The following is a 72,089-nucleotide window of genomic DNA, read 5'->3' on the forward strand; positions in this document are numbered from 1 at the left end:
TCATTGACAATATCACAATATTATCTGTATAGTGAGAACATGAAATCTTTTGACGAGTACGATACTTACCATTCGTACAAGATGTCAGAAAAATACAGCGTTTTAAACAGGAAGCAAGAAAAGTGTTTGAGTAAAGATATCTGGCAGACGAAAACTTACCAGCCGTCTGGACCAAATATAAGAACTTATCTCACTACAAACATACAAGTATAGACGATCAAATCGAGGTATAATCTACGTTACGTATAGACCCCAGGTCTATTTTTTAAGTATCCCAGATACTGACGTCTTTGGAGAATTGCGCTTGGACCCCTGGTCCTTTCTCAGACGTATCTTTAAGTCCCCGACATTAAAGATTCTATGGTATCCCTGATACCTGTTTTATGCTTTTACATAAAACTTCGTAATATTAAGTCCCGGACTTAAATATTACCTTGTCACGTGTTCCCGGAACACTGACACGGATTCAGCTTCAGTGTATGACCGCAATCCTGTATGGCAAAGACAGACAATAAATTCTCTATCTTACCATTCAGGGACGATCACTGAATCGCGGACATAGCCCCCAGCTGAAAGGATTTGCCCTTATATTCTTTAACCCTCGATGTGATGGCCTCTCAGACGTCTGGGAGTGTAAACCTTTATGCTATCAGTTACATGCACAACACAAGCAGTAAAAATTCACACTGTTTATTGTTCGTTAAACATAAGTATATAAAAGAAAGGATTTAGGGCGTGTATATCCAAAGTCAATAACTAATTGGACAGAACACAAAAGGGGCTAACATAACATGATTGGCTAGGAACTGCCGCAGTGGAAGGATATGCATATATGGGTTTTCTACAAGTTTCTCAAAACATTTAACAAAGTATGTAACACAGGATATTTGATAACACAGAAATAGTAATACAGGTTTGATCTGGTATGGAACTGTCCTTGAGAAGCAGACACATACAAGCCTGGTATTGTATGAGCAGATAAAGGTATCCAGCACAGGGTAGCACGCATCTATGCAAACACATAACAGTTCATATAGCATGTTTTAACCCTTCATTAGGGAAGTAGAAATATTCACTTTTACACTGTAACTATTATAAGGAAATTGATCATATAAAAAGTAATATTTACAAAGACAGAAGAGCTAACCCTTCATTGGGAAACACCCCTTAGGGTGGATAAGGCGCTCACACGCTTATCAAAACAAGTGGCGGTACCGTCTCCAGATAGGGCCGCCCTCAAGGAACCAGCTGATAGGAGGCTGGAAAATATCCAAAAAAGTATATACACACATACTGGTGTTATACTGCGACCAGTGATCGCCTCAGCCTGGATGTGCAGAGCTGGGGTGGCTTGGTCGGATTCCCTGACTGAAAATATTGATACCCTTGACAGGGACAGTATTTTATTTACTATAGAGCATTTAAAGGATGCATTTCTATATATGCGAGATGCACAGAGGGATATTTGCACTCTGGCATCAAGAGTAAGTGCGATGTCCATATCTGCCAAAGATTCCAAACGGCACAAAGGTGTATTACCGTATAAAGGGGAGGAGTTATTTGGGGTCGGTCCATCGGACCTGGTGGCCACGGCAACTGCTGGGAAATCCACCGTTTTTTACCCTAAGTCACATCTATGCAGAAAAAGACACCGTCTTTTCAGCCTCAGTCCTTTCGTCCCCATAAGCATATCTGCCCAGGGATAGAGGAAAGGGAAGAAGACTGCAGCAGGCAGCCCATTCCCAGGAACAGAAGCCTTCCACCGCTTCTGCCAAGTTCTCAGCATGACGCTGGGGCCGTACAGGACCCCTGGATCCTACAAGTAGTATCCCAGGGGTACAGATTGGAAAGTCGAGACGTTTCCCCCTCGCAGGTTCCTGAAGTCTGCTTTACCAACGTCTCCCTCCGACAGGGAGGCAGTATTGGAAACAATTCACAAGCTGTATTCCCAGCAGGTGATAATCAAAGTACCCCTCCTACAACAAGGAAAGGGGTATTATTCCACACTATATTGTGGTACTGAAACCAGAAGGCTCGGTGAGACCTATTCTAAATCTGAAATATTTGAACACTTACAAAGGTTCAAATCAAGATGGAGTCACTCAGAGCAGTGATAGCGAACCAGGAAGAAGGGGACTATATGGTGTCCCGGGACATCAGGGATGCTTACCTCCATGTCCCAATTTGCCCTTCTCACCAAGGGTACCTCAGGTTCGTGGTACAGAACTGTCACTATCAGTTTCAGACGCTGCCGTTTGGATTGTCCACGGCACCCCGGGTCTTTACCAAAGTAATGGCCGAAATGATGATTCTTCTTCAAAGAAAATGGACAACCTCCTGATAAGAGCAAGGTCCAGAGAACAGTTGGAGGTCGGAGTAGCACTATCTCAAGTAGTTCTACGACAGCACGGGTGGATTCTAAATATTCCAAAACCGCAGTTGTTTCCGACGACACGTCTGCTGTTCCTAGTGATGATTCTGGACACAGTCCAGAAAAAGGTGTTTCTCCCGGAGAAGAAAGCCAGGGAGTTATCCGAGCTAGTCAGGAACCTCCTAAAACCAGGAAAAGTGTCAGTGCATCATTGCACAAGAGTCCTGGGAAAAATGGTGGCTTATTACGAAGCGATTCCATTCGGCAGATTCCACGCAAGAACTTTTCAGTGGGATCTGCTGGACAAATGGTCCGGATCGCATCTTCAGATGCATCAGCAGATAACCCTGTCACCAAGGACAAGGGTGTCTCTCCTGTGTTGGTTACAGAGTGCTCATCTTCTAAAGGGCCACAGATTCGGCATTCAGGATTGGGTCCTGGTGACCACGGAGGCCAGCCTGAGAGGCTGGGGAGCAGTCACACAGGGAAAAAATTTCCAGGGAGTGTGATCAAGTCTGGAGACTTTTCTCCACATAAATATACTGGAGCTAAGGGCAATTTATAATGCTCTAAGCTTAGCAAGACCTCTGCTTCAAGGTCAGCCGGTATTGATCCAGTGGGACAACATCACGGCAGTCGCCCACGTAAACAGACAGGGCGGCACAAGAAGCAGGAGGGCAATGGCAAAAACTGCAAGGATTTTTCGCTGGGCGGAAAATCATGTGATAGCACTGTCAGCAGTGTTCATTCCGGGAGTGGACAACTGGGAAGCAGACTTCCTCAGCAGGCACGACCTCCACCCGGGAGAGTGGGGACTTCATCGGGAAGTTTTCCACATGATTGTGAACCGTTGGGAAAGACCAAAGGTGGACATGATGGCGTCCCGCCTGAACAAAAAACTGGACAGGTATTGCGCCAGGTCAAGAGACCTTCAGGCAATAGCTGTGGACGTTCTGGTAACACCGTGGGCGTACCAGTCGGTGTATGTGTTCCCTCCTCTGCTTCTCATACCCAAGGTATTGAGAATTATAAGACGTAGAGGAGTAAGAACTATACTCGTGGCTCCGGATTGGCCAAGAAGGACTTGGTACCCGGAACTTCAAGAGATACTCACAGAGGACTCATGGCCTCTGCCGCTAAGAAGGGACTTGCTTCAGCAAGTACCATGTCTGTTCCAAGACTTACCGCGGCTGCGTTTGACAGCATGGCGGTTGAACGCCGGATCCTAAGGGAAAAAGGCATTCCGGAAGAGGTCATTCCTACCCTGGTCAAAGCCAGGAAGGAGGTGACCGCACAACATTATCACCACATGTGGCAAAAATATGTTGCGTGGTGTGAGGCCAGGAAGGCTCCACGAAGAAATTTCAACTCGGTCGATTCCTGCATTTCCTGCAAACAGGAGTGTCTATGGGCCTCAGATTGGGGTCCATTAAGGTTCAAATTTCGGCCCTGTCGATTTTCTTCCAGAAAGAATTGGCTTCAGTTCCTGAAGTTCAGAAGTTTGTCAAGGGAGTACTGCATATACAACCCCCTTTTGTGCCTCCAGTGGCACCTTGGGATCTCAACGTAGTTCTGGGATTCCTCAATTCACATTGGTTTAAACCGCTCAAATCTGTGGATTTGAAATATCTCACATGGAAAGTGACCATGATGTTGGCCCTGGCCTCGGCCAGGCGAGTGTCAGAATTGGCGGCTTTGTCTCACAATAGCCCATATCTGATTGTCCATTCGGACAGGGCAGAGCTGCGGACTCGTCCCCAGTTTCTCCCTAAGGTGGTGTCAGCGTTTCACCTGAACCAGCTTATTGTGGTACCTGCGGCTACTAGGGACTTGGAGGACTCCAAGTTGCTAGATGTTGTCAGGGTCCTGAAAATATATCGGTTTCCAGGACGGCTGGAGTCAGGAAAACTGACTTGCTGTTATCCTGTATGCACCCAACAAACTGGGTGCTCTTGCTTCTAAGCAGACGATTGCTCGTTGGATTTGTAGCACAATTCAACTTGCACATTCTGTGGCAGGCCTGCCACAGCCAAAATATGTAAATGCCCATTCCACAAGGAAGGTGGGCTCATCCTGGGCGGCTGCCTGAGGGGTCTCGGCATTACAACTCTGCCGAGCAGCTACGTGGTCGGGGGAGAACACGTTTGTAAAATTCTACAAATTTGATACCCTGGCTAAAGAGGACCTGGAGTTCTCTCATTCGGTGCTGCAGAGTCATCCGCACTCTCCCGCCCGTTTGGGAGCTTTGGTATAATCCCCATGGTCCTGACGGAGTCCCCAGCATCCACTAGGACGTTAGAGAAAATAAGAATTTACTTACCGATAATTCTATTTCTCATAGTCCGTAGTGGATGCTGGGCGCCCATCCCAAGTGCGGATTGTCTGCAATACTTGTACATAGTTATTGTTACAAAAATCGGGTTATTATTGTTGTGAGCCATCTTTTCAGAGGCTCCGCTGTTATCATGCTGTTAACTGGGTTCAGATCACAGGTTGTACAGTGTGATTGGTGTGGCTGGTATGAGTCTTACCCGGGATTCAAAATCCTTCCTTATTGTGTACGCTCGTCCGGGCACAGTATCCTAACTGAGGCTTGGAGGAGGGTCATAGGGGGAGGAGCCAGTGCACACCACCTGATCCTAAAGCTTTTACTTTTGTGCCCTGTCTCCTGCGGAGCCGCTATTCCCCATGGTCCTGACGGAGTCCCCAGCATCCACTACGGACTACGAGAAATAGATTTATCGGTAAGTAAAATCTTATTTTTGTGCCAATATGTTTTACAGTTTGTATAAATGTAACTTCTATGCTTCTTCTTCCAGGAGCGTGCGCACAACTCTCACTCTGCGACTCTGCAAGGTTCTGTGACCGCGCTGCGGAGCAGCCAATCAGAGGCCATTGTACAGCGCACAGGCTGTCTGCAGCGTCATCATCTGGCAGCGTCCGGCAGCCAACCGCCAGTCATACTCACTGTGATTATTAACCTTTTATTTCCCTGCCAGCATCATGTCAGGCACAGCCAGATAAGGCTACCATGACTGGAACACCCCAGCAGCCGAGAGTCACTATTGCTGTCCCTCACTACGACATCCTAAGGCGCTCATAACTTTATTGTGATTACATAAACCTTTTACTTAAGCTTGCTTATCACTAAATGAAACCACACAACACACTGAAATAAAGACACGGACACAGTAGCTGGAGTTAAAGGTCAGACGATGTTTATTAATCGCTGACCAACTCTTTAAACTAATAATTGAGGCCGAATTAGAATTGAATTGAATATATATTAACTTTAGTTTGGAGGATGGCAAACAGAAAACCGCTGCCAAACACCAGCACCCGTCACCTAGATGACAAACCACCAAACCAAGGAGGGGAGTACACATACCCCGCCTCCTTCCCGCATAACCCGCATTGTGCTGGCCTTACCCCTCTTTCTCTGGCAAACGTTCGGTTCCCGCAGGGGAACGTCTAAATGTCCAACCGCAAGAAAAGGACACACCTGCCGTCCATTTAAAGAGGGAGCCCCACAATGACCACTTATGCCTGTGTGACAGCTGGTTGGTAGCGACTTCCCGCCACAAAGGTTTACAACCGCCACCGCCATCCGCAACCAGCAACCAAAACCAACTCAAAACAACTAAATAGCCCTACCGAAAAGGACCAAAAATATCCTACAGGAAAAATTCTGCACTCCTTCCGGAGAAAGATTAACCCCATCCTCCTTGTAGAACTGCCTATTACGCAGCACAAGTAAAGGATGCCTGATCGCTATGCCATGTATGGCCCTAACGAAGAGAGACGCTGCCGAATTCACCTTCTTGCGGGCCTTCTCCAGCGCCGAGAAACGCACCGCACCACGCCAATGAAAAACGCTGCACTATCTCCGACCAAACAATGCGCACTCATGGCCAATGACAACGAATCGCCACCAAATCTGCCTTAGCGAACGATTCAAACTTAAGCCCTTAACTCGACCTAGATCATTATCACCTAAATGAAGGACAATCAACTAGGGCGACCCAGCGGCGCACCCGAGAAAAAAGGAACCGCAACAAATCACCCCACAACATACCTCTGACACCTAACCATCAAAATTCCCTAGACCCAAAAACTTCGGCTGCCATAAGTGCCCTGTGATGCCTTGCCGCCCAAAAATATAGGCATGGCCAACCAGCCATATCTGTTCCAAAATTGATGATAGCTGAAAAGAAAACATCCTAACATCAGAATTGTGAACACAATACATAGAATGCAATAACATAACAAAAAACCCAAGTGAAGGAGAAAAATCAAAAAACCTCCCGTGGACCTTGGTAGAACAGCCAATTGAAATTAGGCCCCCTCGGAGGAAAAATTTAAAAAATTCACTTCACACCCTCGATTCCTGAACGGTAGTCGTTCAAAAACCGGCGAGTAAACACGTTTTTGGGTTAGCGCAACAGGCGCACCTACAACTTATCCAACTGACATAAGACCTATAGGAGGCGGACTTCCACCGGCCCAGCTCCCTAATAGCCGTAGGGGATTAACCCATAGCTGCTGCATGGGTAGCCGTCCCAATCCGCAAAGAATGGGTACCGAAGTCCGCCCCCCGCAAACCGCCAAACATTTTTCAACACAGCAGCAAATTGAAACTTTGTCAGCGGGCCAACCTGCGCGTGCACCAGCAACTGGTCGCCCCCCGGAGGCCTCCACCGTCTATACTCCTGCGTCAACCGCAGCGGGCAAGCGCCCATTTCCTCCTGGGCCTCCAAGGCCACTCCGCGACCCCGACCTGTTTGATCTGTCTTGGACCGCACAATCCTACAGAGTAAACAGGCCCTCCTGCATGCGCCCCTATTCGTAGAGCAGACCCGAATCCACCTCGCATTCCGAGGTCGCAATTAGCGGCAGCACACACAGCAACTCAGTCAGACGTTGCACGTCACAGGTCTATGGGAGTCCGGGGACGCCGGACGCAAACCTAGCCCGACTTTTCAGCGCTCTGGAAAGGACCAAAGACCCCGTGGGGTCCGTCGTCCCGTGGAGCCGCGAATGAAAAGCAATGCCCGCAAGGGCAGATGCCATAGCCGCTTTTGGCCTACCGGTTTGGCAATGTTCCCAAACAAAGACCATCAAGGCGCAGCCGAGGACTCACCCGCTACCCCGTGCCTACTTTGAAAGACCGACCCATCGCGCCAGGTTGCATCATAAGCCCTGATAGTGGAGGGAGCCAGCGCACACGTGGCTAGAGCGGCTAACCCGATTCGACAATCCGTCAGACAGAAGGCGGGCACAGTAAACCCTCAGCCGCCTCTCCCGGAACCAACGCCCGGAACTTGTCAAAATGGAATCGAGACCACGCATCCGCCATTCCGTTGTTGATTCCAGGAACGTGACGGGCCCTGACATTAAAAACTGCGCCGCAAGCAAACTAATACCAGATGCCGTAGCAGCCGCAGAGCCTACAGGAGAGGAGGAACGCTGATTATTAATCGCATGTACCACCCCCAAATCGTCGCAGCGAAACGAGATGTCCCTATCCGCGCACTGGCAGGCCCCTAAATCCAGGGCCACTATGATCGGGAACAATACCAGCAAAAGGAGGTTCTTGGTAAAACCTAGCGTTACCCCAGGGGCCGGCCAAGCAGCAGCGTACCATGCCCCAGAAAACCGTATACGTGCACCATTGTCGCAGCTTGCTGTAACAACAAGGTGCAGGCCACAAAAACCTCCCTGGTGACGGACACCAGGAAAGAGACCAACTCCGCAAATCATACCTGATTTCGCGCGGAAGGTACATGGTGCGATGTCGCCGGACCGTCCTGGCCGTGGCCCGTTCAAGTCTGCGGCAGAAAATCATCCTCATGGGGATAATCCGGCCCGCAAAGTTGAAAGAACCCACCAAGGAGTGTACCTGCATAAGCCGAACCCCGCGTTTTCCCAAACTGTCAGTAATTAAACCCAAAAGCTTACGCACTTTATCTTCGAGTGGGACAGCAACCCCCCACCGTGCGTATTTCCGTTCCTAATAGCTAATACAAGTGCAGGGGCCCTTATACTTGTCCGACGCGACTGGCACCCTTGAACTGCGAACAAGGATCTGGCAAACCGACAGCATATCCCCACAGATCGAAATACCCCCCGGACCCACAAAGAGAAAGCCTTCCAGGCATTGAGCCACCCCGCTTTGGCCGGGGACGGACTGGACGCACCAATGCCAAATTGGGCTGACACTCTCAAAGCAGGCGCAGGAGACCAAACAACCCATGGGGAGACACCGATCCATGTAAAACTCGCCCCCTAGTTTGAAAACCAGAAACCACCAGGAATCCGGATGCAGTGGAAGTAGCCAGAAATCCGGCTCCACGTCCCATTTTTTTTTGCCAACAGACCCCCCGGACCGCAATTACGCACAAAGCGCAGAGCGTCATCAAAAGATTGATAATGTAACCTGCACTAAACCTGCGGTCAGGGTACGTGTGTATCCGGCGGAAATTGCCCGTGGCCTGTTTGGGCACCACCCCCACGGGAGAAATGCACAAGGAGGGCAACGAGAGAAAGGCGTAGGGCCCAGACATGCGCCCTAAGCCGATCTCCCCGTCCGCTTGCCGCCGGACCCACTGCCGTATCTAGCGCGCCGATCTCAAATTCCGGTGGGCCACACGTGCACCTAATCCGAAGTGGGCAAACGGACACCGTATAGAAAACCAACCAAGCGGAAGGAAGCTGCCGTCTTGTCGGGGTATACGCTTAGCCAGCGCCGCAACTCGGGAACTTGCATCGTGAAGGAGGTTTTACTTGCCCATTCCCCCCGGCCTCGGCAGGAGCGGAGGCTTACCGCTCGCCGCTGAGGTGCAATCTTTGTCTGGGTGACTGGCCCCGCAAACTTACACGAGTGGCGAAAATTGACAATTCACCCCGCTGCGCACTTGCCCTCGCTATAGGCAAACACTTCCCTATCCCTATCAACCGGGGACCCGGAGCACCGGCCGCCCCGGGCTTCTTGACCGTGACGTCCGGGGTGTGCTTAACCTGCTGCGTGACCTACAACCACACCCTGACATCATTGAAAACCCGCGGGCAGGATGGGGTTGCCATCCTGATTAAGACGGAACTTCCATCGTAATCCCGACAAGCGAAACCCTTGGATTCCAAGTACCTGTCATGTGCTAAAACAGATATTTAACTACACTGGCCTAATCCCCGGGTCACGATTCCGTGTAGCAAGCCATAAAAAAGAATCTAGGGCGAAAAAGTCTCTGTCTTTGTTGTGGATTAGAAAAGTTATATACCCGGTTTTCCTCATAATCACGGGTCACTGCAGTGAATTTTTTCGTTTTAAACACTATCAAATCATTGCGGTACTTGTCCACTTGTATTTGTAGTTTTTTTAACCACTCGTTGTCTCCATCTGCTCTGAGGGATTCCAAACAGGTGGACTCCAGTATGTTGATTTTTTCACGAACCAAAGTTAACTCCCTCGTTGCCTCCTCAATTACAAGTAGTATAAGATCAAACGATGCCTTGTTAAGGACGGCCGCCCATCTGCGGCAAAACTCAGTGTTATTACGTCCAATTGTAGGTGAATTTCGGATGCGAAAACCCCTGGGGATTATTCTGTCTCGAAAATAATCAGATAATGATACGCCATGAAAATAAAAATCGATCTCTCTTTTCATTAATTTCAATAAATGAGCAAAATTCAATTCATTAGAATCAGTTCTAGAAGATGTGGACATTCTGTCCTTGATCAATATACGTTCAGCATCAATGTCGGACAACGACAACAGTTCCCCTTGGGGATACACTGAGGCTCGAAAGCCAGTACCTTCATCCTTGCCAGCTTCCATAGTGCAACAGTGAACCACGTCCAAAAGTGCAAAAAGTGATAAAACAACCACACACGGTTAAAAACACCCCGACTCTAGGGCAAAAGGCAATGCCCAAAGGTAGGAACGGGTGCCGTGGCCAATTGTAGCATCCTCTGATGCGTCAATATTATATTCGTTTCTACGCCCGGCACTCCTGATGCACAACAATAAATATTGCCCGGTGCCTTCTCTGGCAATGATACTTGCTTGAATATCTATGTAATGAGCGGCACTCACGGGACTTTCTCATAAACAACAGGACATCACCCCATTGGTATCTGCAACGTTTTGGTTTATTTTCAAAACCGTCTTCAGGCTTACATAAACAATACAAATTAAGTGTCCCTGTGGATTACTTTATGTAGGTAAAACGTCTTGCACATTTAGAGAACGGATGGCACAGCATAGAAGTGCAATCAAGTTGGCTATTGAAGGGAGGACAAGTGAACAACCTGTGGCCAAACATTTTAAGGCAAAGGGGCACAATCTATCAAGTTTGCGGTATAAAATGATAGATCATATACCCGAAAGTCGCAGACAGGGCGATCGCAATAAATTGCTGTTGCGCTGTGAGACAAAGTGGATTTATTCCCTCAACACAATAGCACCTTATGGCCTTAATGAAAATTTATCTTTCTCTAGTTTTCTTTATTAAATGTAATAGGTCGTTTTTTTGATAATGACCACTGAATACTGCACATTATGACAATATACGTAATTGATGAAGATTGGTATTCATAATACTATAGATGTACATCAGTGGTAGTGACAACGTTTTAATGTATTAACTCAAGATAACAGATATATTCATTGTGCTGCAGATATGTGAATTATTGGTGAAGGGTTAATGTGAAGTCACATGGTTTTTTGTCCGGGTGACGTCAGCGGAAGTGGGAGTAGCTGAACGCACCTGGACGGATCAGCACATGGTGTTATACATGTATATAGGTAAGAACGGTTTTTGTATTGTTTATGTAAGCCTGAAGACGGTTTTGAAAATAAACCGAAACGTTGCAGATACCAATGGGGTGATATCCTGTTGTTTATGAGAAAGTCAATCATGTTCTGCGGTGTATGTGATGGAGTAATCATGTTCTGCAGTGTATGTGATGGAGTAATCATGTTCTGCGGTGTATGTGATGGAGTAATTATGTTCTGCGGTGTATGTGATGGAGTAATCATGTTCTGCGGTGTATGTGATGGAGTAATCATGTTCTGCGGTGTATGTGATGGAGTAATCATGTTCTGCGGTGTATGTGATGGAGTAATCATGTTCTGCGGTGTATGTGATGGATTAATCATGTTCTGCAGTGTATGTGATGGAGTAATCATGTTCTGCGGTGTATGTGATGGAGTAATCATGTTCTGCAGTGTATGTGATGGAGTAATCATGTTCTGCGGTGTATGTGATGGAGTAATTATGTTCTGCGGTGTATGTGATGGAGTAATCATGTTCTGCGGTGTATGTGATGGAGTAATCATGTTCTGCGGTGTATGTGATGGAGTAATCATGTTCTGCAGTGTATGTGATGGAGTAATCATGTTCTGCAGTGTATGTGATGGAGTAATCATGTTCTGCAGTGTATGTGATGGAGTAATCATGTTCTGCAGTGTATGTGATAGAGTAATCATGTTCTGCAGTGTATGTGATGCAGTAATCATGTTCTGCAGTGTATGTGATGGAGTAATCATGTTCTGCAGTGTATGTGATGCAGTAATCATGTTCTGCGGTGTATGTGATGGATTAATCATGTTCTGCAGTGTATGTGATGGAGTAATCATGTTCTGCGGTGTATGTGATAGAGTAATCATGTTCTGCAGTGTATGTGATGGAGTAATCATGTTCTGCAGTGTATGTGATGCAGTAATCATGTTCTGCAGTGTATGTGATGGAGTAATCATGTTCTGCGGTGTATGTGATGGAGTAAATATGTTCTGCAGTGTATGTGATGGAGTAATCATGTTCTGCGGTGTATGTGATGGAGTAATCATGTTCTGCGGTGTATGTGATGGAGTAATCATGTTCTGCAGTGTATGTGATGGAGTAATCATGTTCTGCAGTGTATGTGATGGAGTAATCATGTTCTGCAGTGTATGTGATAGAGTAATCATGTTCTGCAGTGTATGTGATGCAGTAATCATGTTCTGCAGTGTATGTGAGGGAGTAATCATGTTCTGCAGTGTATGTGATGCAGTAATCATGTTCTGCAGTGTGTGTGATAGAGTAATCATGTTCTGCAGTGTATGTGATGGAGTAATCATGTTCTGCGGTGTATGTGATGGAGTAATCATGTTCTGCGGTGTATGTGATGCAGTAATCAATCATGTTCTGCAGTGTATGTGATGGAGTAATCATGTTCTGCAGTGTGTGTGATGGAGTAATCATGTTCTGCAGTGTATGTGATAGAGTAATCATGTTCTGCGGTGTATGTGATAGAGTAATCATGTTCTGCTGTGTATGTGATGGAGTAATCATGTTCTGCGGTGTATGTGATGGAGTAATCATGTTCTGCAGTATATGTGATGGAGTAATCATGTTCTGCGGTGTATGTGATAGAGTAATCATGTTCTGCAGTGTATGTGATGGAGTAATCATGTTCTGCAGTGTATGTGATGGAGTAATCATGTTCTGCAGTGTATGTGATAGAGTAATCATGTTCTGCGGTGTATGTGATAGAGTAATCATGTTCTGCAGTGTATGTGATGGAGTAATCATGTTCTGCAGTGTATGTGATGCAGTAATCATGTTCTGCAGTGTATGTGATGGAGTAATCATGTTCTGCAGTGTGTGTGATGGAGTAATCATGTTCTGCGGTGTATGTGATGCAGTAATCATGTTCTGCGGTGTATGTGATGGAGTAATCATGTTCTGCAGTGTATGTGATAGAGTAATCATGTTCTGCGGTGTATGTGATAGAGTAATCATGTTCTGCAGTGTATGTGATGCAGTAATCATGTTCTGCAGTGTATGTGATGGAGTAATCATGTTCTGCAGTGTATGTGATGGAGTAATCATGTTCTGCGGTGTATGTGATGGAGTAATCATGTTCTGCAGTGTATGTGATAGAGTAATCATGTTCTGCAGTGTATGTGATGGAGTAATCATGTTCTGCAGTGTATGTGATGGAGTAATCATGTTCTGCGGTGTATGTGATGCAGTAATCATGTTCTGCAGTGTATGTGATGGAGTAATCATGTTCTGCGGTGTATGTGATGCAGTAATCATGTTCTGCAGTGTATGTGATGGAGTAATCATGTTCTGCAGTGTATGTGATGCAGTAATCATGTTCTGCAGTGTATGTGATGGAGTAATCATGTTCTGCGGTGTATGTGATGCAGTAATCATGTTCTGCAGTGTATGTGATGGAGTAATCATGTTCTGCGGTGTATGTGATGGAGTAATCATGTTCTGCAGTGTATGTGATAGAGTAATCATGTTCTGCGGTGTATGTGATAGAGTAATCATGTTCTGCGGTGTATGTGATGGAGTAATCATGTTCTGCAGTGTATGTGATGGAGTAATAATGTTCTGCGGTGTATGTGATGGAGTAATCATGTTCTGCGGTGTATGTGATGGAGTAATCATGTTCTGCGGTGTATGTGATGGAGTAATCATGTTCTGCGGTGTATGTGATGGAGTAATCATGTTCTGCAGTGTATGTGATGGAGTAATCATGTTCTGCAGTGTATGTGATGGAGTAATCATGTTCTGCGGTGTATGTGATGGAGTAATCATGTTCTGCAGTGTATGTGATGGAGTAATCATGTTCTGCAGTGTATGTGATGGAGTAATCATGTTCTGCGGTGTATGTGATAGAGTAATCATGTTCTGCGGTGTATGTGATGGAGTAATCATGTTCTGCGGTGTATGTGATAGAGTAATCATGTTCTGCGGTGTATGTGATAGAGTAATCATGTTCTGCGGTGTATGTGATGGAGTAATCATGTTCTGCAGTGTATGTGATGGAGTAATCATGTTCTGCGGTGTATGTGATGGAGTAATCATGTTCTCCAGTGTATGTGATGGAGTAATAATGTTCTGCGGTGTATGTGATGCAGTAATCATGTTCTGCGGTGTATGCGATGGAGTAATCATGTTCTGCGGTGTATGTGATGCAGTAATCATGTTCTGCAGTGTATGTGATGGAGTAATCATGTTCTGCAGTGTATGTGATGGAGTAATCATGTTCTGCAGTGTATGTGATGGAGTAATCATGTTCTGCGGTGTATGTGATGGAGTAATCATGTTCTGCAGTGTATGTGATGGAGTAATCATGTTCTGCAGTGTGTGTGATGGAGTAATCATGTTCTGCGGTGTATGTGATGGAGTAATCATGTTCTGCGGTGTATGTGATGGAGTAATCATGTTCTGCGGTGTATGTGATGGAGTAATCATGTTCTGCAGTGTATGTGATGGAGTAATCATGTTCTGCAGTGTATGTGATGGAGTAATCATGTTCTGCGGTGTATGTGATGGAGTAATAATGTTCTGCGGTGTATGTGATGGAGTAATCATGTTCTGCAGTGTATGTGATGGAGTAATCATGTTCTGCAGTGTATGTTCTTGCCGTACACTTTGACTTTCAGGTATAATCAATGTTTTATTATTCTAGTGGGATCATATATTACAATGTGGGGATAATGGCGCCGTACATAAATTAGTCGCCAACTGACTTGTAATCACGTGCGCTGCATCCTGATGCGGAGCCGCGTGTCAGGGAGGTTCTGCAACTTCTAGCTGTAAAGTAATAGCAGAGAGCAATGAGCAATTCTGTTCTCAGCTTTACCCATTTATATTCAGGTGAGCGGAAAAATGAGATTATAACCTATTTTTTTTTCAAGGCGAAGTAAAATAATCTGCATTATATCAGCGGCATTATAAATGCATGGGGAGCTCGCGGGAAGCGCGGGAGAGCGTAGGAACAGCGCACAATTATTTCAAGTATAAATATGTGATTTGCAAGGTGAATATGAATTACGTGCGCTGCTGCTGAATAGATAGATTACACCTGTTCTGTGCGCAGGAACAGAGCCCTGAATGTACAAGCAATCACACGGTGCATATTACGCCAGGATCACCAATCTCCCCCCACCAGCAGAGCGGCCGGGGCGGGGGCTCCTGCCTGTCAGATACTCACGTAGGAGCCTCGTTATTACTCAGCAGAACACAGACCTGATAATTATCGCTTATCGCGCCAATAAGAAATGATGGAAGAAACACATCCGGGGACAATTGCTCCAATAGAAACCAGCGCCTCGGATGTGTAATGGGGATGTAATCATTAATGCTCAGGGACCAGAATCTACAGCCCACCGGTGGTCAGGACAGGTCTCCCCCGTATCCCTGTGGGCCAGTCCAAGCCTGATCACATATGTACTAACATGACAGAGGGAGGGGGGGCGGCGGCGTGAGCGGCGCAGGACGGCGGGATGCAGCAGCTGGTGGTAAGAAGCTCATAAGCTTCTATAGAATATCGCCATAAAAAGATGGCGATACCCTCGACGTCAAAAACCCGGCAGCCGGGGGAAGGTACACATGAAAGTGCCGGAAAACCCCTGAAAATGGGAGTATTACTGCATATTCTCTTTAGTACATCTCGCCCCAGGTCTGCAGCGCAGGCACGCATGGAACTCCAGGGGGGTGAGAATAGCTCTGGGTGCAGGGTGTGGTGAGGGCCCCACTGGAACCAGAGGCCCCTGTGCCCCCACTATAGATACACCAATGTGACACGTGTGGTAAGTGACGTCCCGTCTCGCTCATGATAAACCATAAGTAAGAATAACCCCCGCAGCGCAGAGGACGGAAGCGTTATATAATGAAAGTGGCCACTGTAAAGTCATCGGAGAGGGTGAGACGTCGGGCGGGCCCCAGTACTGACCAGTATTAGGGAGGAGGGGTCATCCTATACAGCGTGGAGATAAAGTAGGGGGAGCTAAGTGCCAACCAATCAGCTCTTGTCATTTTTGAAGCAGAGCATGTGACATGGCAGCCAGACAATGATGGCTGGTACTTTATCTCTCTCCACTGTATTCCCAAGCTTTGAGATATCTCCCCTTTAATGAGACGTTTCCTGAGTAGAATATGGACCCAGCACCACTATGCGTGGACAGTGTATATATATATAAATATATACTGTGGACAGTGCGCCCGTGCCGGCGGGTGATCTGCTGGATGATTGGGTTCCGTATAACGGTGCATGCTGCCCTGTGCTAGGCGGGTATACTCACCTGCAGGTTCATTTCTCCCGGAATAACGGCTGGTCCCTCCACCGCCCGGCGTGCTGTCAGTTCTATGGCTGATTATTATTGTCTCCGTATTTACTGGACGCACTGATGTCACTAGGGGTGGTGCCAGCCAATGCGCGCATGCATAAGGGGGTGTGGCCTTATGTCTGCTAGGTCACCCCTCCTGGTTTATGATGTTTGGGGGCTTGGTCATGTGTCACGCCCCATTCTTATCAAGCTGGGTGCTTGTCTAGATTTCGGGAGCTGTCCGGCCGCCCCCAGGCTCTCCCAGTACAGTGTGGATGGCAGGTGCAGGTGCATGTATCACCCATCACCGCTGCTCGGCGACTCTGTCCAAGGGGTGACACCAAAATATCAGCGCTGCTTCGTATGGTATCGTATAGGGAATCAGTATGGATGGGACGCCAGCAGTCAGAATACCGACAGCCCCCCCGAAAGTACCCTAACCCTCCCCTGCCCCCTACCTTAACCTTCCCTTGTGGGCAGAGCCGGCCCTAACCAATATGATGCCCTAGGTAAGATTTTGGCTGGTGCCCCCTAGCACCACCGCTAGTTCCGCCTCTGACCTTGCACCTCTTTCCCAGCACCATCACCCCCCACCCATAGCAGTCCTTATTTTGTTTTTACTACCCCCTGTAATTTAAATAAGAACAGGGCGCACATTCGGCGCACAGCCCAAAAAGGTATGTGTTTTTGCTGGCAAGGGGCATGGCCACACAATAGTTCCCCCAATTCCAATTATACCTCACAGTACTGCAACTTTATTCACAATTTATCATACGACAGTGTCTCTAATTCACATTATATCACACAGTAGTACCAATTTACCTTATAAACGTTACTCCTCACAGTAGTGCCCCTCATTCACATAACAACATACTGAATTACTCCTTATTCACATTACACCACACCATATTGTTCTTTATTCACATTACACCACACAATATTGCTCCTTATTCACATTACACCACACCATATTGCTCCTTATTCACATTACACCACACCATATTGCTCCTTATTCACATTACACCACACCATATTGCTCCTTATTCTCATTACACCACACCATATTGCTCTTTATTCACATTACACCACACCATATTGCTCCTTATTCACATTACACCACACCATATTGCTCCTTATTCTCATTACACCACACCATATTGCTCTTTATTCACATTACACCTGTCAAAGTCAGAAAAATATCTCTATGCACACTGCCATATTTGCACCTCACACAGGTCTGCGCTGCGCATGGGTGCGCTCTCCCGTGCGTGCGCATACTCACTGTTGCGGGCACCCGCGGGCGCGCGGTATGTGCATTTACGGTAGAGTTCATGTGTTCGTAGCGTGCGACTCAATCGTTACATATTTTCACTATATAATGTATTTTGTAGACCATGGTCCCTTTGATAGATTCTGAAAGTTTGGTTAATGTAGAATGTTCATGAACAGAGAAATCCCTCTTTGTTTGATACGAAGGGTCAGACAGGAGTAATACAGTGGTGTTTAGTATCCATCGGAAGAGTATTTAATTAGCAATATTCCGGTGTTGGTTTGAAGCGGATTAATCGCTCGTGCGAATAGTTATGGACATAAGAAGTTTATGAACATTTACTGTATTTGCACTAACTTATCCATGCGGCGGGAAACCCAGTTTCCCTCCCACCTGAGCTGTTGGAAATAGTCACAGCCCACCTGTATGAATCAACCTATGACCTTTTGTTATAATGCGAGGAGGAATTCCTGTGTCCAATGAACAATGAGATTGTAGGGACCATTGAATTGTATTGTGTGTGGGGCATAAATAGACAAGCCGATCACATCCAGCTCTCACTCTTCAACGGTTATCATTGCTGAAAATCGGGAGCTGGATGTCCAGAGGCGCATGCGATCGTTTCCTTTGTGCGTAAGTTTCCTCCGCAATCATATTGTCTTTCTTGTTGTTATGGGCCATATCTCTCTCTCTCTCTCTCTCTTCTCCTCTTTTTCTCGTAGTCTCTTAAACGTAATAGTATTGTATTGTATTTCCTGTGTAGTTATCTGGTTAGGTAGTCTATGTTATATTGTAGTGTATGACTTATATTGTATTAATTCTTTTGCAAGTATAACATTCATAATATATATATATTAGGCGTTGGACCCTAAGCACGGTATCTGTGTATTTCTTATAGTGTTAAGTATTCCCTGAGCGTCGGTGACGCTCAAACAGCTTTTAAGTTAACAAGGTTACACTGTGTTGCATCTACACCCTATCTCTACACTAAGGTTTTACAGCATATTACATTGTTTATGGTTTAGATATAAAGGTTTAACATTGTGAGCGTCTGCGCCGCTCGTGATCTCCTCGTGGTCTCGAGCGTCCGCTACGCTGATAGCGTAGCATTACGGTAGTCGCTCACCTATAAGTGTGCCCGATACCAACAGCGTATTCTCGTGAGCGTCTGTATCGCTCGAGCAGCCCGCTCCCGATACAGCGTCCGTTACGCTATAGTGAACCATTACGTTAGTCAGCAGCCAATAGCGTGCCTGCCTGTGATCTCTTGGCCGTGAGCGAACGTGACGCTTGAGCGTCTCGACCACGGCTAAGCGATTGTTACGCAACGAGCGTACCCTTACGGTACTCCATACGTAAATAGCGTACAGTGTTCTCAGACCTCATAAAGGGTTTTATATAAGATAAATATTTAGCTTTATCAATTGGCGGCTCGTCCTGTCCTTCACATATCTCTGCTAGGTAATTTCAGCAGACATTATCCATCAGCAAAGGGCGGGAGATCATATTCTTCGCAGTGCTGACGGGATAAGCGTCTGCTTCGCTTAGTAAAGGGTGCTGAGGGAATCCGGAACCGGAGGTAAGAACAACACGCTAGTGTCTTTTAAAACTGTTTATTTCTGTCTTGCGTACACACGCACATATCTGCATTTCTTTTTCATTCGTGTATTTTCATATATCACTCTCCTGTTTGCCATTTTATAATTGATAAACGTGCTAAGAGAGATTTGTCGCTATTTCATAGTTAAAGTGTAAAGCACACGCAGCTCTACCTAAAGGTAAAAGGAGAGATTGGTGTGTTGCGCGGTAGACGATCGAGGATCATCTACATTGGAAAACGTGTTAGTTGTGTTACGGTGGACATTGGTTTTGTGTACACGTGTCTCTAACAAAGGGCTGAGACTCGCGTACGCAAAGGCCGACGCACGCAGCGTAAATTACGCAACGGAGCGTCTGGGTATGCCCACGTAACTCAAGTCACACGATAGTGTTGATTTTTAAATAGCGCAACAGGTGCGATAAGTAACGCAACAAGCGATAAATAGCGCATCAGGCGATAAGTAGCGCAAATCTATTTTAAATCCGAAATTTAAATTAACAGATCCTTCTCCAAATTTACAAAACATCTGGTCTAAAGAAAAATTTCTGCGCAGAAATAGAAATAGAAACAAAAGTGTACATGTGGTGAGTGAGTGTTTGCAATTATACAATTTTGAGGTTGAACCACAAGAAAAGTATCGAGTTCTCGTGAAGGTACATACATGTAAGTGACGTGCATGGTGGCTAGGGAGGCATCCCTGGTTAAACATAAAATTTGAGCATTAGAGTGTAGCAGACCAGGAGGTCATACTGTAACAGACCAGGAGGTCGCATAACAGACCAGGAGGTCCAGGTACAGCAGACAAGGAAGTCCGCTATAGAGACAAGTAGCACAACACCAAGAAGGGTTGGTGCGGAACCCATATAGGCCATTAAGCTCTGGCTGAAGGAATTCGCAGCCGTAATTTTCGATTCCACTGGTCGCTCCGCACATAAGATTAGTTGCTTATGTGCTGAACGATTGTACCGCACGTAATTGTGTGCATTAGTAAACCTGACCGGTACTATTTGTGTACGAAGGTCATAAACGCTATTTGTACATTTTAACGTGATTTGTGAAATTTTTTTATTTTAAGGGAAGTTCGCTGGTCACTCAGGAACTATCCAACAACCGATACTTGCTGGGGAACGCGCCCCAGTAAATAAAGGTTCACAGGGGCCCTAGGTTGGGTACAACAGCTCTGGATACAGTGATTGTGTTACTGGCCAACGTGGGCGAGAAGTGAGTGGAGTACTCGGTAAACTTCACCGCCAGCCTGCCCCGGACATCTTGGTTTTTGTAAGGGTTCGCTGAAGAAAAGCAACACCTGCAAGTTATGGGGGCCAGTTGTTCAGGTAGGGGGCGATCAACCTCGGTTCGGGTTGATTTAGTAAACCGACCAATCGGGTCGGCCAGGTATGTAATGTGTGAAAAATACGGTTCACACACAGAGGTTTTATGTGATGAATGGGAAAGAATGACTGTACAAGACGGGGAGAAATTCCCAAGAATAGGTAGCTTTAGCCCATAAGTGTTACTAAATCTAAGGAGAAGGATAGGTCTTATTGAACCAGCAAAGAGACGGATCAAACATTATGATTGTTTAAAGTTATGGCAACAGGAAAGTGAAATGCAAAGAGAGCTAACTGACATATCTGACTCTCATCTTGGGAGGAGAGATGTGGCAATGGAGAGGATTATGGTTGCGGAGAAAGGCACAATGTTGAACAATAAAAACGCACTTAGCAACTGTAGTATAGATGATAAGAATAAGTGTAATAAACATAACAATGATAATTGTAATGCTGTTAAATGTACAACTATTAACCCGTGCAAGTTGCACCCCATGTCAAACTTCCCTCAGGAATACGAGCAAGAAAGTGAACCCAACACGATGTCGGCACCTCTTCCAGCAGCCATCACACAAGACATCCAGGTGGACGCGACCAAATCGGTAAAGGCAATAATCAAACCCCCTAACGGAGGGTCAGGTGAGGTCGTGTCCACAGGTACGTACAATGTTTTATATCACGCACAAACAAATGTACCCCATATTGTAAGACCAAAACAAGGTGATGTAATTGAGTTTAGTCCTGTCAGGGTGATCACAGTCCCCAATGGGAAGACTGACGATCAGGGAACCATTCCCGTCCAGGACAGTGCAATGCGCTGTCCCTGGTCCCGGACCGAATTGAGATCAATTATGTCCGAATTTCCTGATCCAAGGAAAAATCTAGTCGCATGTCAAAGGTTCATTAAAGAACTAGGAAACTCAACAGAACCCACCAACAAAGATTGGCGGACAGTGCTGAGGGCATGTTTGCCCTCCGGTGTTGACTCTGCGACATTTATTACTGATTGTCAATTAGACACAGAAGTACCTCAAACGGAGGAACACAATCAGGAATGTATTAAGCAGATAAACCAACAGTTGGAAGTATATTTCCCTGCCGTTGTCAAGTGGAATGAAATCTTCTCCATAAGACAAAACGAAAGGGAAAGTATTTCCAATTATTTCAATCGAGCACTGCAAGTAATGGCTAGGAACACTGGGATCACAGACATCAAAACATGCGCACAGCATAGAGAAATAGCGGTTAAGGTATTAATGAATGGTTTAAAGGAGGTATTGAGAACAAGGGTACAGACCACCAACCCAAACTGGAGAAATATCTCAGTGGCCGCATTAAGAGAGGCCGCTATTGATATTGATCGAAATATCACCAGATACAGAGAGTCACAAAGTGATAAATTAATGGCCGCAAGTATACAGGCCCTAACCACAAGACCACTCCAGCATAAGCCCCAAACCCCTGCGAGAAATTTAAATGTGGAAATCTGTTACAATTGCCAGAAGGAAGGTCATTTTGCAAGAGATTGTAGATCAGGAAGTAGACAAAAGTCACATCAGCCCCCTAGACAACGACATAATCATGGTATCCAAGGAATCAGGGAAGCACAGGGAAAACGGTTGATGGCGATGAGCATCCGAGCGTTTGAGGAGGCATCAAATCAACCAAGACCTCAGGTCATTGACACTTGGAGGAAACCCAGGGTTTGTTATCATTGTAGAAGAGAAGGGCATTATGCCAGCAACTGTAATAACCCACATAAAGTCAGACCCCCTAGACCAAGAAATGAGCAAAATTAAAACACACACAATTATAAACAGGGATCATATAGGAAGAATTTTGAGCCACACCCATAATGTGCAATCAAGAAAGGTGATCATTAGGACTGATGGTAAGCCTGAGGTTATAGTTAATAAATTGGGAGGTCATTCCCTGAAGACACAGGAATGACCGGGTGAAACGTTGTAAATGTATGTTTCTTTTTCTCTCTCCCCATCTCTGACGATTATTGGTAGGATTCAAACATTGCATATATATACTTGGTCTTTGCAGAAGTCTACCAAACCCCAGCATGACCTATCCGCATCAATGTATTCTGGCCAGATACAGACAGTGGAATATGGAAGTGCTGGGGAGAGGGACTGCGCAAGGAAACCATTGGACATGTAGATATGACAGCCTCATGATCTGACAATGTTTTAGAAAACGTTTATGTTTGAAAAATGTTTTTTTTCCCTGTTGTTGTTCTCTGTTGATTTATGTGATATATACATATATGAATTGTTCTCTCTCTCTTTTGTTTTTTTTGTTTTCTCTCTTCTTTCTCATGTTTTCATGTTTTAAAGATGGTATGTCACACCTCAGTTAGGCAAATGGTAATGCAAGATTTTTTGCTCCTTACAGAGAGATCGCTGGTTTGGAAGGAATATTGCATCACCGGAATGTTCGTTTGGAAGACTGAGAGACAGCACCTTTGAGATGACAGCAGAACAAGAAGAACAACAAGACTAGAGAACTTAATTATCGTAGCAAGTTTCTCTCCCCCTCAAACTGTTTCTCTGTACCCCCATTACAAATTTCTTCTTTTCTCCTCCTGTAAGATGGACTTGCCCAAAGAGACTGCGATATGGATTTTCCTGTTGACCATGATGTTGACCAGAGCAGTCTGTTCCGGCGAGAGTACCAGTGAGGTCGAGAAAGGATCCAGAAAGGTTCCGATGACTGAGACGGAGGTGTAAATTTCCAATAGCAATACAACCACCAAGCAAAAGGCGAGTACCGGAAACGATCTAGCAGCCATGTTATTTGTAAACATTGTTAGCTGAAAAGAAAACTGTATCTGTAGGCTCTGTGACAATGTGGTTGAGGATGGGTGCCTTAAGAAATGCCAATCCAGTTTTAATATCCACATGGACCGGCATCCATTGAGTGACTATCACTCCTTAGTGGGTAGTGTGTTAAATCAAACAGATTGTTGGGTATGCTCTCAAATACCTCAAGGTCATAGCAAATCAGGACTAGTACCATTTCCTTTAACGATAGGGGAGATACTTGAGCTAAGTGGTGGGAGGCCGGTGGACAGGAGGTTTAATATCTCCAGTCCTCCTAGTTTGAAGCTCCACCAATATCATGTGGATAGATCCCTCATATGTTTTAACATTTCCAATCCCCGAAAGCCGGGAAATTGGGAAGTGTCATGGCGTAACCAAACCATGACCTTTTCACATAGAGCAGATAGAATGCCAACAGATACAGAGCTTATACGCCACATGGCCAGTAGAGGAAAATCTTTCCGATATAGGTATACCCTAGGAAGTAGGATTACGAGAGTTGGAGAGGTATCACCAGGATACTGGGCACATATCGTACAAGCTGATACGTGTACTAGACAGATGGGAGAATTAGGGTTAGGAGATTTCACATGGAAGATGTGTAATATGGTTATGTCCTACTCCGTCCCATATGTTCTCCCCGATGATGCATATTTCATATGCGGGAGGAAGGCGTATAAGTGGCTTGCCCCAAACTCGGAAGGATTGTGTTATATTGGAAAAGTACTGCCTGAAGTAATGACTGTATCACATGCCAAAATGAAAGATATACACCGTGTTGCCCAAGCTCCTTATACTCACACCCATTACGAGCACGTAGTTAAACGGCACCTGATAGAAAGAACAGAGCATCCGGCCTCTGACATGATCCATGAATCCACCGGGATTCAGTTTCTAATCGCGTTAGACATCACTCGCACCGCCAGAGGAGTGTTGAATTATAAATACATATCTGCGCTCGCAAATTTGTTAGACAATATCACAGAAATGTATGATGACACGTTTAGGTATACTGGAAGAGAACTTCAAGCTTATAAAACAGAACTGGTTCAGCATAGAATGATTCTCAATTATCTCACGGCAGTAACAGGTGGATATTGTGTCACACTGGCAACGCAGTACGGCGTGAAATGTTGCACATATATTACAAATAGTACCGAGGACCCGGTCGAGGTCATAGACCAAAAGATGGACGATATTCTCCAACTGAAGTGGGAATTTCGCAGGAGACACAATCTCACCCTTGCTGCTGTGAGTAATGAGCTGACTGGTTGGGTGTCATGGTTGAACCCGCGAAATTGGTTCTCCGGTTTAGGAGAATGGGCTCAAGGAGTCATAATGGATGTAGGGAAGTTTCTCCTATGTATCTTAGGTGTTATCATAACGATTGGCTTGATATTTAGATGCGGTCAGGCTTTAACGAAGTGCAAACGAAGTACTAGGGTGATGAGTTTAAGGAGTGAGGAAACTGTAATTCCCATGGATTTGATTTACGACCCGACGGTAGAAACAATGATGTAATGAAAATGCGATTATACGGTCCGTTTCTTTCACCTGTTTTTCCGTTTTCCTCCAAGGTAAAAAGACCCACTTGGACGAGGAATTTGATGAGCCGATATACAGACAACAGATGGATTAAAGAAGAAGTTTTTGACAACCTGATACGCAGATTTTTGATGAACTTTGCCATAGATCCCCAGTTTCCCTAGAAATTTTAAAATTACGCTAGCCCAACACTTTTGTAAATCTATGGACATTGACAAAGCTTTTGCTCGCACCTTATGGGCAAAAGCACAAAGAAGACTGCATTCAACAGACACCGAACAAGACTTCAACCGACAAATGTTCATTTACCTGACATAGAATACCACTGCATTCACCGTAATTATGTCTTTTCTTCATCTCTACAACCTTCAGGTAATTACACACATAGTATAGGGAATACAGGCACAGATATCAGCAATCACATATTCCCCCATTCATGTATCATCAACTAAAATGTGCTCCCCATTTTGTTGCAACCAAAATCCGAAAAGAGCTCGGTAAAGTTTGACAGCCCATCCACAGACCCGTACCGCGGGATAAGAAGGAATTCAAATGTATACTTCGCAATACCTCGAAGCTTGATTTTAAACACGTACGGCACGATGATACATGACCCCCAAACATGGATTCATACACACATGCTTCTGCTATCTCACTAGGTCATACCCTTTTCCTACCTTCTCCTCTCCTCCCCTACCCAACCATGTAAATGTATTAACCCCTGACATATATTTTTCTCTTTTTGAAATGTTTTAGGAAGTGGCAGTTATTGTTGACTGCCAAAGGGTGGACTGTCAAAGTCAGAAAAATATCTCTATGCACACTGCCATATTTGCACCTCACACAGGTCTGCGCTGCGCATGCGTGCGCTCTCCCGTGCGTGCGCATACTCACTGTTGCGGGCACCCGCGGGCGCGCGGTATGTGCATTTACGGTAGAGTTCATGTGTTCGTAGCGTGCGACTCAATCGTTACATATTTTCACTATATAATGTATTTTGTAGACCATGGTCCCTTTGATAGATTCTGAAAGTTTGGTTAATGTAGAATGTTCATGAACAGAGAAATCCCCCTTTGTTTGATACGAAGGGTCAGACAGGAGTAATACAGTGGTGTTTAGTATCCATCGGAAGAGTATTTAATTAGCAATATTCCGGTGTTGGTTTGAAGCGGATTAATCGCTCGTGCGAATAGTTATGGACATAAGAAGTTTATGAACATTTACTGTATTTGCACTTACTTATCCATGCGGCGGGAAACCCAGTTTCCCTCCCACCTGAGCTGTTGGAAATAGTCACAGCCCACCTGTATGAATCAACCTATGACCTTTTGTTATAATGCGAGGAGGAATTCCTGTGTCCAATGAACAATGAGATTGTAGGGACCATTGAATTGTATTGTGTGTGGGGCATAAATAGACAAGCCGATCACATCCAGCTCTCACTCTTCAACGGTTATCATTGCTGAAAATCGGGAGCTGGATGTCCAGAGGCGCATGCGATCGTTTCCTTTGTGCGTAAGTTTCCTCCGCAATCATATTGTCTTTCTTGTTGTTATGGGCCATATCTCTCTCTCTCTCTCTCTCTTCTCCTCTTTCTCTCGTAGTCTCTTAAACGTAATAGTATTGTATTGTATTTCCTGTGTAGTTATCTGGTTAGGAAGTCTATGTTATATTGTAGTGTATGACTTGTATTGTATTAATTCTTTTGCAAGTATAACATTCATAATATATATATATTAGGCGTTGGACCCTAAGCACGTAAGCACGGTATCTGTGTATTTCTTATAGTGTTAAGTATTCCCTGAGCGTCGGTGACGCTCAAACAGCTTTTAAGTTAACAAGGTTACACTGTGTTGCATCTACACCCTATCTCTACACTAAGGTTTTACAGCATATTACATTGTTTATGGTTTAGATATAAAGGTTTAACATTGTGAGCGTCTGCGCCGCTCGTGATCTCCTCGTGGTCTCGAGCGTCCGCTACGCTGATAGCGTAGCATTACGGTAGTCGCTCACCTATAAGTGTGCCCGATACCAACAGCGTATTCTCGTGAGCGTCTGTATCGCTCGAGCAGCCCGCTCCCGATACAGCGTCCGTTACGCTATAGTGAACCATTACGTTAGTCAGCAGCCAATAGCGTGCCTGCCTGTGATCTCTTGGCCGTGAGCGAACGTGACGCTTGAGCGTCTCGACCACGGCTAAGCGATTGTTACGCAACGAGCGTACCCTTACGGTACTCCATACGTAAATAGCGTACAGTGTTCTCAGACCTCATAAAGGGTTTTATATAAGATAAATATTTAGCTTTATCACACCACACCATATTGCTCCTTATTCACATTACACCACACCATATTGCTCCTTATTCTCATTACACCACACCATATTGCTCCTTATTCACATTACACCACACCATATTGCTCTTTATTCACATTACACCACACCATATTGCTCCTTATTCACATTACACCACACCATATTGCTCCTTATTCTCATTACACCACACCATATTGCTCCTTATTCTCATTACACCACACCATATTGCTCCTTATTCACATTACCCCACACCATAGTGCTCCTTATTCTCATTACACCACACCATATTGCTCTTTATTCACATTACACCACACCATATTGCTCTTTATTCACATTACACCACACCATATTGCTCTTTATTCACATTACACCACACCATATTGCTCCTTATTCACATTACACCACACCATATTGCTCCTTATTCTCATTACACCACACCATATTGCTCCTTATTCTCATTACACCACACCATATTGCTCTTTATTCACATTACACCACACCATATTGCTCCTTATTCACATTACACCACACCATATTGCTCCTTATTCACATTACACCACACCATATTGCTCCTTATTCACATTACATCACACCATATTGCTCCTTATTCTCATTACACCACACCATATTGCTCCTTATTCACATTACACCACACCATATTGCTCCTTATTCACATTACACCACACCATATTGCTCTTTATTCACATTACACCACAATATATTGCTCTTTATTCACATTACACCACACCCTATTGCTCTTTATTCACATTAGACCACACAGTAGTGCCCTTTCTATACGTTACGCCACATAGTAGAGCACCTTATACACATAATGGCACACATTAGTAATGCATTTATACACATAATACTACACAGTAATGCCCCTTACGCATATGACACACATTATTAATGTCCTTATAAACATAATGCGCCTTACACATTATGCCAACCCTTATTAATACCCTTATACACATAATTTCCCTTACACATATGCCGCACATTATTAGTTCCCTTATACACATAATGACACACATAGTTCCTGGCGTGAGTCAGCTGGCAGCTCTGCTAACGTCGGGTGCCTATTCATTATGAAAATGCATCTTATTTGCATTGCTATGTCGCTAGGATGCACAAGCAGCTTCTGCTGATTAAAATGATATGCAGCATGCCTATATACTGTGTGCGACTGTGGCTGTATCTGCATACGAAATGCTACACACAGAATATAGGCATGCCGCATATCATTTTAATCAGCAGAAGAAGCTTGTGCCCCTAAGCACACCAGATGCCCTAGGCAATTGCCTAGTTTGCCTATGCCTAAGGCCGGCTCTGGCAAGCACTGAGTAGGTCTGGAGCTACTCTGAAACTGCACAATTATTTTGTAGCCGCTCTGCGATCCTTTCGTTTGCACTTCTGCTAAGCTAAAATACACTCCCAGTGGGAGGGCATTAATAAGGGTTGGCATAATGTATAAAGGGGGTCATTCAGAGTTGTTCGCTCGCGAGCTGTTTTTAGCAGCATTGCACACGCTAGGCCGCCACCCTGGGATTGTATCTTAGCATAGCAGAATTGCGATCGAAAGATTAGCAGAATTGCTACTAAATATTTCCTTGCAGTTTCTGAGTAGCTCCGGACCTACTCCTAGATTGCGATCAGCTCAGTCCGTTTAGTTCCTGGTTTGATGTCACAAACACGACCTGCGTTCGGCCAGCCACTCCCCCGTTTCTCCAAACACACCCGCGTTTTTCCCTGACACGCCTGCGTTTTTTAGCAAACGCTAAGTTACCACCCAGAAACGCCCACTTCCTGTCAATCATTCACCGATCAGCAGAGCGACTGAAAAGCACCGCACGAACAACAGCAAAACTGCTAAGTTTTTAGTTAAATAACTTAGCGCATGTGCGCTGCGTACCATGCGCATGCGCATTTAGCAACAAATCGCAGCATAGCGAAAATCGGCAACGAGCGAACAACTCGGAATGACCCCCAAGGTGCACTATGTTTATAAGGACATTAATAATGTGTGTCATATGTGTAAGGGGCATTACTGTGTGGTATTATGTGTATAAATGCATTACTAATGTGTGGCATTATGTGTATAAGGTGCTCTACTGTGTGGCGTAACGTATAGAAAGGGCACTACTGTGTGGTCTAATGTGAATAAAGAGCAATATGGTGTGGTGTAATGTGAATAAGGAGCAATATGGTGTGGTGTAATGTGAATAAGGAGCAATTCAGTGTGATGGTATGTGAATGAGTGTCACTACTGTAAAGAAGGTAAAGTGATACTACTGTGTGATGTAATGTGAATAAGGGACACTATCATATGATAAATTGTGAATAGAGTTGCACTACTGTGAGGCATAATTTGAATTGTGGGTACTATTGTGTGGCCATGCCCCTTCCCAGCAAAACACATACCTTTTTGGGCTGTGCGCCGAATGTGCGCACTATTCTTATTTAAATTACAGGGGGTAGGAAAACAAAAAAAGGACAGCTATGGGTGGGGGGTGATGGTGCTGGGAAAGAGGTACAAGGTCAGAGGCGGAACCAGCGGTGGTGCTAGGGGGCACCAGCCAAAATCTTGCCTAGGGCATCATATTGGTTAGGGCCAGCTCTGAGCCTAACTATATCCTCCCACCCATACCCCTATCCCCCGCAGCCTAACCATATCCCCCACCCCTAACCCCCCCATCCTCCACAGCCTAACCATATCCCCCCCACTCCTAACCCCCATCCCTCACAGCCTAACCATATACCCCCACCCCTAACCCCCCCATCCCTCGCAGACTAACTATATTCCCCCCTCACCCTTAACCAACCATCCCCCGCAGCCTAACTATATCCCCCCTTCCCCTAACCCCCATCCCCCGCAGCCCAACTATATCCCTCCACCCCTAACCCCCATCCCCAGCAGCCTAACCATATCCCCCCACCCCTAACCCCCATCCCTTGCGGACTATCTATATTCCCCCCTCACCCTTAACCAACCATCCCCCGCAGACTAACTATATCCCCCCACCCCTAACCCCCATCCCTTGCGGACTATCTATATTCCCCCCTCACCCTTAACCAACCATCCCCCGCAGCCTAACTATATCCCCCCCACCCCTAACCCCCATCCCCCGCAGCCTAACCACATCCCCGCACCCCTTCCCCCCATCCCCTGCAGCCTAACTGTAACCTCCCCCTGTAGACAGTAAACGATGTGTGTACCCGGCCAATGGCCAGACCAATGTAACAATATTTGCCCGTTCCACACACACTGAACGATATATCGCTCGATCACACAAGATATCATTCACAGCCGCATCCCCTACATCTGGTCACTGTGAGGATCATCCTGTCAGGCGTGTAGCCTACCCGATGGGAGGACCCAGCAAACAGCTTACAGGAGCACGCGATTACCGGTACACACTAGATGACGTGCCCGATATGTTGGTCTGATCCGCCAGATCGGATGGCATATCGCCTAGTGAGTACACAGCTTAACCCTATCCTTCCCTCCCGCAGACTGACTATAAACCCTAACCATACCCCTATCAGCTGCAGTCTAACTGTAACCCCCCAGCAGGATAACCTTAACACCCCCCAGTCTAACTGTAAGTGCCCCCCCACACCCTAACCCCTAGTGTCCAAACCTAAGCCTTCCCACCCACAGCCTAAGCCTAACACCCCCTAGCCTAACCGTAAGTGCCCCCCCACCATAGGCGTGCGCAGCACATTTTATTAGGGGGTGCACCATTGGAGGGGTGTGTCTAGCACCGCCTTTTGGGCGTGTCTAGCACCATCTATTGACGGTCAACGCAAAATAAAATATCCACCCTTGTACCAATCCTAATAATGCAGATACATTGTCAGATGTTGTGGTGTACACCAAACAAACACCCCTGATGGCACTCGCTGCAATTACACTGCTCCTCCTCAGCCTGGTCTGGCTCCCCCTCACTTTCCCCTGCAAGCTGCAGCAGCTTACTTACAAGTCACTCAGTGACACTGACAGTCGCAGACTAGTACTGCCGCTGCTGGAAAAAGGAGTGACGTGTCAATGCAGCTGCCGACCGCCTGCCAGTATTGAATTTGTCTTCCTAAGAGGAACGCTGGCTGCATGCTGATCCTCATCAGTGGCTGGCGTTGGCATATCATAGAAGGAGAGAGGTGGGCGTGTGGCGGGTGGGCGTGCGAGCAGCATGACATCACGCTGTTTTTGTACATTGAGGTGGAGCCGGGAGTTTGAAAGCCGGCGGCAGTGGCACCCTTGATTAACCCAGGCATCTGGTCAGTAATGCAGTCCTGACAGGGTGCAGCTCAGAGGGTATAGTAATCAGCCTGCTCAGCGATCGCTGCATCAGGCATTTGAGATCGGTGTGCCAGACATTAGGGGGTGCCTGTGCGCACCAGGCACCCCCCCTGCGCACGCCTATGCCCTCCACACCCTAAACCCTAGTGTCTACACCTAAGGCTTCCCACCCACAGCCCAACCCTCCTCTCCTGCAGCCTAATCCTAGCCATCCCCATAGCCTAACCCTAACCCCCCTCATAGTCTAACAGCAACCACCCCCTAATCCCGCCTAACCCTAAGCGTCCCCTCCCGCAGCCTGATCCTAACCCCCCCACAGCATATCCCTAACATCCCCCCACCCACAGCCCAACCCTAACCCCACCCCTAACCGCTGCAGTCTAACTGTAACCCCCCAGCAGGCTAACCGTATACCCCCCTTCCCCCACGCGCGCACACACACACACACACACACACACACACACACACACACACACACACACACAGCCTTCCCGACTTTGGGAACATGTAGACATTCTGAGAAAGTCAGTCCTAAGGCTAGCCCTATTTGTACCTCTAATCCTTATAGTAACCCTAACCCCTAATTATAATGCTAATCAATAACCCTAACCCCTAATTATAATGCTAATCAATAACCCTAACCCCTAATTATAATGCTAATCAATAACCCTAACTCCTAATTATAATGCTAATCAATAACCCTAACCCCTAATTATAATGCTAATCAATAACCCTAACCCCTAATTATAATGCTAATCAGTAACCCTAACCCCTAATTATAATGCTAATCACTAACCCTAACCCCTAATTATAATGCTAATCAATAACCCTAACCCCTAATTATAATGCTAATCAATAACCCTAATGTAAACAATAACACTTAACACTAACACTAATTCCAATGGTAACTGTAACCCCATATCCCTAACATTAAGGGTAACTGTAACTCCTGACCCTATCATAAAGGGAAACCCTAACCCTAATTGTAACCTTAACCCCTAACTCTATCATTAAGGGGATTCCTAACCCCTGACCATAACACTAAGGTGAACCCTAACCCCTATCATAATGGTAACTCAAACTTTAAGGGTAACCCTAACCATTAACCCTAACACTAAGTGTAACCCTAACCCCTTTCCCCTAACCCTAATGATGACCCTAACCCCTTTCCCCTAACCCTAATGATGACCCTAACCACTTTCCCCTAACCCTAATGATGACCCTAATCCCTTTCCCCTAACCCTAATGATGACCCTAACCACTTTCCCCTAACCCTAAGGGTAACCATAATCCCTAATATTAATACTAAACCCTAACCCCGGTGGTAACCCCAACCGGTAAACCTACAGTAACCCTAACCCTAAGGGTAAATACTAATGGTAGCCTTAGCCCCCGCATTCCGGAGCTTGCGACCAGTGAGCAACGCCATCTTTGGCTTGTGTTACCCAATGGAAGCCTATGAGTTTCTTTTTGCACTTTAATATGACAGGGATCCAATCGGATCTCTCCCAGCACCCCACACGGCACGCGCGTCAGCCTGCGCATTTGCATGGGGACTCCCGTTGCCGAAACCCAGAGTTCCATCTATTGCAAAGGACGGCTCTCGTCGCCAGCAATGTCCATTGTGAATTTCCTGGTACATATTGGTGTTATTTATGCATTTATTTACACGAGTGTGGTATGCGTGACCGGCGGTCAGGAGACCGCCGTTCAGCATACCAACGCCGGGATCCCGGCAGTGGAATCCCGGCGGGGGGTGGCGAGTGCAGCAAGCCCCTTGCAGGCTCGGTGGCGACCTACGGTATGTACGTTATTTATACCAGCGTTATTTACGCCGGTATGTATGCGATAAGTGGTGGGATTGCGGATGTGAGGCTTAGTACACCCCGCCTACAGTGACAATATGAGTGCGTACCTCCATGTCATGTGTAACCTACACAATACACGAGTGTCCCGCCACCTGTCTCTCCGCACACCCAGCGCCCGTCGCAGTGATCAGCGCAGCAGTACTAATGCCAGATTACAGCGCCATTCTGCGCTTATCACAAGAATTAGACCTGGCAGCGATGCCATTCATTTGCAGACACAGGCGGCGAGCCCTGGTGTCTCTTCACACTCATCACCTACCTGCGGCAGCATCATGTGTAACAACATAACAAGTACACCCGTCTATCCGAGCACCCGCCAGACAGCGAGCGACTCCCATTACTGTTCTGTGGCTTTGTCAGTGTGTCATGTTACATTTGTGTCATCACAGTGACGTCGTCAGCCGCCGTGTCTGACAGCGTAGCTCATCTGTAATATGTCTTTCTACAGCGCTTTATAGTCCCAATCAGACTGCGCGCAGACAGCGTTACTGGAATGGGTGTCTATTCTGATACATTGATATATTATAATTTCTGTCTGGAGACAGATGTCAAGATAAAGCGCCCAGCAGCGCAGTATAATAACGTCTTATTGTAAGACAGTTTCCTACGTTCTATCCCATTATTCTGATCGTGGCCTCAGCGAGACGTGTCTTTGCTAATTCACTAATCATAATCCCAGGGAATAAAATGTATGAAATAGAGCAGAACACGTCTCACATTTCCTCCTACATATAACACATACGGGGTCATTCCGAGTTGATCGCTCGCTAGCAGTGTTTAGCAGCCGTGCAAACGCTAAGCTCCCGCCGTCCACTGGGAGTGTGTTTTATCTTAGCAGAAGTGCGAACGAAAGGATCGCAGAGCGGCTACAAAAAAAATTTGTGCAGTTTCAGAGTAGCTCAAAACCTACTCAGCGCTTGCGATTTGACGTCACAAACACGCCCTGCGTTCGCCCAGCCACGCCTGCGTTTTTCCTGGCACGCCTGCGTTTTTCCAAACACTCCCTGAAAACGGTCAGTTGCCACCCAGAAACGCCCTCTTCCTATCAATCACTCTGCGGCTGCCTGTGCGACTGAAAAGCTTCGCTAGACCCTGTGCAAAACTGCATCGTTCGTTGTACACCGCGCGTGCGTATTGCGCCACATATGCATGCGCAGAAGCGCCGATTTTTTGCCTCATCGCTGCACAGCGAACGAATGCAGCCAGCTATCAACTCAGAATGACCCCCATACTCCCAACACTGGTGGCTTGCAGAGCGGAGCCCTGTGCCAACGCAAAAGTGCGGTGCCTCAGGCAAAGGGGAGGGGATTTTTGTGGCACCCCCATACCCATCATTACGACATGCTGAGCTACCCCAGGTTCTCCTGCTGCTTAACCGCTGCTCTATGAGGAGCAACACTAATAGACAGACATCCAACCCACTTTTCAAACATTTGAATTCCCTCCCTATGTGTTACCCCAGCCCCAACCAGTGGCAACACAGTAATAACTACCCTCGGCATTACTTCCAGCATCACACCAGCTAGAGTATTCCCATGACCCTGTCACCTCTCTAGTCACTAGCCAACCAACCGGATCGGCACCCTGCCCCCGACACAAGACCGCCATCACATTAATCACCCCCAAGCGTAAGGATCTGAGCAGGGGCGTTTTAAGAGAGGGGGGGCCAGTACGCAGACTCCGGGTGGTCCCCTCTTCTGCGCGGTGCCGTAGGCTCCGGCATTGTGCAGAAGTCTACTGTGAATGCGTAGGTCTTCGAAATGATGGTACCCGCCATGGTCCAGAGACTAATCACTAGAGATGAGTGGGAGAACCGGACCCACTCTAACTTCACAATCCAAGTAGGGGTCCGAGTCTGGCTGGGGGTTTCCCGCCTAACTCGGATCCCAAAATGAGGCCAAACGTCATCATCCCACTGTCGGATTCTTGTCGAAGTGACAGGAGTGGGCGGCACAAACATGTGGCACTTAAACATCCAACATGGCACAAACAGAATGGCACTGCAGTGGCAGACATCGTGGCAGTTTAGGTCTTCTACACATGCAGACAGTCAGCAATGCTCCAAACAGCACATAATCCAAAGAAAAGAGGTGCAAGATAGAATTGTCCTTGGGCCCTCCCACCCACTAGGAATAGTAATTAAACACTGCGGTTGACCTCACCAACAGTGTCACACAATACGTGTATGAGTAGGAAATAAAATATATTACTGTGGTACCACCTTCACCCACAGCGTCACACAATACATGTGTGCATCAGAGATAGTGATCAAACATTGCGGTTGACCTTCACCAACAGTGCTGCACAATACGTGTATGAGTACGAAATAATAATATACTGCGGTCTTACCAGCAGTGTCACAGTACTTCTGAAAATAAAATAAAAATTGTATAGTATATTGGGGTACAGCACAAACACAAATAATAAAAAGAAATTGTGAAATTAAACCACAGTGTTTGATTACTATTTCTGACTCATATACGTATTGTGCGACACTGTGGGTGAAGGTGGTACCACAGTAATATATTTTTATACTCATACACGTATTGTGTTTCACTGTCGGTGAAAGTAGTACCAAAGTAATATATTTTCGTACTCATTTCATACACGTATTGTGTGACACTGTTGGTGAAACTAAACCGCAGTGTTTGATTACTATTTCTGACTCATATACGTATTGTGCGACACTGTGGGTGAAGGTGGTACCACAGTAATATATTTTTATACTCATACACGTATTGTGTGACACTGTCGGTGGAGGTAGTACCAAAGTAATATATTTTCATACTCATCTCATACACGTATTGTGTGACACTGTTGGTGAAATTAAACCACAGTGTTTGATTACTATTTCTGACTCATACACGAATTGTGCGACACTGTGGATGAAGGTGGTACCACAGTAACACATTTTTTTTGTACTCATCTCATACACGTATTGTGCGACACTGTTGGTGAAATTAAACCGCAGTGTTTGATTACCATTCCTGACTCATACACAAATTGTGCGACACTGTGGATGGAGGTGGTACCACAGTAACACATTTTTTTTGTACTCATCTCATACACGTATTGTGCGACACTGTTGGTAAAATTAAACCACAGTGTTTTATTACTATTTCTGACTATAACATTTTTTGTACAAATTGTGGTGTGTGCTGTACCCCACTTTATTCATGTTTGTGGATAGATATGGAGGACAAACAATCGAGAGGAGAGTAGGGAGCACATATAAGTGGTGCAGGTGCTGCCACCGGTCATGACGATACAAGTCCATCAACGTCATCTAGTAAAGCCATTGCCCAGGGGCATAAAGGGCTTAAATCAGGGCATGTAAAATCAAAGAGGCAATTTAATTTTACAGTAGTAAAGAAAAAACACATCAAAAGATAGCTGCAGAGGCAGTAAGACAAACTGTGCGTTCAGAACTGTCAGACATTCTTGAGGAACGTTTAGGGGTGTCCACGTCAACTGCCATTTCTCATACTGTCCTCATAGAGGAGCCTCTTTCACCTCCTTCCACCATTTCTGAACCATCTACTCATGTGGGGAGCAGTACAAGTAAAGATGGTGATGATGAGGAGGACATAATACAAATTGAGGATTCATGTGTGGAAGTGGGACTGTCACAATCCTGACTAAAATCCTATCATTTGGTGACTTACCTCTGCCGTCTGTCCTGTAACCTGCATGTGTTCTGCTGGCTGGGATAAACAGCTCCAGTATCATGAGTTCTCTGTGTGCTGAGCTCACCTCTGCTAACGAGTGCATCTGTATTGATTAACCTTCTGTGTGAATTCAGAACTCAGTAAGTCTCTGCATGGTGTGCCTGCATAGCAATCATTGAGGATTCTCATGCTGTCCTATACTTCCGTGCCAGCATCCACAAGTCCAGTGGTCACCAGATATACCTTCCTGTGCTCTCAGGACCTGTGGCCATTATTGCCTGTCTATGCACACACCACGCCGGAGTTCCCTCCAAAACCAGCTATGGACGTCGCCATGACAGTTCCTGGTCAGCTGACCTTCCAGGGTCCAATCTGGATTCACTTCTGCATCATGTGAGCCGCTCATCCACTCAGCTGTAAGCACTGGGTATAAGTTCCAGGTCTCAAGCATTAGCAAGCTGTCAGCTTCTGCTACAAGCATTGCCGACAAGTATCGTTGACGTCCTCAGCTTCGGTTACAAGTATTGCTGACATCTTTAGATTCTGCTACAAGCATTGCCGATGTGCTCGGCTTCATCTACAAGTATCGCTGACTTCCTCTGCTTCGTCTTCAAGTACTGCTGTTGTCCTCAGCCTCGTCGACAGCTATCACACTGGTTCCAGCCAGTGATATGTGACTTTCCTGCATTGCTGATCCTCCCAGCATTACGTCAACTCACCAGTTCTCACGTGACTCTCCAGCAGATGACAATCCAGCTACCCATTGCACTGGTGGCTTCCACCACCAGTGTTCCAGTACCCATAGCTGGTCACCTTCCCTCATTGGGGGTAATTCCAAGTTGATCACAGCAGGAATTTTGTTAGCAGTTGGGCAAAACCATGTGCACTGCAGGGGAGGCAGATATAACATGTGCAGAAAGAGTTAGATTTGGGTGGGTTATTTTGTTTCTGTGCAGGGTAAATACTGGCTGCTTCATTTTTACACTGCAAATTAGATTGCAGATTGAACACACCACACCCAAATCTAAGTCTCTCTGCACATGTTATATCTGCCTCCCCTGCAGTGCACATGGTTTTGCCCAACTGCTAACAAAATTCCTGCTGCGATCAACTTGGAATTACCCCCCATAGAGTACACTGTCTGACTCTGAGCGGTAGTGCTGGAGTCTGACAGAATTACAGCGCTGACAAGCTCAGAGAAGCGGAAAAAAACCTTTTACAATTGAAAGCATAGGACGGCTATTAGAGATGAGCGGGTTCGGTTTCTCGGAAACCGAACCCCCCCGAACTTCAGCCTTTTTACACGGGTCCGAGGCAGACTCGGATCTTCCCGCCTTGCTCGGCTAACCCGAGCGCGCCCGAACGTCATCATCCCGCTGTCGGATTCTCGCGAGGCTCGTATTCTATCGCGAGACTCGGATTCTATATAAGGAGCCGCGCGTCGCCGCCATTTTCACACGTGCATTGAGATTGATAGGGAGAGGACGTGGCTGGCGTCCTCTCCGTTTAGAGTAGACTAGAGAGTAGTAGAGAGTAGAGACACTTGATTTACTCATTTTGGGGAGCATATTAGGACGGAGTACTACTTGCTGATAGTGTGACCAGTGACCACCAGTTTAATTAATCCGTTCTCTGCCTGAAAAAAAACGATACACAGTGTGACACAGTCACATACCATATCTGTGCTCAGCCTCAGTGTGCCCTCAGTGTGCTGCATCATCTATGTAATACTGTATATCTGACTGTGCTGAGTGCTCACTGCTCACACAGCTTAATTGTGGGGGAGACTGGGGAGCAGTTATAGCAGGAGTACATATTTTAACAGTGCACACTTTTGCTGCCAGAGTGCCACTGCTAGTGCCAGTGTGACTGACCAGTGACCACTGACCACCAGTATATTGTGATTGTCTGCCTGAAAAAGTTAAACACTCGTCGTGTGGTGTTTTTATTCTATAAACGCATTCTGCTGACAGTGTCCAGCAGGTCCGTCATTATATAATATATACCTGTCCGGCTGCAGTAGTGATATATATATATATTTTTTATATCATTATCATCCAGTCTATATTAGCACTGCAGCAGACGCAGTACGGTAGTCCACGGCTGTAGCTACCTCTGTGTCGGCAGTCGCTCGTCCATCCATAATTGTATACCACCTACCCGTGGTGTTTTTTTTTTTCTATCTTCTTGATACTAGTAGCTTACTTTAGGAGTCTGCAGTGCTGAGCTGACAGTGTCCAGCAGGTCCGTCATTATATAATATATACCTGTCCTGCTGCAGTAGTGATATATATATATATTTTTTATATCATTATCATCCAGTCTATATTAGCAGCAGACGCAGTACGGTAGTCCACGGCTGTAGCTACCTCTGTGTCGGCAGTCGCTCGTCCATCCATAATTGTATACCACCTACCTGTGGTGTTTTTTTTTTTCTATCTTCTTGATACTAGTAGCTTACTTTAGGAGTCTGCAGTGCTGAGCTGACAGTGTCCAGCAGGTCCGTCATTATATAATATATACCTGTCCGGCTGCAGTAGTGATATATATATATATTTTTTATATCATTATCATCCAGTCTATATTAGCAGCAGACGCAGTACGGTAGTCCACGGCTGTAGCTACCTCTGTGTCGGCAGTCGCTCGTCCATCCATAATTGTATACCACCTACCCATGGTGTTTTTGTTTTTTTTCTATCTTCTTGATACTAGTAGCTTACTTTAGGAGTCTGCAGTGCTGAGCTGACAGTGTCCAGCAGGTCCGTCATTATATAATATATACCTGTCCTGCTGCACTTTTGATATATATATATATATTTTTTTTTTATCATTATCATCCAGTCTATATTAGCAGCAGACGCAGTACGGTAGTCCACGGCTGTAGCTACCTCTGTGTCGGCAGTCGCTAGTCCATCCATAATTGTATACCACCTACCTGTGGTGTTTTTTTTTTTTTTCTATCTTCTTGATACTACTAGTAGCTTACTTTAGGAGTCTGCAGTGCTGAGCTGACAGTGTCCAGCAGGTCCGTCATTATATAATATATACCTGTCCGGCTGCAGTAGTGATATATATATATATTTTTTATATCATTATCATCCAGTCTATATTAGCAGCAGACGCAGTACGGTAGTCCACGGCTGTAGCTACCTCTGTGTCGGCAGTCGCTCGTCAATCCATAAGTATACTAGTATCCATCCATCTCCATTGTTTACCTGAGGTGCCTTTTAGTTGTGCCTATTAAAATATGGAGAACAAAAATGTTGAGGTTCCAAAAATAGGGAAAGATCAAGATCGACTTCCACCTCGTGCTGAAGCTGCTGCCACTAGTCATGGCCGAGACGATGAAATGCCAGCAACGTCGTCTGCCAAGGCCGATGCCCAATGTCATAGTACAGAGCATGTCAAATCCAAAACACCAAATATCAGTAAAAAAAGGACTCAAAAATCTAAAATAAAATTGTCGGAGGAGAAGCGTAAACTTGCCAATATGCCATTTACCACACGGAGTGGCAAGGAACGGCTGAGGCCCTGGCCTATGTTCATGGCTAGTGGTTCAGCTTCACATGAGGATGGAAACACTCAGCCTCTCGCTAGAAAAATGAAAAGACTCAAGCTGGCAAAAGCACAGCAAAGAACTGTGCGTTCTTCGAAATCACAAATCCACAAGGAGAGTCCAATTGTGTCGTTTGCGATGCCTGACCTTCCCAACACTGGACGTGAAGAGCATGCGCCTTCCACCATTTGCACGCCCCCTGCAAGTGCTGGAAGGAGCACCCGCAGTCCAGTTCCTGATAGTCAGATTGAAGATGTCAGTGTTGAAGTACACCAGGATGAGGAGGATATGGGTGTTGCTGGCGCTGGGGAGGAAATTGACCAGGAGGATTCTGATGGTGAGGTGGTTTGTTTAAGTCAGGCACCCGGGGAGACACCTGTTGTCCGTGGGAGGAATAGGGCCATTGACATGCCTGGTGAAAATACCAAAAAAATCAGCTCTTCGGTGTGGAAGTATTTCAACAGAAATGCGGACAACATTTGTCAAGCCGTGTGTTGCCTTTGTCAAGCTGTAATAAGTAGGGGTAAGGACGTTAACCACCTCGGATCATCCTCCCTTATACGTCACCTGCAGCGCATTCATCATAAGTCAGTGACAAGTTCAAAAACTTTGGGCGACAGCGGAAGCAGTCTACTGACCAGTAAATCCCTTCCTCTTGTAACCAAGCTCACGCAAACCACCCCACCAACTCCCTCAGTGTCAATTTCCTCCTTCCCCAGGAATGCCAATAGTCCTGCAGGCCATGTCACTGGCAATTATGACGAGTCCTCTCCTGCCTGGGATTCCTCCGATGCATCCTTGCGTGTAACGCCTACTGCTGCTGGCGCTGCTGTTGTTGTTGCTGCTGGGAGTCGATGGTCATCCCAGAGGGGAAGTCGTACTCGTAAGACCACTTTTACTACTTCCACCAAGCAATTGACTGTCCAACAGTCCTTTGCGAGGAAGATGAAATATCACAGCAGTCATCCTGCTGCAAAGCGGATAACTGAGGCCTTGGCATCCTGGGCGGTGAGAAACGTGGTTCCGGTATCCATCATTACTGCAGAGGCAACTAGAGACTTGTTGGAGGTACTGTGTCCCCGGTACCAAATACCATCTAGGTTCCATTTCTCTAGGCAGGCGATACCGAAAATGTACACAGACCTCAGAAAAAGACTCACCAGTGTCCTAAAAAATGCAGTTGTGCCCAATGTCCACTTAACCACGGACATGTGGACAAGTGGAGCAGGGAAGGCTCAGGACTATATGACTGTGACACAGTGACAGCCCACAGGGTAGATGTATGGACTCCCGCCGCAAGAACAGCAGCGGCGGCACCAGTAGCAGCATCTCGCAAACGCCAACTCTTTCCTAGGCAGGCTACGCTTTGTATCACCGCTTTCCAGAATACGCACACAGCTAAAAACCTCTTACGGCAACTGAGGAAGATCATCGCAGAATGGCTTACCCCAAGTGGACTCTCCTGTGGATTTGTGGCATCGGACAACGCCAGCAATATTGTGTGTGCATTAAATATGGGCAAATTCCAGCACGTCCCATGTTTTGCACATACCTTAAATTTGGTGGTGCAGAATTATTTAAAAAACGAGAGGGGCGTGCAAGAGATGCTGTCGGTGGCCAGAAGAATTGCGGGACACTTTCGGCGTACAGGCACCACGTACAGAAGACTGGAGCACCACCAAAAACGCCTGAACCTGCCCTGCCATCATCTGAAGCAAGAAGTGGTAACGAGGTGGAATTCAACCCTCTATATGCTTCAGAGGTTGGAGGAGCAGCAAAAGGCCATTCAAGCCTATACAACTGAGCACGATATAGGAGGTGGAATGCACCTGTCTCAAGCGCAGTGGAGAATGATTTCAACGTTGTGCAAGGTTCTGCAACCTTTTGAACTTGCCACACGTGAAGTCAGTTCAGACACTGCCAGCCTGAGTCAGGGCATTCTCCTCATCAGGCTTTTGCAGAAGAAGCTGGAGACATTGAAGGAGGAGCTAACACAGAGCGATTCCGCTAGGCATGTGGGACTTGTGGATGGAGCCCTTAATTCGCTTAACAAGGATTCACGGGTGGTCAATCTGTTGAAATCAGAGCACTACATTTTGGCCACCGTGCTCGATCCTAGATTTAAAACCTACCTTGGATCTCTCTTTCTGGCAGACACAAGTCTGCTGGGGTTCAAAGAACTGCTGGTGACAAAATTGTCAAGTCAAGCGGAACGCGACCTGTCAACATCTCCTCCTTCACATTCTCCCGCAACTGGGGGTGCGAGGAAAAGGCTCAGAATTCCGAGCCCACCCGCTGGCGGTGATGCAGGGCAGTCTGGAGCGACTGCTGATGCTGACATCTGGTCCGGACTGAAGGACCTGACAACGATTACGGACATGTCGTCTACTGGCACTGCATATGATTCTCTCCCCATTGAAAGAATGGTGGAGGATTATATGAGTGACCGCATCCAAGTAGGCACGTCAGACAGTCCGTACTTATACTGGCAGGAAAAAGAGGCAATTTGGAGGCCCTTGCACAAACTGGCTTTATTCTACCTAAGTTGCCCTCCCACAAGTGTGTACTCCGAAAGAGTGTTTAGTGCCGCCGCTCACCTTGTCAGCAATCGGCGTACGAGGTTACATCCAGAAAATGTGGAGAAGATGATGTTCATTAAAATGAATTATAATCAATTCCTCCGTGGAGACATTGACCAGCAGCAATTGCCTCCACAAAGTACACAGGGAGCTGAGATGGTGGATTCCAGTGGGGACGAATTGATAATCTGTGAGGAGGGGGATGTACACGGTGATATATCGGAGGATGATGATGAGGTGGACATCTTGCCTCTGTAGAGCCAGTTTGTGCAAGGAGAGATTAATTGCTTCTTTTTTGGTGGGGGTCCAAACCAACCCGTCATTTCAGTCACAGTCGTGTGTCAGACCCTGTCACTGAAATGATGGGTTGGTTAAAGTGTGCATGTCCTGTTTATACAACATAAGGGTGGGTGGGAGGGCCCAAGGACAATTCCATCTTGCACCTCTTTTTTCTTTCATTTTTCTTTGCGTCATGTGCTGTTTGGGGGGTGTTTTTTGGAAGGGCCATCCTGCGTGACACTGCAGTGCCACTCCTAGATGGGCCAGGTGTTTATGTCGGCCACTAGGGTCGCTTAGCTTACTCACACAGCTACCTCATTGCGCCTCTTTTTTTCTTTGCGTCATGTGCTGTTTGGGGAGTGTTTTTTGGAAGGGCCATCCTGCGTGACACTGCAGTGCCACTCCTAGATGGGCCAGGTGTTTGTGTCGGCCACTAGGGTCGCTTAGCTTACTCACACAGCTACCTCATTGCGCCTCTTTTTTTCTTTGCGTCATGTGCTGTTTGGGGAGTGTTTTTTGGAAGGGCCATCCATGCGTGACACTGCAGTGCCACTCCTAGATGGGCCAGGTGTTTGTGTCGGCCACTAGGGTCGCTTAGCTTACTCACACAGCTACCTCATTGCGCCTCTTTTTTTCTTTGCGTCATGTGCTGTTTGGGGAGTGTTTTTTGGAAGGGCCATCCATGCGTGACACTGCAGTGCCACTCCTAGATGGGCCAGGTGTTTGTGTCGGCCACTTGGGTCGCTTAGCTTAGCCATCCAGCGACCTCGGTGCAAATTTTAGAACTAAAAATAATATTGTGAGGTGTGAGGTGTTCAGAATAGACTGAAAATGAGTGGAAATTATGGTTATTGAGGTTAATAATACTTTGGGATCAAAATGACCCCCAATTTCTATGATTTAAGCTGTTTTTTAGGGTTTTTTGAAAAAAACACCCGAATCCAAAACACACCCGAATCCGACAAAAAAAATTCGGTGAGGTTTTGCCAAAACGCGTTCGAACCCAAAACACGGCCGCGGAACCGAACCCAAAACCAAAACACAAAACCCGAAAAATTTCCGGTGCTCATCACTAACGGCTATAGCCTCACCCTGTAAAGGTGCAAACAGCTTCCAGCTGACCTGCCTGAGCATGGAGGCAGGGTTATAGGGGAGAGGAGCCGAGCATTCTGGGAAGCCTGAAAGCTTAACTGTTTGGTGGCTGGACTCTCATCCATCATCTACAACCCCGATGTTCTCCCTGTGGACCCTATGAAACCTGAAGAAGAAAATACAGATTCAAAACACAAAGAACCAAAACAAGAACCCAAAACCCTAGATTTGGGCCGGTGCACATCTCTACTCAGTACCTACTTCGCATATCCGCCCAATTTGGGAGTGATTTTTGCCGCGACTGCTGCAGCTGCAGTGCCCGTCACGGGATTTTGGAAAGGCGAATAACAACACGTGTGCAGTGTGGTCACTGGTGTATCTACAATGACTGCACCCATTTAATTATACTCGCCTCTTCGTCGGCCCGGCGCTAGATGCACAGCGGCAAAAATCACTCAGAAAATGGCTGCCGCAGCTCTTTCAGTGATTCACGCATGCGCAATACGGATGTCCCCGGGAATGCGGTGCGGGTGCCATGTTCCCGGACACCTGCGCATGGGCAGTAGACTCTGGCACAGTACTAAAGTCTAAAGAGGACACAGAGAGGACGGGTCACTGAGAATATCACCGAGACCATCCAAGTGCTCACAGGAGAAATACACCTGCTGTTCTATAATATCAAGTTGTCTGTAACCTGTTGCCGGCAATCAGCCTGCTTGTGAAGAGACCGGACTCTTCATTTCTTCACAATTTTTCACACCATCAGCCTGTCTTGCTGAGCATGGCTATTTCCAATCAGGGATAATACACGGCAGTTTAGCTTACCAACTCTGTGCTGTGTTAAAGAAAACATCCATCCCTGCGGGCGCCGCCGACGGATGTCTCACCCGTGCAAAGGGTGATAGAGAGCGGCTTTGCATTACCCACCGTGCATAGGAAAGCAAGGACAGCGATTCAGTGAGTAATTGAAACCGTACGGTTCTTTCATATCATATCCATCACGTGGAAAATTATACTTTACATATATGGTTACAGAGGCTAAATTTATTAGCCGGAGGACATATTCTTTCTGAACTGTGAGAGACTGAACAACTTAGAATCCAGTATATTGAAAGCTATATAGGTGAAAACCGGTGACCCACTCCTATATGTTTTTATTATAGGCATATATATGCTATTATCTGAGGTGTAATTACACCCAAGTTTTATGTGTTATATATTATTGTGGTCCATTATTAGTTTTTATTTTTCTATGTTTCTTTTTGTGTTTTTTATATTTTTTTGCTAGCTAAATAAATTGTTTTATTATATTTGGTAGTATTATTGGATTCTCAAGCGCCGACCTGGTAATTGTTTGTTTTTTATTGCTAATTGCTGAGGAGGCTGGCTACCTCCTTACCAGGTGGCTGCTGATTCCAATTCACATTTACACAGTTCTGCCCAGCGCCAACAAACCTTATTTTTTGTTTACAGTACTAAAGTCTACTGCGCCGCCGGAGAGGAGGTGGGCCAGTTGGAGACTGCAGCGCTTATGGTCCTGCACTTGGCTCCTTGCTAGCCAGAAGCAAGGGCCACAGTGCAGCGACAATACTGTACACAGAGCTCTGCGTCTGTACGGAGGCACCTGTCGCAACGCCCCTAGTTACAGCCCTGATAATAACAGAAGCAGGGGCCACAGTGCAGCGACAATACTGTACACAGAGCTCTGTGTCTGTACGGAGGCCCCTGTCACTCCCCCCCCCCCCCCCTAGTTACAGCCCTGATAATAACAGAAGCAGGGGCCATGGGGCAGCGACAATACTGTACACAGAGCTCTGTGTCTGTACGGAGGCCCCTGTCACTCCCCCCCCCCCCCTAGTTACAGCCCTGATAATAACAGAAGCAGGGGCCATGGGGCAGCGACAATACTGTACACAGAGCTCTGTGTCTGTACAGAGGCCCCTGTCACTCCCCCCTAGTTACAGCCCTGATAATAACAGAAGCAAGGGCCACAGTGCAGCGACAATACTATACACAGAGCTCTGCGTCTGTACAGAGGCCCCTGTCACTCCCCCCTAATTACAGTCCTGATAATAACAGTAGCAGGGGCCACGGTGCAGCGACAATACTGTACACAGAGCTCTGCGTCTGTACGGAGGCCCCTGTCGCTCCCCCCCTAATTACAGTCCTGATAATAACAGTAGCAGGGGCCACGGGGCAGCGACAATACTGTACACAGAGCTCTGTGTCTGTACAGAGGCCCCTGTCACTCCCCCCTAGTTACAGCCCTGATAATAACAGAAGCAAGGGCCACAGTGCAGCGACAATACTATACACAGAGCTCTGCGTCTGTACAGAGGCCCCTGTCACTCCCCCCTAATTACAGTCCTGATAATAACAGTAGCAGGGGCCACGGGGCAGCGACAATACTGTACACAGAGCTCTGCATCACCGGAGGCCCCTGTCGCTCCCCCCCTAATTACAGTCCTGATAATAACAGTAGCAGGGGCCACGGGGCAGCGACAATACTGTACACAAAGCTCTGTGTCTGTACAGAAGCCCCTGTCACTCCCCCCCTAGTTACAGCCCTGATAATAACAGAAGCAGGGGCCACGGGGCAGCGACAATACTGTACACAGAGCTCTGTGTCTGTACGGAGGCCCCTGTCGCTCCCCCCTAGTTACAGCCCTGATAATAACAGTAGCAAGGGCAACGGTGCAGCGACAATACTGTACACAGAGCTCTGCGTCTGTACGGAGGCCCCTGTCGCTCCCCCCTAGTTACAGCCCTGATAATAACAGACGCAAGGGCCACGGTGCAGCGACAATACTGTACACAGAGCTCTGTGTCTGTACGGAGGCACCTGTCGCTCCCCCCTAGTTACAGCCCTGATAATAACAGAAGCAGGGGCCACGGGGCAGCAAAAATACTGTACACAGAGCTCTGTGTCTGTACAGAGGCCCCTGTCACTCCCCCCCCCTAGTTACTGCCCTGATAATAACAGTAGCAGGGGCCACGGGGCAGCGACAATACTGTACACAGAGCTCTGTGTCTGTACGGAGGCCCCTGTCACTCCCCCCTAGTTACAGCCCTGATAATAACAGAAGCAAGGGCCACAGTGCAGCGACAATACTATACACAGAGCTCTGCGTCTGTACAGAGGCCCCTGTCACTCCCCCCTAGTTACAGCCCTGATAATAACAGAAACAGGGGCCACGGTGCAGCGACAATACTGTACACAGAGCTCTGCGTCTGTACGGAGGCCCCTGTCGCTCCCCCCCTAATTACAGTCCTGATAATAACAGTAGCAGGGGCCACGGTGCAGCGACAATACTATACACAGAGCTCTGTGTCTGTACGGAGGCCCCTGTCGCTCCCCCCTAGTTACAGCCCTGATAATAACAGTAGCAAGGGCCACGGTGCAGCGACAATACTGTACACAGAGCTCTGCGTCTGTACGGAGGCCCCTGTCGCTCCCCCCTAGTTACAGCCCTGATAATAACAGACGCAAGGGCCACGGTGCAGCGACAATACTGTACACAGAGCTCTGTGTCTGTACGGAGGCCCCTGTCGCTCCCCCCTAGTTACAGCCCTGATAATAACAGAAGCAGGGGCCACGGGGCAGCAAAAATACTGTACACAGAGCTCTGTGTCTGTACAGAGGCCTCTGTCGCTCCCCCCCCCTAGTTACAGCCCTGATAATAACAGAAGCAGGGGCCACGGTGCAGCGACAATACTGTACACAGAGCTCTGTGTCTGTACGGAGGCCCCTGTCGCTCCCCCCCTAGTTACAGCCCTGATAATAACAGAAGCAGGGGCCACGGGGCAGCGACAATACTGTACACAGAGCTCTGTGTCTGTACGGAGGCCCCTGTCGCTCCCCCCCTAGTTACAGCCCTGATAATAACAGAAGCAGGGGCCACGGGGCAGCGACAATACTGTACACAAAGATCTGTGTCTGTACGGAGGCTCCTGTCGCTCCCCCCTAGTTACAGCCCTGATAATAACAGTAGCAGGGGCCACGGTGCACATTTGCATGCGCAGGGGGGGTCCGTCCCTGGTGCGCACAGGCACCCCCTAATGTCTGTAACCCCCTCACACACACCTGCTGCTGCAGTATCAGTGATCGACGAGTGTGCTCATTTCTGTCCTCCCGCCCATTGCGCCCGCCACCCCCTCCGCTCAGTCTGGGTGTTATTCATTTTTATGGTGCAGCATCACTGACGTAATCCTACTCCCAGTTCCTCTAACCTGTGGGATGTGTCGTGATGATGTCATGCGGCGTGCATGCACGCTCATGCTCCCACCCACACTTTCTCTCTCCTCATCATGTGCCAACGCCATAGAAGGAGAACGAATTGACAGAATAGGAGAGTAGTGGGTTAAACCTCAGCTAGTCTGGGGGGCAGGACGGTGAGGCATTATGGGAGTTTCTTGTTAGCCAATAGGAATGAACGTTGGGGGTAGGTGGAAAGGGTTTTTAAGCCTGGTAAAGGGGCTGGGTCAGCCTCTTCTGCTGTAATTGTGGTAGGGGTGAGTGCTGCTTGCCCCTTATTGCTGTATTATTAACTTTGCCTGGCCTGGGTGCACTTTATATTGTGCCCACATTGCGTCCCCTCTCTGTGCCCATTACCTCCTGGTTAATTAGTACTGGCCGCCATGTCCCGTCCCCGCCGCTCCTCTGGTGCCCCTGCACGATATTCTACTGCTGCCCCCTCTTCCTCTCGGGCCCCGGGCCGGAGCGCTGCGCTCACGGCCGGGGCTCAGTCTCCTGGCGCTGCTGCGGGTGCCCGCCCACGGGCGCGCGCAGCAGCGCGTGCGTCCGCTCCCACGCTGGCCGTGCCGCGGGCGCCGGGGGATTCTCCCAGGGCAGAGGCGGTTAGTGAGGGGCAGGGTGCTGGGCAGCGGAGGACGAGATCGGGCGGCCGGCGGGGGGAGCCAGCGGGGGTGCCCGCTGGCGGGAATCCCTCTCCATCGGCTCGGGGACGCGCGCGCGGTCCCCGCGCCCTCCTCTGCTGAGAGTCGCTCAAGGATCCCCAGATGATGAGGGGGTTTTGTTCAGGGTTGCGGCCAGTAGCTCGTCCACTGGCCGCCCCTTCTAGGTGGCTCCTGTACGCGGCTTGCAATCGTGCTTCCTGGGAGCTCTCCCCGCTCCAGTGGGCGGGGCTCCCCGGATTCTTCTATTGTCGCAGTGCGGGGCAGAGAGGGGAGGTGCGGTCTGGGATCGGTGGCCATCCGGTTCTCCCAGTGGGCGGGGCCAGTGGGGGCCGGGGCAGTGATGGGGCGGCTGGTGCGTCACAGGAGAATGCGGGTATGCAGAGGCCGTCTGGCGCCGGTCCCAGTCGGGGCCGACTGGGACAGCGTGGCGGCGACGTAAGGGCCATCCCTGCTGTGGACCCGGGGAGCAGGGGGACCGTTGGGGCTGCGGCTCCGGATCCCTCTGCCGTTGCGGCGGCAATGACGGCGGCGTTTGAGCCATTTTTGTCGGCTTTGTCCCCGGGTGGAGTTTCCGTGGCTCCCGCTTCGGTCGACGCGGCCGTTCTCCCTGGTGCTTCTGGCCCCGCCATGGCGCAGTTTCTCCAGGCGTGTCGCGCTATGGGCTCCGCTGCTGCGTTGCTGGGTGGCGCTGCCCTGTTGCCCGCAGGGGTATCTGCTTTCATCCCCACCGGGGGGGCTTCGGCACCCGTGGCGGCTTTCCCTTCTTTTTCAGATTCGGACGTGGATGACGATCGGGAAGAGGAGCCGGTTGTGGAAGCGGGCCAACTGGTGAGTGGGACACCGATACAGTTGCTGTATCACGTGGGTCTTCTTCTTCCTCTTCCGGAGGTAGGTCCAGTAGATCTTCTTCCTCTACTTCTTCGTTGCAGTCGGCAGCTAGTAGCGCTACGAAGGCTAAGAAGAGGACTTGCAAGTACGCGCGGCGTGAGGCGCGGCACCGGGATAAGCATTCTAGGAAGAGTAGTAGTAGTTCCCGTAGGGAAAGGAGGCGGCGTAATTTTCCGGGTGTAGTTCGCTGCGAGTACACGGCAGTGTTGCGATGGTTGCGTGAGAGTTGCAGGAAGAAGATTAGACGGGGGAATACGTCAACCTTTTCACGTTGACGGAGGACACCAAGAGGGAAGGTAAGGAAGCGCTAGCGAAGGGCGGTTTTGGGGCGGAGGCCTTTTGCTCATATGACAATTGGTTGGCGGGTTTCTGCGTGTTCGCGGCGTGCTACTTGGAGGATCGCCCTGATGAGCATATCAACGTCATCAGGTACATTCACCTCGTGCATGACATGCAGCGTCAGTCTAAGGACGATACGTGGCTGCATTATGACAAGCAGTTCCGTCAGAAGCACGATTGCCTGCACATCATTGACTTCGGGTGCAAAGATGTGGAGGTATGGCTTCGCGTCACACGGGCACAGGATATGAAAATGGTGGCTAAAGGGGCGTCCGTGGCTCAGACCGCGGTGGCGAATCAGTCACGGCCCGCCTTTGAGGCTGCGCTGCGCCGCCCTTGGAGCGCAGTCCGTTCTGCGCAGCAGGCGCCAGCAGAGGGGAAGTGTTTCGCGTTCAACAATTCCGCGTGCCCCCTCGGTCAACGGTGTCGTTTTCGACACCTTTGCTTGCGATGTAATGGATCCCAGCCAGCGTCCAATTGCTTTTGCGCGGGGCGAAAACCAACTGGGGGTGTTGCCGCTAGTTAGGGCGCCGACCCCGGTTCGTTTGGGGGCCATGCTCAAATGGTTGGGGTGGTACCCAAACAGAGACGACGCTAAATTTCTGCATGATGGTTTTGCGTCGGGTTTTCGTTTGCCGGTGGAGGGGGAGGTTTTAGTTCGGGCTGCCAGGAACCTGCAGCCTGCTCGGGATTTCCCTGACGTACTTCGGGAAAAGGTCAAGCAGGAGGTTCGCCTGGGGAGAATGGCGGGCCCCTTTGCGCTGCCGCCTGTCGAGGATTTGATTATTTCCCCGGTAGGGGTCGTGCCCAAAAAGGCCCCGGGTAAGTTCCGGCTCATTCAGCATTTGTCTTATCCATCTGGGTCCTCGGTGAACGATGCAATTTCGCCGGAATATTGTTCGGTGGTGTATCAGTCCTTTGAGTATGCTCTGGGCATGGTCCGGGGCTGTGGCCCCGGGGCCCTCGTGGCTAAACTGGATGTTGAATCGGCTTTTCGCTTGCTCCCTTTGCACCCGGAGTCGTTTCGATTCATGGGTTTCCACGTCGGGGAGGAATACTTTGTAGACAAGTGTCTGCCTTTGGGGTGTTCCGTTTCGTGTGCCTTTTTCGAAAAGTTCAGCACCTTTTTACAGTTTTCTTGCGGAGGTAGCGGGATCGCGCATTACCTTGACGACTTTTTGTGTATGGGGCCCGCGCATTCTCCTCACTGTGGTTTCCTGTTGTTTTCGCTGCGTGCCTTGTTGGGGCATTTTGGGGTACCTGTGGCCGAGGACAAGACGGAGGGGCCTCTCTCCTGTTTGTCCTTTTTGCTTATCGAGATCGATACGGTCACAGGGGCTTGCCGGCTGCCTCGGGACAAGGTTGCGAAGCTTCAGGAGTCCATAGCGCGGTGCTTGGAGCGGCGTAAGGTGACGTTGCGGGAGGCTCAATCCCTGCTGGGGCTGTTGAACTTTGTCTGTCGGGTGATTCCCATGGGCAGGGTTTTTTGTCGGAAGTTGGAACGGTCCACGGCTGGGGTGTCCAGGCCGCACCATTTTGTCCGTTTCTCGGCTGAGATTAGGCGGGACCTCTCTGTGTGGGTTTCGTTTCTGGCGGACTTCACTGGTGTGCTGATCTGGATGGCCCCGCTCATTGACAATTTCGACTTGCAGTTGTTCACGGACGCGGCGGGCTCGTCGGGGTTCGGTTGTTATCTAGACGGAGCTTGGTGCGCGGCCTCATGGCCCGAGTCTTGGTCACGGGAGGGGCTGACCGGCGACCTGTTGTTGCTGGAGCTTTTTCCCATCATGGTGGCCTTGGAGGTTTGGGGGGAGCGCCTTCGCGATCGCAGTATTCTTTTTCGCTGCGATAAGTTAGGGGTTGTGCACGCGGTTAACAACCAAATGGCTATGGCCCCGCGGGTCCTCCGGGTGTTGTTGCGGCTCGTGCTGACTTGCATGCGCCGTAATATTCTGTTTCGGGCTCAGCACGTCCCCGGGGTAGATAATGGGATCGCCGATGCATTGTCTAGGGGGCAGTGGGATAGGTTCCGTTTATCCCGGAGGCTGATTCAGCGGGTTTGCCCTGCCCTTCTTATGTTTGGCAGGTCATCATGGCGGATTGGAAGGGCAAGCCGAGCTATCTTTGGCTCCGTCCACTCTCACAGGATACCGTCAGGCCTGGAAGGAATGGGAAGACTTTTCCCGTGACCAAGGGCCTAGAGGTGAGAGGGGTCAGAGATTGTTTCTGGACTTCGTTTGGCAACTCTTTGTAACGGGACAATCGAGGGCCGTGGTGTCTCGATACCTCGCTGGGATATTCTTTTATTCAAGGTTGAAGGGTGTTCCGGATTTTACGAAGTTTCCTGCTGACGAAGGCGCTAAAAGGTTGGGCGCGCTCGGCGCCGGTGCCTCCTGATAGTCGGCGCCCTATCGATGCGTCCCTGCTTTCTTCCCTCATGGGGGCGGCGGTGGCGGACTCCCATTTTGAAACGCTTTTATTTCAGTTGGCTTTTTCCATGGCTTTCCATGGCGCGTTTAGAGTCTCTGAGTTGGTTGCGGCTTCTAAAAAGTTGGATGCCATTATGCAGCGCGCGGATGTTGTCGTGGGTGTGGGGCCTGTGCTGTGCAGGCTGCGCCGCTCCAAAACTGATCAGATGGGGAGAGGTCATTGGATCACTTTGGCACCATCGGGTGGTGGGGACTGTTGTCCGGTGGCATTGGCTGGTCGGTATGCGGAGGTCAGGCCCTTGTCAGAAGGGTCTTGGCTTCTGCATTACGATGGGTTGCCATTGACAAAATACCAATTTACTTGGATGATGCGGCGCTGCCTGTCCAGTTTAGGCCTCTCCCCTCGGGATTTTGGTTCGCATTCATTTAGAATTGGGGCCGCCACTTCCGCAGCATCTGCAGGGCGCGCCGTGGACGAAATTAAGGCTTTGGGCCACTGGAAGTCGGCGGCTTATAAGCGTTACATTTGGCCCGTTGTTGCATGAGCGAGTTGTTTGTTCTACTAACATTTTTTTCGTTTACTGTTTCTACGTTTCGGTTCAGTTTGTTCGTTCTGTATTGTTTGTCTCCCCTGGCCTCCCTACTCGGATGGCTAGCTACTCGCCACTGCTGGCAGTGGGGGTCTGGAGTGCTTTGCGATTTTTTGCCTGAACTGACGAACTGATTTGGCTTAATTCATTCAATTCGGCTAATTGACATCTAATTACAAGTTCCTCAGCAGGTTTTTACGTTTCACCTCCAGCCGAGTTATTCTGTGTGACCCCATAACCTCCCCCCCCCTCCACTCCCTAACATCCCCCCCCCCCCCCCCAAATTCCCCTTTTTCTTATTTTGAGTTTTCCTTACGTTTCTTTTTGTTGCTTCGATTGGCCTGAAGCTTGTCCGAGAGAAAATTCAAAGTACTCTTTTCAAATTTTTCTTTTTGGCAGATCCTCGTTCTAGTAGTTGGTTCCTGTTCTGGTCTGGGTTTTTGTTTCACTTTGTATATTCACAATTGTTTGTTTTGTTTTTTCCTTTATAGGTTCGCGAGAGGATGAGTTTAGTGTTTGGGTGATTGGTCACTCCTATATTTTTTGGGCAGCCGAGTTGGTGGCTTCGGAGGGGGCTCCTGGCTTTGTTGGGTTGGATAACGTGAGGTGGATAGGAGTTAGGGGGATGATGTGGCAGGATCTGAAGGTTAACCTGTTGGAGCAGGTTAAGCGTTTTGGGCTGCCCAAATTGTTGGTGATTCATTTAGGTGGCAACGACCTGGGTAAGAGAAAGGCAGTGAATCTTAGGTTGGCCACTGTTCATGACTTACAGGTGATTGCGGGTGCTTGGCCGGGCTGTAGACTTATCTGGTCCTGTATAGTGCCGCGGTTGTGTTGGCGTGGAGTTGCGGACTGCAGGTCAATCGATGCCTCTTGGCGGAAGGTCAATTCCGCAGTTGCTAAGTTTGTGGTGGCTCTTGGCGGTGCTGTGGTGTGGAACCAGCGGATCAAGTTTCGGTTCTACTACTTGTTTAGACCGGATGGGGTTCATTTGACTAGGCAGGGACTATGTATTTTCCTTGAGGATCTGTTTTCGGTGGTTGGTTCTTTGGGTTAGGGGTATGGTGGCGGAGCGTAGTTGCTGTTGAGCAGAACTTCGCTGTTGTCGGGTTAGAACGGCAAGTTAACTTTTGTTGTATTAAAGGAGTTGATTGGAGGTCGTTTGGTGGTTGGTTTTTAGGTGCGCTCTCCTTCGTTGACTGGTAATACATCTGCTGGACCACCTTCACGTGGGCAGCCTCATCACCTTCACGGGTGGGTAATCAAGATGGAGGTTGAGCGGATACCTATTGTTTGTTGGAAGGTTTACGTCAGTTTTTTATAAGATAGGTTTTTGTTCATGGGATAGGTTCGTTTTAGCCGTTCTTTCACATTAACATTTAACATTTTCTGCCAAATCCAAGTCTCCGAGTCTTTATTTATTATAGTGAAGTGTTAAGATGTTCTGGTTTATGTTACGGACAATCCTCAGACTATATGAGGTTTACATTGCAGTTGCTGATTGTGTGTGGGGGACGTGCCAGAGAAAAGGATAGAAAAAATAGGTTGGGGTGAGGTGAGGAGGGACAAGAGAAGATGTGAGATATGAGTGTAAGGGGGGCTGGTGTGCTTTCCAGGTAATGACTGGTTGCTACGGGTTACGGAGCATTGTGCTGCAGGCATGCTGATATAACATGAGCTCTGACTGATGGTTGTGTGACATGTAACCAGCAATGGAATGGTCTGTTACCCTGCCTGCCATCAGGGCTGTTTCTAGCCAATTTGGCTCCCAGTGCGATATTTAAAAATGCGCCCCCCCATGACATAAAAAAATGTGCCCCCCCCCCCACACACACACACACACACCTAGATAAAAAAAAACTTGCGTGCGCACCCGTAAAGGGGGCGTGGCCTCATCTAAATGGGTGTGGCCTCATTTAAATGGGCATGGCCTCGTCTGAAAAGACTACCTCACAATCCAGTGTTTGACCCTGCTCCAACAGATCATGACCACCACAGGAAAAGAAAATTCTACCATATTAAGCCCCACACCGCAATGCCCCCTGCACCATATTATGCCACACACCGCAATGCCCTTGATACATTAAATCCCCACACTACGGCAGGTGTCCCCATTTTACACATTGAGAGAGAGAGAGAGAGAATAATTACAGAGGCGATTACCGCTCTTCGGTCGCTCCTCGCGCCGGCCTTTCCCTCTTCCTAACTTGGATCCCCCTCTGTACTCCGCTCGGGATGGGGGGGGAGTTTCGCGGAGTGACGGGGTGGCATCGTGACGTAACGACGCAACCGCGTCATTCCGTGAAACTCCGCCCCCCGAGCGGGTTACTCAGGGAGAAATAGGAGGGGGAAGCAGGGAGCCACAGTTAGTGCCGCGGCGGGCGCCCAGTGCGGTTGCACTGCTCGCCTGCCCCAAGAAACGGCCCTGCCTGCCATTTCCTCCCGTCTCTGCATTATCAGCTGGCGCTGGAGGCTGGCGTCTGCCCTAGTACCTCTCACTCCATCTCTGTCTCTTTGTTGTTGGCGGCTGCACTCTCTACGTGACAGCAATGCGCACTTCTGCCTCTGTATCCGGGGCGCTAATACCTCTGTCCCCCGCGGTTACATCCAATCCTTTCCATCCGGGGAAATGGTTTGTAACAATTAGAGTTTGGATAATTAATATAACAGAATAACAGCATTATCCCTGCGTATACATGCCAACATCTCCGGGAGCCGGCGGCGGCTGTCCCCAGGTAATTCCCGTCTTATCCCGGCACAAAGGAGTGATAGTGCATTGTATAAACATGACCGAAAACTAGATTCATCTGACAAGTAACTTTCAGCCACGTATATGAATGATCAGCCACGTATATAGATGATCAGCCACGTATATAGATGATCAGCCACGTATATAGATGATCAGCCACGTATATGGATGATCAGCCACGTATATAGATGATCAGCCACGTATATAGATGATCAGCTACATATATAGATGATCAGCCACGTATATAGATGATCAGCTACATATATAGATGATCAGCCACATATATAGATGATCAGCCACATATATAGATGATCAGCCGCGTATATAGATGATCAGCTACATATATAGATGATCAGCCACGTATATAGATGATCAGCTACATATATAGATGATCAGCCACGTATATAGATGATCAGCTACATATATAGATGATCAGCCACGTATATAGATGATCAGCTACATATATAGATGATCAGCCACATATATAGATGATCAGCCGCGTATATAGATGATCAGCTACATATATAGATGATCAGCCACGTATATAGATGATCAGCTACATATATAGATGATCAGCCACATATATAGATGATCAGCCACGTATATAGATGATCAGCCACGTATATAAATGAATATTACCTTTCTGTAGCGATCAGGACACGTGCAGAGATCTCTTCGCCAGTAAATCCATGTTACAAGAAGAGTCATCAGTCTTTATATGAAGCTTATTTACAAAAATGGAAACCATGGAGCAGATGAAACTTTTATAGTTGCGCAAATGCACCAACTGTCCTCTCTGCATATATACACATATATACACACATAAGCATATACACACATACAGTATATACCAATACACACATACAGATATACACACACATATACAGTACACATATACACAACATACACACACACACTACACATATTACACACATACAGATATACACATACATCCTGTATACACATATATGCACACATATACACACACATAAACAGTACACATATACACAACATACACACATTACACACATATACACACACATTCTATATACACATATACTCACACATACACACACACATATACAGAACGCATCCTGTATACACATATATGCACACATATACACACATAAACAGTACACATATACACAACATACACACATATTACACACATATACACACACACATCCTGTATACACATATACTCACACATACACACACATATACAGGACACATATATACACACATACACACACATATATACACATACAGATACACACACACACACACACACACACACATATACACACAGAGATATACAGACACACATATACAAACATATACATACAGTATATACACACACACACATATATATATATATATATATATATATATATATATATATACACACACACACACACAGGTACAAAGAATTATCCTGGATTTGGAGCATACCCCCATCTTCTCCTACCTGTGTAGTGGTGTAGTTACATCTGATTGACCACTTACCTGGCTCGGTCACATGAGATGCACCACCGCCAGATGGACTTTTACTGACACAACTGCATCCTACGCAATCATCTCTCCCTTTTGTAACTCCCCTCCACATGCCCCTAATGTGCCATCAGACTTTCCTATGGCCTTTTAATGCCATCAGTCCCCACAGCCATCAGACTCCTCCGTATGCCCTATTTCTCTAATGTCCTAGTGGATGCTGGGGACTCCGTCAGGACCATGGGGAATAGCGGCTCCGCAGGAGACAGGGCACAAAAGTAAAAGCTTTAGGATCAGGTGGTGTGCACTGGCTCCTCCCCCTATGACCCTCCTCCAAGCCTCAGTTAGATTTTTGTGCCCGGCCGAGAAGGGTGCAATCTAGGTGGCTCTCCTAAAGAGCTGCTTAGAGTAAAAGTTTTGTTAGTTTTTTTATTTTCAGTGAGTCCTGCTGGCAACAGGCTCACTGCATCGAGGGACTTAGGGGAGAGAAGTGAACTCACCTGCGTGCAGGATGGATTGGCTTCTTAGGCTACTGGACACCATTAGCTCCAGAGGGAGTCGGAACACAGGTCTCACCCTGGGGTTCGTCCCGGAGCCGCGCCGCCGACCCCCTTGCAGATGCCGAAAAGTGAAGAGGTCCAGAAACCGGCGGCAGAAGACTTTTCAGTCTTCATAAGGTAGCGCACAGCACTGCAGCTGTGCGCCATTGTTGTCAGCACACTTCATAACAGCGGTCACTGAGGGTGCAGGGCGCTGGGGGGGGCGCCCTGGGCAGCAATGATAGTACCTTATTCTGGCTAAAAATACATCACATATAGCCCCTGGGGGCTATATGGATGTATTTAACCCCTGCCAGGTCTCAGAAAAACGGGAGAAGAAGCCCGCCGAAAAGGGGGCGGGGCCTATTCTCCTCAGCACACAGCGCCATTTTCCCTCACAGAAATGCTGGTGGGAAGGCTCCCAGGCTCTCCCCTGCACTGCACTACAGAAACAGGGTTAAAACAGAGAGGGGGGGCACTGATTTGGCGATATGACTACATATATTAAAATGCTATAAGGGAAAAGCACTTATATAAAGGTTGTCCCTGTATAATTATAGCGTTTTTGGTGTGTGCTGGCAAACTCTCCCTCTGTCTTCCAAAAAAGGGCTAGTGGGTCCTGTCCTCTATCAGAGCATTCCCTGTGTGTGTGCTGTGTGTCGGTACGTGTGTGTCGACATGTATGAGGACGATGTTGGGAGGCGGAGCAAATTGCCTGTAATGGTGATGTCACTCTCTAGGGAGTCGACACCGGAATAGATGGCTTATTTAAGGAATTACGTGATAATGTCAACACGCTGCAAGTCGGTTGACGACATGAGACGGCCGGCAAACATATTAGTATCTGTCCAGGCGTCTAAAACACCGTCAGGGACGTTATAATGCCCATTTTACCTCAGTCGGTCGACACAGACACAGACACTGACTCCAGTGTCGACGGTGAAGAAACAAACGTATTTTCCTTTAGGGCCACACGTTACATGTTAAGGGCAATGAAGGAGGTGTTACATATTTCTGATACTACAAGTACCACAAAAAAGGGTATTATGTGGGGTGTGGAAAAACTACCTATAGTTTTTCCTGAATCAGATAAATTAAATGAAGTGTGTGATGAGGCGCGGGGTTCCCCCGATAGAAAATTATTGGCGGTATACCCTTTCCCGCCAGAAGTTAGGGCGCGTTATTATATGACATGATTCTTGAGTGAGGCTCCTTTCTTGTTCCTCCAGTTCTTGAGATATTGGACATAATCGTCGGGTCCCTTACTATCAGAGGAGGTGACAGGACTGGTGGTTATATCATAGTACATCAGGGCCTTATCAATGCCTTTGGAGGTAAGTTTCTTTCCACAGGGGATTACACAATAAACTATAATGCCTACAAGAATTAAAGTTACAAGTATGAATATGCTTATTTGCACAAGAGCCTGTTTCCAATTTTCAAACCATCCAAAATATTGGCTCCATGGGTTATCAATACCTGAATTTTTCTTAAGTTCTATGGATAAGGTTTCTAACTCGTTTATGGCTAAAGTAACCTTACCATTGGGACCAGTGTTGTCAGGAATATATGTACAACAGCCTTCCACCTTACTAATGTAAACACATGTACCGCCTTTTTCTGCTAGGATCATGTCAAGGGCCATTCTATTTTGGAATGTCATTTGGGAAGTGGCTTCTAGCTGTTCAGCTATACCTTTAAGAGCATCTTTGGTATCATTAACAAATCTTTGTTGATTATAATATATATAATTAATCCAGGCTACGTTTTTATTTACAGTTACTATAGGAAACAATGACTCAAAACCCGCAGCCACCTCATCTCTAGCTTTGAACTCATTTGGAACACCTCTTGGGACCCCTATAGCATCAATGTATACGTGGGGGTCAAAGCTACCTCCTGGGAGTGCTCTTTTCTTTCGATTAGCAGGAGTATTAGAGGGAGGAGTGGGGTCATCGGTGATCATTAAAAAGGCTGAAAAAACAATTTTCCTGTTCTAGGGGTATATTAAGGGGCACTGTACCTAGGTGGGGCCTAGATTTGCCACAGACATAACAGTTGCTTTTATTGTGTTTGTTGTCAGCAAGTTTAGGGAACATGAAATAATCAAGGATGTATGTGGCTACGTGTTTATTGGAGGAATTGTACCACAAGGTGGGGACCCCATCTGTTTGTGTGATGTCGACTTCACATATTGTGAGGTGAATGAGGGCCAGTAGGGCTATCGAGATAGTCCCCAGGATAGAGATAGGGGGCAGGTTCTTCATCGTTTTCTGTTCTTCTGTCTTCGCTAGGTGGGAGGTCAGGGCTGTCTGCCCCGGTTCGTACCTCACTGGAATCACTTGCTTCCCTCTCTAGGTCTGGTCTAGGAACCTTTTTTACTCGGGATGCATGGATCCAGGTAGGACTTTCCTCTGTCAGGACTGCTGTCCGGGTAACTGCTACGACCTCTGTCTCTGGACCATAGGTGAAGTCTCCTGGGCTCTTGTTCCTGGGGAGCACCTTCACCACGACTCTGTCTCCGACTTTAAAGGGGTGTGTAGGTTCCTGTGGATTCAAAGGGTTTTTACAAACAACCTCATGTTCAATTTCATTCAGTTTTGTTATCAGGGACCTGAGTTCTAGATCTCCTTCCTGTATTACTAGTGGTTTCTTAGCCCAGGGTGTAGGAAAAGGCCTGCCCATTAGTATTTCAAATGGGGAGTAACCTAGAGTCTTTTGTGGGGTATTCAAGATGCTGGTGTTTAGCTTTATTAGGGTTGTTCCTGGGGCAAGTGATGCATCTGCTAACATAAAAATCATTGGTTAGTAGGAGGAGTGTTGTGGCTTCACCACGGTGACCAACACCACGGCACTGGGCAACGAGCAAAGGGGCACTGGACTGGGGTATACAGGGTTTCCCCTCTTTGCAGATTAATCCTGATTTAGGATTTTTTCTGCAGAATTGGGTAAGTCCAGTCGGAGAGATCAGTATTAGTCGCAGCAGCTTGAAGTTGAGTGAGCAGATGGACGTTGTCAAGGGAGGGACATGCTCTAATGAGTGCAATGAGTTCTGCAGCTTGCGCGGACTGATAAGGTATTGGTAGGGTTTCCAACACAGTGTCAGGGAGGGTGACAATGGCATAGCCAGCTTGGTATGTATTGTCATTGGGCCTACTACATGAGCCGTCAACAAAAACTATGTCTGCGCCTGGTATGGGAACGGGAGACATGTCAAGTCTGGGAGAAGTTTCAGCTTCAATGGAAGCAGCACAGTCATGTAGGTCGGGTGGTTCATCCTCAGGACCTTTCAAGCCTAAAAGGGCATTGAGAATGGGTGCAGGGCCAGAAGAACTAGCAGTGTACTTGATGGTAAGGGTAGGGTTACTCAAAAGGAGTACTTCATATCCACTAAGGCGTTGTGCTGACATGTGCTGTGTGTGTAAGCCTTTAAGTATTGCCAGGACATCATGTGTGGTGTGGAGTACTGTGATGTGGCCTAAAGTGAGGGTAGTGGCCATTTCTGCAACCATTGCACAGGCTGCCAAAGCCCTGAGGCAGGCAGGCATACCTTGCACAGACACTGGCATGACTTTGGGAAAAAAATGTCACGGGGCGCAACTTCCCTCCATGAAACTGTGTGAGCACCCCCGCCATGGTTTTACAATTGTCCCTTGCATATAGATGGAAAGGTAGTACATAATTGGGGAGGCCAAGTGCCGGACTTTTCATCAACATACATTTTAAACTTTCATATGCAGTTAACATTTCTTGTGACCATTGTACAGTTTTAGGTTTGTCCTTCAGTGTGGCTTGTCTCAAAATGTTATCATAATAGGAGCAATCAGAAATCCACTGTCTGCAGTAATTTACCATACCCAGGAAGGACAGTAGTTCCTTCTGGGTAGTTGGGGTGACCAGGCCCAATACAGACTGTATGCGTTGTGGACTGACTTTCCTCTCTCCCTGAGTGAGCACAAAACCTAAGTAATCAACATGCTTTTTACACCATTGCATTTTTATTTTGGACACCTTGTGTCCACATTCACAAAGCCAGTTTAGTAATGAAACACCATCCTCTCGGCAGGCCTCCTCAGTTTGACTACAGAGCAGCAGATCATCTGCATACTGTAGCAGGACTGAACCATGGTGAGGTTGCCAGGGCCTCAATGTGGCCTGGAGACAACAGGTGCGTCAATAATCTGCACCAGGTAAGTTGTTTACCCTCAAAAGAAAAGGCAAAAAGTAATTGTGTCTGTGAATCTACAGGCATGCTGAAAAAAGGCATTCTTCAAATCAATTACAGAGAAGAACGCAGCATCTGCAGGGATTGCAGAAATGAGTGAGTTTACATCTGGAACAATTGGTGCAATTGGGACAATTAGCTGATTGATCGCTCTGAGATTCTGTACAAATCTTATACTGCCATCAGCTTTTGCAACAGGGTTCACAGGAGTACAGTATGGTGATACAATATGTCTGAGAATACCCTGTTGTAAGAATTGCTGTATCATGGGGCGGAGACCTTCTATCTTTTCTGGTGAGAGGGGATACTGCATAAGTCAGAACACAAAACACTGGTTGTTGCACCGCTGTCCACTAAAAAGGGAATTTTACTTCCATTTATAATAAGTGGCAGCAGAGGTGAATCTTTACTATGACGGGAGAGTTGAATAAAGGCTGGGATGCCCTCCTCCGGGCCCCGTCAGTGCGCGGGGTCTTTGGAATCTTCCCTGACTGCGGGGTTGGTTCTGTCTGTCAAAGCGTCTGGAGTTCTGATAGTTATGAGTGGGTGGGGAAGTGAGTAAGCTTTCTGAGTTAAGCAAAGGTAAGCCAGCGTCATCTGTCCAGCAGTCCTTAAACCTTTTCCAAAACGCAGTAACAGACTATGAAGGTTTCTGTTTACAAGCCACAGCGACAGGCAAAAAAGCACAGGCTTTAAAGACTTCCTTCATATGTGTATAGCTGCGTCCTTTGCAAGCTTTGCGCAAACAAGATATACAGCCATCGAGGGTAATAGTGGGCTTGGGACAGTGTTTTACTATTATCTAAACTCTGGGTTATTGGTGCTAGGGATAGAGCTAGTGGACGCACCCTCCAGCAGTGAAGTTGGAGGCGATCCCATCTAGTGTGAAAGGGTTACTGCTGCCAAGAGATTTGTGTCTCTGAGCGCAGGATACATTGGAATGCAAGGGGGAGGGAGAGGGATTTCAAAGATTTATAGTTTCTCTGCAGCGTCGCTTCTGTGCTGTTGGAAACTGACATTTTTTCTTAAATCTCCATATAGAAAAGGTAATTACTGCCTTCCCGTAGGAATGGGTCCTGTCCTGCTTTCTCTGTCCATCCCGCTAAATTATCCACCCATGGGTTAACTAAGTAATACTCTGAGGTAGAGTTACGGGCAACATACATCTTGCATGTCTCACCAGGGAGGGGCGGGGGATATGTAGTTTTTTACTCTGACTAGAGCCCATTGTCAGACAGTAATATAAATCAACAATACAACTTTTAAAAGAAAATATCTAAAATATACAACACTCTACTTACTATACATGCATCAGCTTAACCAGTTAATTAGTCATTGACAATATCACAATATTATCTGTATAGTGAGAACATGAAATCTTTTGACGAGTACGATACTTACCATTCGTACAAGATGTCAGAAAAATACAGCGTTTTAAACAGGAAGCAAGAAAAGTGTTTGAGTAAAGATATCTGGCAGACGAAAACTTACCAGCCGTCTGGACCAAATATAAGAACTTATCTCACTACAAACATACAAGTATAGACGATCAAATCGAGGTATAATCTACGTTACGTATAGACCCCAGGTCTATTTTTTAAGTATCCCAGATACTGACGTCTTTGGAGAATTGCGCTTGGACCCCTGGTCCTTTCTCAGACGTATCTTTAAGTCCCCGACATTAAAGATTCTATGGTATCCCTGATACCTGTTTTATGCTTTTACATAAAACTTCGTAATATTAAGTCCCGGACTTAAATATTACCTTGTCACGTGTTCCCGGAACACTGACACGGATTCAGCTTCAGTGTATGACCGCAATCCTGTATGGCAAAGACAGACAATAAATTCTCTATCTTACCATTCAGGGACGATCACTGAATCGCGGACATAGCCCCCAGCTGAAAGGATTTGCCCTTATATTCTTTAACCCTCGATGTGATGGCCTCTCAGACGTCTGGGAGTGTAAACCTTTATGCTATCAGTTACATGCACAACACAAGCAGTAAAAATTCACACTGTTTATTGTTCGTTAAACATAAGTATATAAAAGAAAGGATTTAGGGCGTGTATATCCAAAGTCAATAACTAATTGGACAGAACACAAAAGGGGCTAACATAACATGATTGGCTAGGAACTGCCGCAGTGGAAGGATATGCATATATGGGTTTTCTACAAGTTTCTCAAAACATTTAACAAAGTATGTAACACAGGATATTTGATAACACAGAAATAGTAATACAGGTTTGATCTGGTATGGAACTGTCCTTGAGAAGCAGACACATACAAGCCTGGTATTGTATGAGCAGATAAAGGTATCCAGCACAGGGTAGCACGCATCTATGCAAACACATAACAGTTCATATAGCATGTTTTAACCCTTCATTAGGGAAGTAGAAATATTCACTTTTACACTGTAACTATTATAAGGAAATTGATCATATAAAAAGTAATATTTACAAAGACAGAAGAGCTAACCCTTCATTGGGAAACACCCCTTAGGGTGGATAAGGCGCTCACACGCTTATCAAAACAAGTGGCGGTACCGTCTCCAGATAGGGCCGCCCTCAAGGAACCAGCTGATAGGAGGCTGGAAAATATCCAAAAAAGTATATACACACATACTGGTGTTATACTGCGACCAGTGATCGCCTCAGCCTGGATGTGCAGAGCTGGGGTGGCTTGGTCGGATTCCCTGACTGAAAATATTGATACCCTTGACAGGGACAGTATTTTATTTACTATAGAGCATTTAAAGGATGCATTTCTATATATGCGAGATGCACAGAGGGATATTTGCACTCTGGCATCAAGAGTAAGTGCGATGTCCATATCTGCCAAAGATTCCAAACGGCACAAAGGTGTATTACCGTATAAAGGGGAGGAGTTATTTGGGGTCGGTCCATCGGACCTGGTGGCCACGGCAACTGCTGGGAAATCCACCGTTTTTTACCCTAAGTCACATCTATGCAGAAAAAGACACCGTCTTTTCAGCCTCAGTCCTTTCGTCCCCATAAGCATATCTGCCCAGGGATAGAGGAAAGGGAAGAAGACTGCAGCAGGCAGCCCATTCCCAGGAACAGAAGCCTTCCACCGCTTCTGCCAAGTTCTCAGCATGACGCTGGGGCCGTACAGGACCCCTGGATCCTACAAGTAGTATCCCAGGGGTACAGATTGGAAAGTCGAGACGTTTCCCCCTCGCAGGTTCCTGAAGTCTGCTTTACCAACGTCTCCCTCCGACAGGGAGGCAGTATTGGAAACAATTCACAAGCTGTATTCCCAGCAGGTGATAATCAAAGTACCCCTCCTACAACAAGGAAAGGGGTATTATTCCACACTATATTGTGGTACTGAAACCAGAAGGCTCGGTGAGACCTATTCTAAATCTGAAATATTTGAACACTTACAAAGGTTCAAATCAAGATGGAGTCACTCAGAGCAGTGATAGCGAACCAGGAAGAAGGGGACTATATGGTGTCCCGGGACATCAGGGATGCTTACCTCCATGTCCCAATTTGCCCTTCTCACCAAGGGTACCTCAGGTTCGTGGTACAGAACTGTCACTATCAGTTTCAGACGCTGCCGTTTGGATTGTCCACGGCACCCCGGGTCTTTACCAAAGTAATGGCCGAAATGATGATTCTTCTTCAAAGAAAATGGACAACCTCCTGATAAGAGCAAGGTCCAGAGAACAGTTGGAGGTCGGAGTAGCACTATCTCAAGTAGTTCTACGACAGCACGGGTGGATTCTAAATATTCCAAAACCGCAGTTGTTTCCGACGACACGTCTGCTGTTCCTAGTGATGATTCTGGACACAGTCCAGAAAAAGGTGTTTCTCCCGGAGAAGAAAGCCAGGGAGTTATCCGAGCTAGTCAGGAACCTCCTAAAACCAGGAAAAGTGTCAGTGCATCATTGCACAAGAGTCCTGGGAAAAATGGTGGCTTATTACGAAGCGATTCCATTCGGCAGATTCCACGCAAGAACTTTTCAGTGGGATCTGCTGGACAAATGGTCCGGATCGCATCTTCAGATGCATCAGCAGATAACCCTGTCACCAAGGACAAGGGTGTCTCTCCTGTGTTGGTTACAGAGTGCTCATCTTCTAAAGGGCCACAGATTCGGCATTCAGGATTGGGTCCTGGTGACCACGGAGGCCAGCCTGAGAGGCTGGGGAGCAGTCACACAGGGAAAAAATTTCCAGGGAGTGTGATCAAGTCTGGAGACTTTTCTCCACATAAATATACTGGAGCTAAGGGCAATTTATAATGCTCTAAGCTTAGCAAGACCTCTGCTTCAAGGTCAGCCGGTATTGATCCAGTGGGACAACATCACGGCAGTCGCCCACGTAAACAGACAGGGCGGCACAAGAAGCAGGAGGGCAATGGCAAAAACTGCAAGGATTTTTCGCTGGGCGGAAAATCATGTGATAGCACTGTCAGCAGTGTTCATTCCGGGAGTGGACAACTGGGAAGCAGACTTCCTCAGCAGGCACGACCTCCACCCGGGAGAGTGGGGACTTCATCGGGAAGTTTTCCACATGATTGTGAACCGTTGGGAAAGACCAAAGGTGGACATGATGGCGTCCCGCCTGAACAAAAAACTGGACAGGTATTGCGCCAGGTCAAGAGACCTTCAGGCAATAGCTGTGGACGTTCTGGTAACACCGTGGGCGTACCAGTCGGTGTATGTGTTCCCTCCTCTGCTTCTCATACCCAAGGTATTGAGAATTATAAGACGTAGAGGAGTAAGAACTATACTCGTGGCTCCGGATTGGCCAAGAAGGACTTGGTACCCGGAACTTCAAGAGATACTCACAGAGGACTCATGGCCTCTGCCGCTAAGAAGGGACTTGCTTCAGCAAGTACCATGTCTGTTCCAAGACTTACCGCGGCTGCGTTTGACAGCATGGCGGTTGAACGCCGGATCCTAAGGGAAAAAGGCATTCCGGAAGAGGTCATTCCTACCCTGGTCAAAGCCAGGAAGGAGGTGACCGCACAACATTATCACCACATGTGGCAAAAATATGTTGCGTGGTGTGAGGCCAGGAAGGCTCCACGAAGAAATTTCAACTCGGTCGATTCCTGCATTTCCTGCAAACAGGAGTGTCTATGGGCCTCAGATTGGGGTCCATTAAGGTTCAAATTTCGGCCCTGTCGATTTTCTTCCAGAAAGAATTGGCTTCAGTTCCTGAAGTTCAGAAGTTTGTCAAGGGAGTACTGCATATACAACCCCCTTTTGTGCCTCCAGTGGCACCTTGGGATCTCAACGTAGTTCTGGGATTCCTCAATTCACATTGGTTTAAACCGCTCAAATCTGTGGATTTGAAATATCTCACATGGAAAGTGACCATGATGTTGGCCCTGGCCTCGGCCAGGCGAGTGTCAGAATTGGCGGCTTTGTCTCACAATAGCCCATATCTGATTGTCCATTCGGACAGGGCAGAGCTGCGGACTCGTCCCCAGTTTCTCCCTAAGGTGGTGTCAGCGTTTCACCTGAACCAGCTTATTGTGGTACCTGCGGCTACTAGGGACTTGGAGGACTCCAAGTTGCTAGATGTTGTCAGGGTCCTGAAAATATATCGGTTTCCAGGACGGCTGGAGTCAGGAAAACTGACTTGCTGTTATCCTGTATGCACCCAACAAACTGGGTGCTCTTGCTTCTAAGCAGACGATTGCTCGTTGGATTTGTAGCACAATTCAACTTGCACATTCTGTGGCAGGCCTGCCACAGCCAAAATATGTAAATGCCCATTCCACAAGGAAGGTGGGCTCATCCTGGGCGGCTGCCTGAGGGGTCTCGGCATTACAACTCTGCCGAGCAGCTACGTGGTCGGGGGAGAACACGTTTGTAAAATTCTACAAATTTGATACCCTGGCTAAAGAGGACCTGGAGTTCTCTCATTCGGTGCTGCAGAGTCATCCGCACTCTCCCGCCCGTTTGGGAGCTTTGGTATAATCCCCATGGTCCTGACGGAGTCCCCAGCATCCACTAGGACGTTAGAGAAAATAAGAATTTACTTACCGATAATTCTATTTCTCATAGTCCGTAGTGGATGCTGGGCGCCCATCCCAAGTGCGGATTGTCTGCAATACTTGTACATAGTTATTGTTACAAAAATCGGGTTATTATTGTTGTGAGCCATCTTTTCAGAGGCTCCGCTGTTATCATGCTGTTAACTGGGTTCAGATCACAGGTTGTACAGTGTGATTGGTGTGGCTGGTATGAGTCTTACCCGGGATTCAAAATCCTTCCTTATTGTGTACGCTCGTCCGGGCACAGTATCCTAACTGAGGCTTGGAGGAGGGTCATAGGGGGAGGAGCCAGTGCACACCACCTGATCCTAAAGCTTTTACTTTTGTGCCCTGTCTCCTGCGGAGCCGCTATTCCCCATGGTCCTGACGGAGTCCCCAGCATCCACTACGGACTACGAGAAATAGATTTATCGGTAAGTAAAATCTTATTTTTGTGCCAATATGTTTTACAGTTTGTATAAATGTAACTTCTATGCTTCTTCTTCCAGGAGCGTGCGCACAACTCTCACTCTGCGACTCTGCAAGGTTCTGTGACCGCGCTGCGGAGCAGCCAATCAGAGGCCATTGTACAGCGCACAGGCTGTCTGCAGCGTCATCATCTGGCAGCGTCCGGCAGCCAACCGCCAGTCATACTCACTGTGATTATTAACCTTTTATTTCCCTGCCAGCATCATGTCAGGCACAGCCAGATAAGGCTACCATGACTGGAACACCCCAGCAGCCGAGAGTCACTATTGCTGTCCCTCACTACGACATCCTAAGGCGCTCATAACTTTATTGTGATTACATAAACCTTTTACTTAAGCTTGCTTATCACTAAATGAAACCACACAACACACTGAAATAAAGACACGGACACAGTAGCTGGAGTTAAAGGTCAGACGATGTTTATTAATCGCTGACCAACTCTTTAAACTAATAATTGAGGCCGAATTAGAATTGAATTGAATATATATTAACTTTAGTTTGGAGGATGGCAAACAGAAAACCGCTGCCAAACACCAGCACCCGTCACCTAGATGACAAACCACCAAACCAAGGAGGGGAGTACACATACCCCGCCTCCTTCCCGCATAACCCGCATTGTGCTGGCCTTACCCCTCTTTCTCTGGCAAACGTTCGGTTCCCGCAGGGGAACGTCTAAATGTCCAACCGCAAGAAAAGGACACACCTGCCGTCCATTTAAAGAGGGAGCCCCACAATGACCACTTATGCCTGTGTGACAGCTGGTTGGTAGCGACTTCCCGCCACAAAGGTTTACAACCGCCACCGCCATCCGCAACCAGCAACCAAAACCAACTCAAAACAACTAAATAGCCCTACCGAAAAGGACCAAAAATATCCTACAGGAAAAATTCTGCACTCCTTCCGGAGAAAGATTAACCCCATCCTCCTTGTAGAACTGCCTATTACGCAGCACAAGTAAAGGATGCCTGATCGCTATGCCATGTATGGCCCTAACGAAGAGAGACGCTGCCGAATTCACCTTCTTGCGGGCCTTCTCCAGCGCCGAGAAACGCACCGCACCACGCCAATGAAAAACGCTGCACTATCTCCGACCAAACAATGCGCACTCATGGCCAATGACAACGAATCGCCACCAAATCTGCCTTAGCGAACGATTCAAACTTAAGCCCTTAACTCGACCTAGATCATTATCACCTAAATGAAGGACAATCAACTAGGGCGACCCAGCGGCGCACCCGAGAAAAAAGGAACCGCAACAAATCACCCCACAACATACCTCTGACACCTAACCATCAAAATTCCCTAGACCCAAAAACTTCGGCTGCCATAAGTGCCCTGTGATGCCTTGCCGCCCAAAATTTATAGGCATGGCCAACCAGCCATATATGCTCCCCAAAATTGATGATAGCTGAAAAGAAAACATCCTAACATCAGAATTGTGAACACAATACATAGAATGCAATAACATAACAAAAACCCAAGTGAAGGAGAAAAATCAAAAAACCTCCCGTGGACCTTGGTAGAACAGCCAATTGAAATTAGGCCCCCTCGGAGGAAAAATTTAAAAAATTCACTTCACACCCTCGATTCCTGAACGGTAGTCGTTCAAAAACCGACGAGTAAACACGTTTTTGGGTTAGCGCAACAGGCGCACCTACAACTTATCCAACTGACATAAGACCTATAGGAGGCGGACTTCCACCGGCCCAGCTCCCTAATAGCCGTAGGGGATTAACCCATAGCTGCTGCATGGGTAGCCGCCCCAATCCGCAAAGAATGGGTACCGAAGTCCGCCCCCCGCAAACCGCCAAACATTTTTCAACACAGCAGCAAATTGAAACTTTGTCAGCGGGCCAACCTGCGCGTGCACCAGCAACTGGTCGCCCCCCGGAGGCCTCCACCGTCTATACTCCTGCGTCAACCGCAGCGGGCAAGCGCCCATTTCCTCCTGGGCCTCCAAGGCCACTCCGCGACCCCGACCTGTTTGATCTGTCTTGGACCGCACAATCCTACAGAGTAAACAGGCCCTCCTGCATGCGCCCCTATTCGTAGAGCAGACCCGAATCCACCTCGCATTCCGAGGTCGCAATTAGCGGCAGCACACACAGCAACTCAGTCAGACGTTGCACGTCACAGGTCTATGGGAGTCCGGGGACGCCGGACGCAAACCTAGCCCGACTTTTCAGCGCTCTGGAAAGGACCAAAGACCCCGTGGGGTCCGTCGTCCCGTGGAGCCGCGAATGAAAAGCAATGCCCGCAAGGGCAGATGCCATAGCCGCTTTTGGCCTACCGGTTTGGCAATGTTCCCAAACAAAGACCATCAAGGCGCAGCCGAGGACTCACCCGCTACCCCGTGCCTACTTTGAAAGACCGACCCATCGCGCCAGGTTGCATCATAAGCCCTGATAGTGGAGGGAGCCAGCGCACACGTGGCTAGAGCGGCTAACCCGATTCGACAATCCGTCAGACAGAAGGCGGGCACAGTAAACCCTCATCCGCCTCTCCCGGAACCAACGCCCGGAACTTGTCAAAATGGAATCGAGACCACGCATCCGCCATTCCGTTGTTGATTCCAGGAACGTGACGGGCCCTGACATTAAAAACTGCGCCGCAAGCAAACTAATACCAGATGCCGTAGCAGCCGCAGAGCCTACAGGAGAGGAGGAACGCTGATTATTAATCGCATGTACCACCCCCAAATCGTC

The sequence above is a fragment of the Pseudophryne corroboree genome, chromosome 10, assembly GCF_028390025.1.
Source record: "Pseudophryne corroboree isolate aPseCor3 chromosome 10, aPseCor3.hap2, whole genome shotgun sequence".
NCBI lineage: Eukaryota > Metazoa > Chordata > Amphibia > Anura > Myobatrachidae > Pseudophryne > Pseudophryne corroboree.